Genomic DNA, 72,089 nt, shown 5'->3' on the forward strand with positions numbered 1-72,089 from the left:
CAGATTTTTAATCCAATAGAGCATGAATTAAGTAAAGACTTAATTGGCAAGACCAATCATTTATTTATAATTTATTTCAAGGATTAAAAAAAAAAAATCTGATGAAGTACTTACTTCAGTTAAGGTGCTAATTGGATGATTGATAAATTAGTTAGAACAATAACCAGAAGGCCAGATCTCCAGAAACAGAGCTGGACACCCCTGCCTTCAAAGTAATACTATAGCATACCACAGCGTCACCTTTTTAGTGCCTTTCTTCTTCATGAATATGAACTCTATTATACATGTTTTTTCAATAAAATGTCACTGATACCTTTGTACCTACACATAAGAGATTCTCCAAGGCAAAGCAAGAATTGTTCTACCAAAATAACCAGATAGTTTCAATGGACTGGATGACCACATTTAGGGCCTGATTTTCCAAAGCTGAGAAATGATTTACTAATAATACACTTAAGTAGTTCATCCGTGCATCTTAATTCAAAAAAGTACAACATTTAATAAAATTGATTAAAACTGCTGGACCAACCAAGGGGACACAAAATCTTTATATAAAAGGAATTGTTTTTTAGTTTTATAGGTTTGCAACTGCCTGAACTTGCCCTTTCTGCTCTGAGCTAATACTCTCAGTTATTGTCACCAACTGTGCCATCTCAAATCCCACATTTCAAACCCGCTCATTTCCCCTGACAGGTTTCAGGAATCCAAAGACACCATACTTGGACAGGAAGTTTGTAAAATATATTTATTGGAGGTGTTCTTGTTTTCAGATAACTGTTACACATTCTATAATGCACTAAACCAAAGTGTGGTTGTACACAGTTACACAGAATCGTAATTAGGGTAATTTTCTAAAGGAACAGGTAAATTTAAAGAAAACATACAATCACATTTTAAGTAATTGTTCAATACTAAATTAAAAACTACTATAAGAAGTCCCATTTCAAAAGACCCTAACTTAAAGGGCAAAAGATACAAAAAACAGGGATCAACATTCCTCTTTGCAGCTGGCAGATAGAATCACTTGCATTGGCCCCAAAAGCACCGTTAAAGAGAGGCAAGGAGATTAAAGAATATAAAAATAAAATCTCCCATTGTTAGGAAATAAATCTTTATGCTTTACAGTATAGTCTCATATGTAAGCAGGGGAATATTAAAGTCTGGCTGCACTTCAGATGAAAAATTACCAAGTCAGTATTAGAGCACAGCAGCACAGAGACCAGTTTCTCTCAGTCAAGGACACATTTTGCCAGTTCAGCCTGGCTTTAATCTGCACTGTGTGGCCATTAATACAAAGGCTCTGCTCTCTGTGGGAGAGCTATGTTTTAAAAGAGGCAAATGGGAGGAAGGAGGAAAGGTTAAGGTGGACAAGGATGGAACGGACTCCCTCACACACAGGCTACTACAAGTGTTCAGTATACAATTCAATATGCACTAAAGAAAACAAAACTACTAATTAAAAACTCATTTATAACTGCACGGCTTGTATCAAAAGCCTGCTCCAACATTCCCTAAAGATACATTTAAGATTGCACTTACAGACTGTTCTAATTATCACTGCATACAGTTACATGACCAATTACATTAGTAATCAACATACTGAATATATACATTTAAATGGCATATGAAACTGAATATTGCAGGCCTGAATATTGAGGGTGGGGAATTCCTCACATTCAGAATACTAAAGTAACTGAGCTATGTAAAACTGCATTCAAAATAAGAGGCCATGGGACTTAAATTGATGGGGGTAGATTCAAAGAGCACAGTCCTGTTCAAAAGAAACTTCAGTTTCGTGAAGGTTTTGTAAAGAATTGGAAATTACACAGCAGCTCAATGTAGGAGAAGTGTACTGCATGGAGAGAAAGAAATAAACTGGTGTGCAAAGCATCATACTGACTTAAGACCCACACACTCAAAACATGCTAGAAGAACAGCAGATAAAAGTTACAAGTGCAATTAAAACCCATTATACATACTTCATTGTGGAGGGGATGTTGGCACCAGTCTAATGTCAGATGGGTTACAGACCTTTAAATAACACTATATACACATCAGTAGTTACAGTTCTTGCTATAAAACTGAAGGGATGTAGGACGTGTATAATCATGTATTCAAAATGTCAATCACTGTAACAATCAAGTTAAGCAAGTCAAGGAAATTCTCCAATACAGTGTTACTGGAAAAAATCTGCAAAACCAAACCAATAAAATAAGGGAACACACACACGCAAGCTTAAGTGCAATGCAGAGGTTTAATGACACAATAACACTGTGCAGCACATGATTTCATGTCAACATTGCAAGGTTTAAAATTTCTGCACTATAATAAAAATCCATGAACAAGACACAGAACTCTGGTCAGTCTGACAACCGACAGGCTCATTGTTCTTTACCTTGCTCTCCAAAACATGGAGCTGCATTTCCACTGCCCAACAGAAGGAGCGCACTGCCTGACAACCGGAAAGAAACCATTGAGGCCCAGGAACCAGAGGAAAAAAATAAAATGTATACATGTAGGCCAAGCCTCCAGATTAAATGGTTTCCTTGCTAAAAATGGTTCCTCAAGTCAGCAATAAAAGTAATGCTCAGGGAGAACTGGGTAATGCAAGAAATGACCAGACATACCCCAATGAGGTGGAGCAGTGAAACGCAGCTCTGGCAGCAAGGTGGTCTCTGCTGCTTTCAAAGTTTAAATCCTAATGCAAAAACAGGTGTCCATTTATTTTATTATAATGTGCTTTGTGTACATTTTAGGTTTCGTGAGAAGTGCTTTATAAGTATGCAGTGCCGAAAAAGGTTTCAGTATCTTGTGCCTCTTCTCTTGTTGGACCCTGTATTTGAGGGAGAAAGACAATAAGTGATGGAGAAAGTAAACGGTGCAGAGTTATTTCCTATTTATACACAATGGGGAAAAAGCTCATGTCATGATTGGTTTTTCCATTACTTTACACAGATTTCCACAACTAGAACATTACAATGAAAGGACTCATTTTAGAGCAGCTTACCTCTGCCCCTTTGGACTCTGGGAAGCTCTCCATCATCATGATCATCCTCATCATTTCGTCTAGGCTTTGGATACACAACGGTCTTGTAGGAAGCCCTTTTGCGTGATGGTCTCTCTTTGGGAGAAGAGTGCAGAGAAAATGAGAATAGCAATACTTCAGTGGAGCTCATTGCAAAGCAAATGCAATATTCACAGCTTTTACCTTGATCTCTGCCTCGTGATGGAGGATATGGTTTCCATGGCTTAGATCTCGGTTTGGCACCATAACTCTCCCAACTCTCCTGATCAGAGGTCACTGTGCCTTCTCTCCATTGCTTATCTGGAGAAATGACAGCCATGAACACTTAGCAATATGTCCTACCTCACAAGGCATCCCCCTCCAAATAATGAGGGACTTTGCAAGATTTAGTTTTACTTCCGCCTCCTCCTCTCCCAGCCATCCCCCCCAAGCACTTACAGTAGAACTTACCAGTCTGACGTTTAACTTGAACATTCCTGGTTTCTTGACCTTTATGCTTTTCCACTTTAGACATGGACTTGTGCTCCTCACAGAATTCATTCCCCTCAGGATAACACGGCTCTTGTTCCACCTGACAAGCAGAGCCTTCAGCCTCTTCACAACAGCCTCTCTTGGATTTTGGTTTCGTGCACATTCTAGTAGCACAGGGCTGCAGGACCCTCTTTGGATGAGGTGGCTTTTTCACATTTGTAGCTTTCTTTTGCTCACGACTTCTCTTGGGGATGTCAGTCTCATCTTCTATGGCCTCTTCATACACTTCCAAGTTCCCAGCCACTGAGGCTTTGCTTTTCTTATGCTCTTTAGATAACTTTGAGCCACAGGTTGCACAAGTTTTCTTTTTTGGACAAACTTGGCACAGTTCTTCATGTAGGGAACCATTTTGGATCTCCCCCTCATCAACAGGTTCCTGTACCTCATTTGTTGTATGATCAAGCTTCCCCCCGGTGTACACATGGCTAGGCATCAATTCCAGATCTTCCAAGTCGGTCGAGAACATTTCATCCCTGGAGGAGAGCTCATCCAAAGAGGGACTAAGAACACTCTGCCTCTCCTGGGAAGTCTGTGGGTAGTAGCTATAATAATATGCATTGCCAAATGTAGGCAGATAGCTCGCAGGGGGAATAAGAGAAGATAGAGAATCCAAGTACCACTGAGGATTCATTTTGTGCAGCTCTTCAGTTGCTGCAAGTCTGTCAAAGGGCAATTTTAGGATTTTGTACTGCAAGTCCACACAATCAAGCACTTGCTTTTCCAGAACTTCATTTTCTTCTTCACATTTTTCAGGTGGGGAGGGCATTTTTGATACCACTTCATCACCTTGTTCAGCTCCTTCCTGAACAAGCCAGTTGGACGTAGTAAGGCATGAGGACAATGGCTCCATTGATGGCCAAACAGGGGCACTGCCTTGTTTTGAAGCAACTTCACAGCCCTGCGTTTGCTGGTGACCATGCCCAGTCACTTTTTCAGGTTTGCCATTGCCCCCATGGGCAATTTGGTTTTCCTTGTTCACACCAGAGCTGTCCGTCTGCACACTTACAAGGCAGTGTTTCACTGGGAAGGCTGCCACACTCTGTTCATAACTTGAGCATCTTTTTACCACATGATCTTCATGAACAGACGAGCTGTCAAGAGGTAGCACCCCATCGCAGGAACTAACAGACCAGCCTTCTTGCTGAACCATATCTTCCAGCCTACTTTGGTTCGAGTCGACATCATAAACAGCAGCAGATTCAGTAAACCGCTTCATAGGTGAAGACACATGTTGCTCTCCAGATGTTGCGTTTGTAGGAGTACACCTCTGTGGCAGTGGTTCCGTTTCATCACGTGTACTAGTGTGTACTGGTTTCTGCTCATCTACAGGTAAAAAGGCTGCAGAGGTTTGGGAAGCTACTCCAGAATCCAACTCCTTCTCACACATCGAGGAATCGGAAGGCCCCATTTTGCCCAGACTTTCAATAAGTTTGTTCACAGCTTCACTAGGATCAGTCTGAACCTCCGAACTAGCAGTTTCTCTTCTTGTACGGGTTTGGTGATGGCGAAATCTTACATCATAAGCCCCAGCAGAAGGAAAGTGAGGGTTATACATCCTTCTGTAGTCCATTGGCTGCATTGGTGCATGTGGGACCACATAACCTGGGTATTGCATGTATGGATAAGGAGGCATATACGAGCGCCCAAATGGGAAACCTGTGGATCAGAGAAATAAACAGCTTTAAGAATTAACAAAAAAAAAAAAAAAGGTATAAATGAATATATAAAAATATACATAGCTATATACAGCTCCCTACCTGATCCATGAAAGCCATATTGACCATAAGGGTTGTTCATGTGCCACTGGTATAAGAAATAAGGTTGAGAAGGTGGTTGTACATAGAAAAATGGTCTTGTGTGATTAACTGGATATTGGTGTGGTTGCCCACTTCCCATGGAATGTGGAGGATTATTCATTTCTGCAGAGAGAAAAAGGGTTACATACTAGCCTTGGTATAATGGGGATTTGTGGAGAGGGAACAAAACGAATACATACCTTCCATTTTACTTGTGTGCCCAAGGCAGATCGTTATCAGCACAGGATACAATACACCGCAATATACTGTGTGTGTGTGTGGGGGGGGGGGGGGGGGGGAAAGAGAGAAACATTAGGTTACCGTCAAATAGCAGTGTGGAAAAAAACACATCACAGTAGTGAGGCGGACTTGTAGTTTAATACTGGAACTGTAGCAAGGGTGCGCACTTTTTTTGGTTCATTGCGGCTGCGCAGAAACTTACGAGTCCTCCATACAAGTTTCAACACAAAAATAAAGTCAAGCTTGTACTTCATGAAACGGGAACCTGAAACAGCGACCCTTTCAGATACAACAGCCGACTGTCCCCACAACTATACCAGTCGCAAAACTAAACCTTTCAACCATGACGAGTCACATTCCCAATTTAACGTTAAGAAAGGTTATTTAAGATATTCGGAAAGTAATTAAAATTTGTGAACAAAACGGTGTAACCATTACAAAGGGTTGCTCACGAACGTAAATTTAAATATTACGAACTTTGAACAAATATCGAGCACAGGGAAACGAAAACACAACATATACTCACAAACCTCAAACGTGAGGGTGATAATTAACTTCAGTGTAAACCGCAGAACAGTGCACCTCAACCTGGAGAGTACTAAAATGCCTCTATCTCAGCCACTCCATGGGCCGGCTTTATAGGCAGCACCTGCCAGCCAATTAATAGGCAATTAAGCCTTCAGGCAGGTGCTGGCTGCCTGCTTCCGCGTTTAAACAGATACACAATTGCTTATAATTCGTCACAAAACAACAAAATATGTAAACTGATTATTTAACCAGTTTTCTGATGAATTCGTAATTGCATACCTTAATATTGATCAATTTTGCATAACTGGTATTACATAATACAATATTTTACTATGTATGTATGTATGCATGTAGGCAGGCTGTATGTGTGTGTGTGTGTGTGTGTGTGTGTGTGTGTGTGTGTGTGTGTGTGTGTGTGCATGCATTGCTTTTATATCCACAATTACCAAAGTAATGTACTACATAAACCAAAATACAGCTGTCCACAATATGTTTATTGTAAGGAATCTTTCTCTTAATCCCATCCTGATTCTTAATCCCAGGTAATCCCGGAGGTGTTCTACATGATTGAGTGCAAGACTGAAATCAGATGGCATTGTTGGTTTTCAACTCTATTCTCTGTGAACTTGTATGTTGCCGTCCGAGCTTTGTTTCATGGTATATGAATGTGTTGCAATATGCATGAATGATCCGTGCATCGTTTTTCTCTGCTTTTGTTTTAGTTTTAGTACTGTACTGGACAGTATGTTATTCATTGTATGTATGTACAATTCTTGGTTGCATGAAGTAGTGATACATATACAAACTGTTCTCTGTTTTTCTCCTTGAAACTTTCCCTGTTCACAATGATATTTGTGGTTTCTTAGAATAATTATACAATTCTATTTTTCATATGCAGAATATCATGTTTTTACAAACAGTAGTCTTTGCTCTGTCTACTGCTTCCCTTCCAGTCCTGCAACAGAGGGGAAACATGTTGCAATTTGGAGCTTGAATGCACAACCTATTCCTAGTGTGTCTGTATGCATCTTTATTTGTAGAGGAGAAAGCAAAAACATGCATTTGTTTTTGTTTTTTTAATCAGAGAAGAAATAGACTCTCTTGAATTGGACAGACTGAACGATCCTCAACACCATCTTTCGCCAGCAGAGGTCAAGCGTTCCCTCTGAAACACACAGAAAAGGAGCCATGCAGGCCGATGGGCGCATGCGTGGTATCCTCATTTGGCCTTTGTGTTGTGCTGCAGCGCGCCTGCGCCGTGTGCAGAGGCTCCGTGCTGTTTGCCTGTGTTTGTGTCAATCGCGCTTCCGGAGCCTCGCACAGAAACTAACGGCCCAGGAAGCGCGACGCTGCGCCGAAGCACCAGACACCGAGCGGCCCAAAGCGCCGGCTTTCCTCCCACCGGAGACAAAGAGCCCGAAGCGCCAAGTCGCCCTGCCGCGCCGTGCGGGAGAGCGGGGGGTTAGGTGGACTTTAGCTCGGGTCTCCAGATGCCGAGGTGAATTCAAACGGAGAGCGGTACATGAGTAGCCAGCTGGCCCGGATATCTGTGCGTGTAAATCCTGTGCGCGTCCCGGCGGCGGGGACCCGGAAGGGAAGAGGCGCAGCTGCCGCCTGGGCTGATCGATGATCCGTGATTGCTATCGACGCAGAGCCGCGCACACACGGCTTCACTGAGACCCCCTTCACCGGCGACAGCAGAAGCAAGGTAGGCAGCCCGCCGGGAGGCCCGAGCCGCAGACCTCTGTTTTTGGTGGGAAGCGCTTTCAGAGGCGGGGTGGAGGGGCGCCGCTCGGGTCCTGTGAGGGGGCGTTGAGCGCCCAGGCTGGTGGCGGTGTGTCCAGCGCTGTTTGCGGGCGGAAAGTGCAGACTTCTTACGCTGTGGCCTAGCAGTGAGGATGCGGGGGATGCGACGCGCTGGGCGGCGTGTGTTCACAGGGACACCGCTGTTGACTCGCAACAGCGTTTGATTTCTGTAACGGGGCAGGCCGGCGTGGGGGGTTTGATGGCTGATGGGTTGAGGGGAACCTGTTTTCTACTGCCCCGCAGAGCATGGGAGGGGAGGGGAGGGGAGATTTGACTGGGGGAAACTTACACAATTTTGTATTGATGTCGCGTTTGCCGGTTACACATGAGCTGAAGTCGAGCAACTCGTCCAGCGGGGCGTTGGGGTTGTGTATCCTGCGCTGTTGTCTCGCATGTGATTTCCTGATGTCGATGCACATGCATCACGATTGTCGTTTTCTAGGGACAGCTCGCCTTCTAATGCCCACCAACGATGCCAGATCTGTTACTTTATTATTTCCCATACATAGGCAACATTGTGTATCCCATTTGTTATTTATGCTCGTTAGTATCTAGTGAAATAGGGTTTTGATTGATGTTTGGTCTCTTGTTTTACCAGAAACAACTCGCACGTACCTGAGAAATGAATGCAAGCAAATAAAGGCGTAGATCCACACACAGCACATTGCGCAGGTCTCCGGTCCGGTTTAGATGTAACATAATTGTGCAGAATAATGATGCTAATGTTTCGCGCCGAGGTCAAGCCCGCAGACGCATGGCAGCAGGCCAGTCAATGCATGGGTTAGTCGCTACTATAGCACATGCAACGTACATGCAGGTGAGGAATACGCACATTTACTGGTCCATGCAGACTACGTTTGTTTTCACCAATCAATCAACCATTCGTTTATTCATTCACTCAGTCAATCAGTGAGCCAGGAAGCCCTGATCTAGAAGCTAGAGATGCCTGAAATAATAGCGTGTATCATCCCAGATTGCTTGCTTCCTTATTCGTGCCTTGTTGTAAAACAAATAGCTACTGAAAATTATTCAAATTAAATAACACAACAAATTCAGAAATCTGATAACACTGTACTTTTTCAGGATTGAATAGGAGTATGTATTAGTAGACACTTTTATCCTAGAAGACCTACAAGGTTTACAGGAGTCCAACATCATTGATATAAAAAAGAATAATTGAGCAGAATGACAGCATTGTCCGAAAGCAAGAGTTTTCAGCATCTGTGCAGAGCATATAAGAGGGAGTGCGTATATGGGCAGTCAGACTGGCAGGGGCTACAAGTGCAGGTTGAACAGATGTGTTTTGAGAGCGAGCCAGGAGGTGATGAGAGGTGTGGCCCCCCTGATGTTCCCAGACAGCTGCTTCCACCGCTGGGTATCGGGGGGATAGTGCCAATGTCAGATCTGGGTTTTAAATTGGGTTGTATTGCAACATTTAGACTCTTGCTTTTTACCCATCTAGACAGCAAATACATACATTAATGAGTCACTTTTATTTGTAACTCTTGCTCTTCATTGAAGGTTGTGATTGATCTGATGGGAGCAATCAATTTCATGGCGGGTGGGAATTAAGCATAGGCCTATAAATATCTATACCCTTAAGTGAATTGATCTGTTACATGAGTTGGCAAATTCATTCCCGGTAGGTGCTTGCGTCTATGGGTTTTAAAGTCACATACAATTTGTTTCTTAAATGGACAGAATAAACAACTTTTTAGGGTGCTGTTGATTTGAAGAAAGCTGCTGGATTGACAGTCTCAAGGACTCGAGTTCTAATTGTCTCTCTTCCTTCAGAGGCTCTTTGTAGATTGTTTTTAAAGTGGTGTGGTGACATTGTTTTAATTTTGAGATCAGATATTCACAGCTGGATATTAAACTGTCAAAATGGAGTGCGTTTCCCCTCTGTTATTTAATACTTATTAAAGTCAGTGTGATAGATAGCTCATGGCTGATTTTTATATTGCAAGAGGGTTCCACCCTACAGCTTTACACCAGGGGTACACTGTAAACATGCTGATTTGTCCTGAAACATTTGTGTTAATCGTGAACTATATTGCAGTGATTCCCAGGCAGGTTAAGCCCCCTTACAGACAGCTAGGGTTTATTCAATTATTTGAAACTAATTTCCAAAGTAAATTAAGTACAGTGCTGGGAAAAATATCAATTTGTTTTTATTATTTTAGCAAGTATTAATTTCACTGTTTGCCAGTGACCTAATATAACACTAATTTTATAAGCTCTTGATGGGAGATTTTCAAGGTCATCCCCACATAGTCTTCTCACCTCAGAGAAATGAAGTGTGCACAACTGACACGGCCTGCACAGGAGCACTAAAACACGACATACTGCACTGTCTGTGCTTTAGTGGTTACAGAATTGAAGCATCTGAAGGTGGTTGATTTCTTCTGTGTAAGTGTGTGATAAGTACAGGCGGACATATAGCAAAGGCTGCTCTTGGCAGCCAGTTTTCTACTGTCTGCGCAGTGGCCTCCCTCCCCATCCTCTGCACGTGAAGCTGTCTGGCTGTCTCTTCAGTCTCCTTGTGCAAGTGGCGGCGGGAGTGGAGCTGGTGGAGTCTGCTGAAGAGACCAGATTGTTGACAGCGTTGTTTCTCATGTGGAAGGGATCTCATCTGTATGGTGATTCGACACCCCTAATGTCTCTTATTACATCTTTATTCCAACTGAATGTGGAGTGTCTGTGTCATAATCATATATCAGGGAGCTGTAGTGTGATCAAAATCTGTTGTCTGCATTGTTTTAGTGGTTTTATGCTGAACAACTTGTATATTCTCCGATTAATGGTTGCACTCATAAGTGTACTAGACCCATACATTGTTTATCTGCAGATTGATTCGTTTGAGTTAATTTCGTGGGTATATTTTAGCCTGTGTCTGTGCAAATTTGTAGCTAAAATGGCAGCGTAAAAACATGGGTTAGGTACTCCTTTTCATTACTGTGCTGCTGGTGTCTGGGTTTAGCTAGCCTGCACCTTGCAGAATGAGCATTTATAGATCCACTTTAGAGGCCATAGCAAAAATTGGAGGTGGTCAGTTCAGATGTGCAATTGCGCATAAAATACGTGGAATTGTGTGAATTGAAATTGACGGTGTTGTTAAAGGCTGTTCCCTGTTTTAATTGGCATTGTTTTCTCTTGTAGGCACTGGAGCTGGCTAGCACTGATGTAGCCGTGTCACTGAGGACCTGGCCACCTGACTACCTCAAGTCCCCAGTAATGTGCTGCATCATTCCCAGACTCCACACCGAGTCTCTGCAGACTCCCTTCCAAAGTCTCCGGAGGAAAGACTTAAGATGCCCGATCAACATGGAATGACCTAGGAACTGGCTCTAAATCTGAAACGAGTTTGCTGAATCAGCAGACCGCCAGTGTGTCGTCGCTGAACAGGCCTCCAGCTTCGCAAACGTGGGAAGGGAGAGGAAAAATCAGAAAAGCAACGTGTTTGTTGGCATTTCTTGCACACATCAATCACCCACACCCAGAGACTTTATTTCTTTTTCTGCAAGGTTTCTGAGCTCCTACTTTCTCTCTCCGGGGTTTTTGTCCCTTCCCCTCCCAAACCCCACCCCCTCTCCCTGCGTGACTCGCACCAGGCGAGATTCATGGGATGCAATCATGTCGGATCCCACTGAGCGCAGGCCAGTCAATACAGACTATGCTGTCTCCCTGCTGGAGCAGCTGAAATTCTTCTACGAACAGAAATTACTGACTGATATAGTGCTAATTGTGGAGGACACTGAATTTCCTTGTCATAAGATGGTACTGGCAACATGTAGCTCCTATTTCAGGTAAGCAATGGAACTTGCATGTAACTATGTTCAGAGTATGTGTGTCTGTGTCTAACTGAAGCGCAATCAAGTATAAGAGATGGGTAGGATGACTTGGGTGTTTTTTCAGATCACTTTTCATGCTGCTGAAAAATCTCCATCTATGCATGTTCTTGTACATTGTGAGTGCATATAAAAAGGGGAAATGTTACGGTTTCAACGTGATTGAATACTTATTGCATTCTTTGGGTTACTGCAAAATGTTCATTGATCACAACAGGCATGCCAGCAAAACGCTGCAGAGGTTTCATTAGAAGAAAGGGCTTGGTAGTTGTAATTGTGTATCCTGTGACAGAAGCTTCCTTAATAAAAACAACAAGCAACACTAATGACAGCCTAGTTCCTCTTAAGTAGCCTGAGAGACCCTCCTTCCGTTCGGCTCCCCTCCCCCCCTCTCCATAAGAGTTTCAGTCGAGTAATTATGGGTAAGGAGATCCTTTTCATAAAATACAAGACAGGAAATATTGCATTACAATGAACCGGCTAATGCAAGGCATGGCGCAACGGCACAAAACTGCTGCTGTTTGTTCACAGACCATAGAAACCTGTTTACTCTGAGGAAGTGTGCAATGTGAGAAAATTGTGAATGAAAATGGGTGTGTGCCAGCAATAGAAATACTTGGGTGACAGCAACCATTTGAGAAGAGATTAGTTAATATCGCTAGCATGGTTTTGTAGCTACGCAAACCGGAGGGACTTGAAGGCAAGTCTGTAGTAGATAACTGCAGATACACAGCATAATAGAGTGCTTCCCCAAAACTGACTCTAGAAGCAGTTTAGAGACCATTCGTATGCATCCAATTGTGAAGTAGGCCTATGCAAGTTGTGAGTTGACGCTTAATAGGTTTTATATAAGTAGCTGTTTTCCATTCTCCAATAAACGTCTGTTTTCCTGACAGATAGATACTGAGAAAATTAAAAGTCTGACTGTCTGGTTTTAAAACAAAAATGTTTAGATATTTAGGTCACATTTTGAAAGTCTAGCACTACAGGATACATTTTTCCACCCAGTCGTCATAATGTGTAATCTTTTCTGTCAGTTTTTAGTCTACTTTGTTCTCTACATGTATTGAGTTTGTCTGGCAGACATAAACATGTTAAGGGGATAGAGCTTTCTGGAAATGCTTGGCTTTCAAATGATTATGAAGAATTATCTCCTGTAACAGATGAAAAGATGTTCATTTTATATAGCCTATATAATGACTATATATTTTGTTTGATGTTAAATGGACCTCTATAGATCCTTTTCTCTTCATAATCCCTTTTTATCCCTTCAAATTCATTTGAACATTATGATGACTGGTTCCTCACGGCAGAAATTCACATCGTATTCAGAATGGCGTGTCATGTTTTGTGAATATATGTGCCTTTGCTGCAGTCTGACGTTAACCATCCCGGGCTTTTCTTTCCACAGGGCGATGTTCATGAGTGGACTCAGTGAGAGTAAACAGTCGCATATTCACCTGCAGAATGTGGACCCTGCCACCCTTCAGATAATCATTACCTATGCATACACGGGTAACCTGGCAATAAACGACAGCACTGTTGAGCCCCTGTACGAGACGGCCTGCTTCCTACAGGTGAGTGTGAGCGAGCTGAGGGGGAAAGAGCAATCTGTCCAACCTGGAGCAAATGATTTCACTGCCAGCAAGATTGTGTTCTTGTTTTGTAAGCTTGGTAATTGCATGAAGTGGTAATTATTGCTGTGTTCAGTCATTGCATTCACAGAAAGCACTACAATAGTCTGCTCTTTTCGAAAACAAGATTTTGTAATGTCTGTTCGTGTAATATAGGTTTTCTTTAGATCAGAATGATGTTCCTCTTTTAACGTGCTGTCAGCTTTTATCTACAACTGCATTATTCTAATGGCATTTGAAAGTTTTAGAAATACTTTTGCATGCAGTCATTATAATACATCTATACAATGTTGCAATAAAACAAGGGATGTACAGTACGAAGAATGAATACACACTAGGGTGCTTTGTAGCCAGGCAACATTCGAGGAAAGTGCTGCTTCCTGTGTAGCTGGAGAACAGTGGCTAATTGGAGTCCAGTGTACTGAATCAATGAAACATGTAACTGACAAAAATGAAACCTGTGGCTCTCAATAATTGGTGTTTGGTATATCTTCTTTCAACGTTAAGCTGAATCCAACTGAAAGAGCATTGAAAGGGTGAAAGTCATTGTTATATTTAATGTGAACATTTCTTTGATTTGCAAGTCTTTGCAAATCACAGCAAGCCTTTCTGAGAAATTATTTTGTATCTAACGGAGTGGTAAAAAGTCACATTGTCTTAATTTAAACTCTCTGCTTGGTCACAATATCTTGTATTATAGTAACGTAAGTATCAATTGTGCTGAACTCTCCTAATTATTTTAGCTTGGTTCATAAATTAAAATGTACTGGGAAGGTTGGTGTAGTAGATGCACTGCAGTTGGCTTTGGTGTCCAAACACCTTCTGCTTTCTGCTCACAATGCAATTAATATATACAAATAAATGAAATAAAAACTTGGTCAGTTCTTTCAAAATCTTTTTCACCTTTCGCTCCCCAGGTGGAAGACGTATTACTGCGATGCCGGGAGTATCTGGTGAAGAAAATCAACGCAGAGAACTGTGTGCGCATGCTGAGCATCGGAGACCTGTTCAGCTGTAATGAGCTCAAGCAGAGTGCCAAGCGCATGGTGGAGCACAAGTTCGCCGTGGTGTACCGGCAGGAGGCCTTCCTGCAGCTGTCCCACGAGCTGCTCATCGATGTGCTGAGCAGCGACAACCTGAACGTGGAGAAGGAGGAGACGGTGCGGGAGGCGGCCATGCTGTGGCTGGAGTACAACATGGAGGCGCGCTCGCAGTATCTGTCCTCGCTGCTCAGCCAGATCCGTATCGACGCCCTCTCGGAGGTCGCCCAGCGGGCTTGGTTCCAAGGCCTGCCGCCCAACGACCAATCTGTGGTCGTCCAGGGCCTCTACAAGTCCATGCCCAAGTTTTTCAAGCCCCGTCTCGGCATGACGAAGGAGGAGATGCTGATCTTCGTGGAGGCAGCAGCGGAGTCCCCCAGTGACAACCCTGGCGTGGGCCCTTCGCACGCAGCGGTCTGCTACAGCCCCCAGGCGGAGAAAGTGTACAAGCTGTGCAACCCACCTGGTGACCTCCAGAAAGTGGGTACCCTCGTGACCCCAGACAATGACCTCTTCATCGCCGGGGGGCAGATCCCCCTGAAGAACTCCATCGCCAACCACAGCAAGACCACCAAACTGCAAGCGGTCTTCCGGTCAGTGGACAGCTTTTTCTGGTTCGACGCTCAGCAGAACACCTGGGTCCCCAAGACACCCATGCTCTGCGCCCGCATCAAACCCTCGGTGGTCTACTGCGAGGGCTACATCTATGCAATTGGCGGCGACAGCGTGGGCGGGGAGCTGAATAAGCGGACGGTGGAGCGCTACGACTGCGAGAAGGACGAGTGGACCATGGTGAGCCCCCTGCCCTTCGCCTGGAACTGGAGCACCTCGGTGGTCGCCCGCAACTGCATCTACGTCATGACCCACGACCTGATGTACTGCTACTTCCCCCGGGCTGACACCTGGGTGGAGATGGCCCTGCGCAAGACCAGCCGCTGCTTCGCCTCAGCCGCTGCCTTCGGGAACCTCATCTTCTACATCGGCGGCCTGCATGTGGTCAGCAACTCGGGCATCCGGCTGCCCACCAGCACCATAGACGGCTCCTCGGTCACGGTGGAGATCTACGACATCAACAAGAACGAGTGGCGCACGGCCGCCAACATCCCTGCCAAGCGCTACTCCGACCCCTGCGTGAGAGCCGTGGTCACCCTGAACTCCCTGTGCATCTTCATGCGGGAGACGCACATGAACGAGAGGGCCAAGTACGCCATCTACCAGTACGACCTGGAGCTGGACCGCTGGTATCTGCGGCAGCCCATTTCGGAGCGCGTGCTCTGGGACCTGGGGAAGGACTTCCGCTGCGCCGTCGGCAAACTCTACCCCTCCTGCCTGGAGGAGTCCCCCTGGAAACCCCCCACGTACCTGTTCTCACCAGATGGAGCAGAAGACTTTGAGATGGACGGGGAAATGGTGTCCCTCCCCCATGTATAGCTTTTAGCCTACGTATGCACCTCAAAACTGCTATATTAGGGAGGAAGGGAGGGTGGGGGTCTGAACCAGGGTGTTCAATTGAAATCGATGTTCCACAGTATCTGAAAAGTCCATGCACAGGCAATGTCCCTTCCCTCTGCTTCCACCCACACGGACACGCTAACGTCATACCATCTCATGCCTCTCCCCTTTGCATACAGTACCAAATTGCCTCAGATATAAAAATATAGTTCCCTTTATATGTATATGTGTATATATATGTCTATGTATACATATATATGTATATATGTATATATCATGCTACTTCTGAGTATTAATACAGGTCTGTTATAGTTTTTCTGCAATGTGATCTAATTAACTGATTCTGATGCACTTATGGAGAACTCCTTCGACGATGATGGCAACCGTACCAAAACCTCTCTCTTGTCCCACCACTGATAAAGGGCAGATCTATTTCTCACGGCAACAGGATATAGGATTGGGGGGCCTGTGGCGCTGCTGGCTCAGTCTGAAGCAGGCCCCCCTCGGCTTTAAGATGCACGTCACCCCGAGTACACTAACCTTCTCGCCTGTCGATCTGGACATAGGTCTTCCATGCAGCCGGTAGTTTACAAAGTTCCGACTCAGAAATGTTGCTGGATTTGCAATAGGATTTGCCGGCCTCTGTTTATTTTTTATTTTGGTGGGGGTCTTTTTCATTACATGCCTCCATTCTCTATATATTACAATAATTTGGGCTCATGCGTATTATTTTCCTGCTGCTGAAGTGGGTGTATGTATGTATACGTCTATACATATATACACGCGCGCGCGCACACACACACACACACACACACACACACACACACACACACACACGTATATTTGTTCAAACAGTTTTAGTGTGGAAATAACCAGGTTTATTTTGTATTAGTTTTTTTCTTTAATTTAATATCAGACATTACTGTTGTGTGACTGTGTATAGATATCCTTATCAGGTTTTTTTTTTTTTTTTTTTTTTATAATTACTGCATTTGTTTTGTTTTTTTTCTTGTGAGTGAACTGTTGAGGAATCGTGCTGCTGTCAGAGAGGAGAGGAGCAGCTCCCCGGTGTTGCTCTGGAATTTGTCCCAGGAACCACTAGCAGTAGTGGAGGGGGAAAAGGGGGCTCCCTCCAACCTTACCATGAGCACAGGTGCTTCATGACAAACCTTACTAGCATGTTCGGCTGCATCATGTTCCTTTGGCACTGTATTTTGAATGACATTAATTTATTAAAAAACAAACAAAACAAAAAAAACTTTACATAAACCCCTAGTGTGCGAGTCCCTTATTTGCGTGGTTGTGTGTGAGTGCTTAAAGGCTGTGCATGATTTGTAAAATAAATAAATACAAATGATCAGCTCTTCATTCATCCACAAGAGTGAGTTCAAGGATGGTAGAATTAGAACAACTCTTGCCCTGATTTCACTGCTGTCTTTTTTTTTCCTCAAACAAACTCATTTAAGGTGGTTTTGTTTCAACTGCCCTGCTTCTAGAAAGGAACTGAATGGAAAATAGTCTGCTTATAACTGCAAGAGTAAGAAATATGAAAAATCAGTGGGTGCAAAAAATGATGTGGTATTCTTAAATACATGCTAGTATGTATATAAGATGCACTTAACATATTTCAAACATTTTAAGAGAAAGCATTTCCATTTCAGATATACATATAAAATAATGTATAATCCACAAACAGGACCATGTTGAGTGCCAGTTGCTCCAGTTTCTCTAATTAAAGCCTAGCTAAAATGTGTGATGGGTATGTGCTATTTTTATGTTGTACTCTTGGTAGATTGCATGAACTTGTTCAAACTGCTTTTAGAAGTTACAATTTCACCAGAGCAAAAAAGCTTTAGAAATACTGATTTAATAGTGCCATAAATGGTTACCACACTGGAGCTGAACTTTTAAACTGTTGTACCTGATTGAATGCAGTCGTGTAATGCATATATCATATATTTGCTGATTTATAATTAATTAAAAATCAGAATGGCATCAATTGGTTTTGGATCATGCACTAACATCACCCAGCAAGCAAGGATTCTAGCATTTTAAATCAAATTTACCAGCATGAAACATTTAAAGATCACATTTAATATCAATAGATTAAGGCTTTTAGAAAAGAAAACACTTCAGTCTCCTGGTTATCTTTCTGTTGCTGATAGTGGTTTATCTTGTAAGGTTTTTCTAGTGGGTAAAGTTCAGTTCTAGATTATGTGTTTGAATTAATATAAACGACTCAAATGAGCTCCTTTATCTTGAGATGTGCAGTCTTTCATGTTGTGTATTATAACTAAATCAAAGCTGTTGAATTTAAGGAGAACATTTTACATTGAAAGCAGTAGCACAATGCATACAATGTTTAAATCTGACTTAATGCATATTACCTTTATAACATATTTAGTACAGATATATACATTCTGACAATTCAAGTACATCACGAGCAGTTGACCTTCTGAACCATATCACTGCATGACACATCACTTAGTTTGATTGGTAAGCAATGGATGGAGGCAGAAAGAGTCTTATAAATGTATATTGGCAGTTGGTAATGGGAACTGGATCTTCCAATATATAATAACTAAGACATTCAGTCCAGACTATGCATTAAATAATATATGCCTTGATTTAAAACAATGTTTTATGTTAACATTTAAGTCATATTGTTTTTTACGGTCCTGTCAGAATGTTTGGACACTCTTCCGTTAAGACCTTCAATCTTTTTTGTTATCGTTGCTGTTTATTTGAGCGATTCTCCATCCCATTGGTCACTACACTGTTGGGGGTTTTTGTTCCCAGTGCACTTTCTGTTCAACTTATTTTTCAGTTCTTAAACATCTGTAGCTGTAGAACTTAAAATGTCTAATTTTATCAAATTGGAAGAAAGTTAAAAAGATTTAATTAATGGAATAAATAAGTCATCAAGAGCTCAGACTAAACAATATGCAGAAGAGAATATGTACTGTGGACAGGGTTTTACAATGTGGTCTATGCCAAAGTATTTTAGAACCTAAGTATTCCAATACTAATTAATATCTGTATTATTATTATTATTATTATTATGATAATACTTCAAACTTGTTTTAAAAACTCAAGGAAGATGTAGTCACATACAGAAAATGAAGTGTAATAAATTGTAGATTTTAAACTGAATTTACTCATGCCATTTATATTTACAGGGCATTCCTGACATCAGCTTATTTCGAGTGTCTGCTTACAGTGTTGTTCCTCTTCAGGATGATGGGCATTGATTGTCCCTAATGGGCTACGGGCAAACAGCCGCTCTGACTCGCTGTGCCACGAAATAATAAGGGGAAGAAATACTCATTTAAATGTCATTAATGGTCACTGGTTTTCTTTTCTTTCTTTACTGTATTTTTGAAGTGCAAATTAACCATTTTTTATGTTTCTTTGACGTGCTCATTGTTGCGTGATTGCTCTGCAACGTGGTTGTGTGTGTCCGGCTGCTCTTCAGTCCAGCGGTGTTGCATTTTGCTCAACTCTGGCTTTTGTTCAGTGAGAACAGTGGCCACACAATCCAGCTGTTGAATTCAGGATGCTGTAAATTGTGTGTGTGTGTGTGTAAAAGAGAAATGCAGTGCACTCAATCCCTGCTTCTTTTTCCCCCCTGTTGCAATACTGTACATTTTTCCGTCTCCAGAAAACACAAACTCACTTGAACAGATATAGTAGATCTCTTTTAATATAATGTGCAGTGCAACATAGCATTTCTATTTTCTTAAAGACTAAAAGGAACGGTCAGGAAGTACAGTTTTTTGTGTGAACTCAAGACATTTCATCTTAAAATACATTCATAGGTTAAAATACCAGAATACAGGATTGGACCATAACATTGTTTTTGTTTTTAAAGAAAAAGTATAAATTCTGATATTTCAAACAACAACAGCAATAAAGAAAATAAACGGAAAAAAGGAAACTGACATTCTGATCACAAGAGAAACAAAACAATGAATTATATAGATGTAAAAAATGATATTAATTCTCTTAAACATATTGACAGGTACAGGATCTGAGGGCCCCACACATTTGACATTTAGGATTTATATAGAAATAAAGGTAATCGTTTCATTTTTACAGTTACATACTAAAGCTGACATCAAACAGCATGCCAATTTTGTTAGAAGTGTCCGAATGTTAGGTTTAAATAAGTCAATATCAAATATAAACTATAAGTGATAGAGGAGAAGGCTTTAAAATACGTGTATACAGATCAAATATACAGAAGAAAATCTATTCTCTATGTGCAGACATATATTTCAGCTGATATTTCATTAAACTTTGTTCTATAGTGTTGTCAGAAAAATTACAGTGATTCTGTACAAGTTGAGATGACCCCCCCAAAAGAACAATAATACATAAATAAATGATTACAGTATTCCACACTACCCTTCGGGATGTATTTTTGATTTCGTATTTTTTGCGTAAAATGCTATGCCTTCACGGCTGACTGAAATTTTAGTACTGATACAGAACATGCCTCGAGAAGAAAGGATTACATTTGAACCAACAGTAAAAACATGGAAAATAAAGCCCAAATGCTCTCTTTTGTCACCTATATTGAACACTTCAGGAACTATACAGCTTTTAATTCAAGTCTCTCCTATCTCATTCAGTTTTTGATATATACACTATTTGAACAACCTTAGCTTCAACAATTTAACGTCTTTAGTGGTCTTTTAAACTGGACTGCTGAGAAAGACTGTATTGTTCAGATTCTGAATTGACGCGGTCAGTAGTATTTTACCTGTGAGTTATAGGTGCAGCAAGTGTGGTTCAGCTGAGCTTACGTATCTGTATTATTTGTATTACAGTTTCTATTACATTGTCACCTACAGTCCACAATTTAGAAGTCAATACCCCTCCTGTTACTGTACTGTCAATTTGTCCTGGGGTAAGGGAAGTAATATTATTTATTTATTAGCCTGTACAGTTTCTTCCTAGATCACAGTCTGAGGCAAATTTGCAATTTTCTCACAAAGAAACGTGACAGAAATGGATGACTTACAATGCCATTTGTGTGAGAGCCACCACCATTGCATGTTGTATCTATAGGAGCGGGTGAGTTGGGAGTGAGATTGGTGGTTGAGTAGCACAGCAAAATCCCTCGTTATATGGGATAGAACCTGTTTTCTCTATAAACCTCCTGATAGCCCTCTAAATTGATATCAAAGCCAGATATGTAATAAGAGAGCATTATAATACCTGCGACATGTAAGATTCCAGCTCTTTACATGCATACATACTTCTTTGTTAGGGGTTTTACACTTGATAATAATTAAACCACAAGATGTGAAAATTATTTCTACACAGCTGCTTCAGGTATATACCACATTAAATAGTGAATCTCCAGTCATATTCTGGTCTGGAGTTTCTTTTAAATTTCATTTTCGAGCTGAATCAGATGTTTGGTTCCCTGAAACAACACACCATTATCATTCCTTTGTCTTTGCTTGGTTCAGCAAAGTCAGGATGAATGAAAATCAAAAGGTGAAGCGTAGGATATTGAAATACTGAAACAAGCCACCTCATCATCACAGTACTGCATCAAAATTCTCAGCGATTCCAACACTTATAAAAATAAAACATTAAAACTGATACAGGCCAGGCTCTCCAGTGCAGTGTTTGGAGTACATTTAAAAAAATAATATTACAATAAATTGAAAAAGACAATTTCATCATTCCAGCACTGCAGTTGCAAATATGGCCCAACGCACTCTGAGAAACTAAAATCTCTGTAAATGTGCTGTTCTTTCCAAAATGCGTTAAAATTCTTAATTTCATACTTTACATTTACATCAACAGAGTAAACGATGCACACGTGCAAAAGATGCTTCTGTTCTTTAAAGATTATACAGCATGTACATTTACAGCATCTTCTTGTACTCAAGTCATTTACATGTTACACGATTCAGAATCAGTGCTTTTTCAAACATATATTTAATGGTTTCTTTATTTATATGTCTTGTCCATTGATTTAAAAAGCAGCCATCTACAAGTTACCACTTAATGCACCACACAAACCACGATGCTTGTGGATTTCCTAATGTTATCTGTTTCATATACTAAGCGTGCACTGAATTAAAACAAATAGTAAACACATTTCAAGCTACATTTACTGTTGTAAATGCAGAATTTGTGTGTGTGTGTGTGTGTGTGTGTGTACGTGTGAGAGAGATTCTCCTGAAGAATACAAAAAGGTGCATTTTCAGAGTGACAGAAGTCTGGAAATTCTTATGAATAGGACAGCAGCACACAGACAGGATTCTGTCACACAAGTCAGATCTGTAGCTTAGCCTTAAGCGTACATTACGGTTTCCCCTTCTTGCTCTGTCAATCAAATCAGCAGTAATTTGAGAAATGGCAAAGGGATGCCTCGTGGAGTGTTTAAATCCTGTATGTAATCCCTCATGATTTTGGTCCTGCCACTGGGAGTACAACTGACCTGGAATGTACGTTGGAAAGACGGGCAGGCCTGTTATTTCGGATCAGGGTTGTTTCTAGAGTAGAGTCACTGTTTACCAGCCTGCTGTTCGGGGAAACCCGGGGTTGCCACTGCAGCAGGTTGAGCGAAGGTGGAAAACCAGGACGACATGGCCGACTTTGCGCTGGTTAGGGCTCCTCCAACTGACTGGCCTGCAACAGTGGAACAGAGTGGATTAGGAATGGTTATATTCATCATATAAGCCATGTTTAGACCATCTTGTTCATTTCATTATCTGTGGCGGAGTTATCCGAGTATATCATCACGACTCTCCTTGAATGCTCCCTGCAACTAAACACCCATTATTATTGTTATGACTTGGTGATTTAAAGCCACTGTAATATGGTAGATATTACATTTTTCATTACCATTTTCCTGGGAGGTTTTAGTGGCATATGCGATTGTAAGTGTCTAAAGTGATCATCTGTGAGTGTTTTGCATTTTATTTCAGTTTTGCGACAACGTTCTCCTCCAGTAAAGCTTATTGCAATGGAAGGAGATTTAAGTCATGCAAACCTGAAAAAAAAGATTTGGATGGAAGTGAAGTGAAGTGAAGATCAGAGTATATTACATCATATAAAACTGGATCCACCAGAATACAGTAAATGGGAAGTGCTGATATACACACACCTAACACCTTGGAATCAAACATTATGTTTAGGAGTTTCCTTACCTACTGCCTTCCCGGTCTGTACTACACTGCGGCTGGTGGTCATCACAGCATTGCCAATCTTCTTTCCACGCTCACTATTCTGGACAGAGCTGAAAGACAAGCAAGCACAGGAATAATCTCACAACTGCCTCTGTTTAAGAGTTAACTGTATTCTCTTTTTATTTTATTATGCTTTTCTTCATTTTGTTTTATTTTAAACTATCTGTTACCAAATTAGAAGGCAATTAGACAAAACATAGCTTCTTTCCAAATCTACCTGGATTACAGTGTGGTGTTCACCATTGTGCAACACCTTATTTCTCAATTTTGCCCTTGAGGAAGCCTGAGTTGTAAATTTAGTAAAAGAAATATTTGCTAGAAGGAAAAACTAACTTGGCAGGATAAACAGCAGAGAATTACTAAGAACTTACTCAACAGGGAGTGAACTAAGTGAGAAAATAGATTAGAGGGAAAACAACATAAAAAGTAAAAAAAAAAAAAAGTTTTTTCATAAATACATTATTTTAATTCCACATGAAATCCAAAACTAAGCTCTCCGTTCAAAAGTAAATGTAAAGATAATAATATATTTGTCCATTAGTAAATGCCTTAAAAAGTAATTGATAAAAATATCAGTTTCACATAACAGTTATAGGTAAGTGATTAATAAAAAGGAGACATTAAAGCTTGTACAGGTCACAGTAGGCTGAGGTTTGAAATTTAAAAAAGTCTGACCCATGCTGGGAAGAGTTAAAGTGCTGATGTAAGACATTCCAGTCACAGAGAAATGTCACACATTTCTTCAAGCACAACATAGCAAAGTGAAGTCTGAACAACTCCTCTCTTTTGTTCTTTGTCAGTCTGAAGTATCAGATAAAATGGAGGACAACAACAATACTTTAGACAGGTTTAAGTATTCTTTTTTAGTGTCAATATTCTTTGATATAATCAAAAAATCTGAAAATTATACACAACTAAATACTACTAATAAAACTATAGTAGTAATCATAACAATAATATCACCATTTTTGCTTGATTGTATTTGACCAATTACAAAAAAACATCCTCCCATTATGGTATTGTTCTTCTTACAAAAACAATAGAAATTACCAATATAACCGTGTAACAAAAGGTATTTTTCCAGCACCAGCATCTAAAATGGAATAGTAAAACAGTTAAAGATCTCCATCCTAATTCTTCTTTTTCATCCCTAAAGCTGACTTTTTGTCCTGCTGTGTCAATGTGCCCAGATGATTTTTAAGAGGAAATGCATGTGAAATACAGCCTGGAAACAGGGAACAGTTACCAAGGTAACCGCTACTGAGACACTGAAGAAAGTTCTAGCCGTCGAAGGCGAGTAAAAACAATCAACGCAACGGACAGCCTTCCAAGATTTTCCCTTTACTAATTAGCTGCAGAAGAAATCGCCTACTGATCCTAAGATGTCTTTCAAGTACGAAATGTCAGTGCATTAACCTTAACCAAAACAAAAGATTTGGCACACACAACCCTAACCGTAGCAAACTTTGGCTTAATTTCGGTTGTGTGTCATAGGGACATTTAAAAACACAGACAATAAATTCTTCTAAAAATTATTTGCAAATATTGAATATTGATTCCTGATATGCCCAAATATGAATGATAAAATCTCTATAGAAAATACCAAAATGTGTGCTCACTGAAATGAATTCCTTTAAGCAAGACATGTTTTAGTTCAAAGAGAAGGTTAGTAAATGCATATCATACATCAGTCTTTCTTTAAAAATCGATTTTTTTATCAATTATGATTTTATAGAGATTAAGAAAGAAGTGATACCAAAAATGATCATTCAAATAATATAGAAGCCAGGGTACATAATAAATAAATAAATAAATACATACAGAAATAAATAAATCTGTACATAGCATTTTTATCACACCTGATTTGAATTGAATTTAACGTGGATTTTGGCAGTTTAATTACAACTTTACAGAACTAAACATGATTTCACAAACTTCACCACATGATTGGTCTCACGGGTTTGAAAATCACTCGAACATGACTATGGCTATAGGAACTTTACAGAGAGAACTGTGCATTGGGTTTACAATACAATTACTCTGCATGACCTGTAAGACCCAAATACACAGCATTCATATTTCAATTCAATCTGCACTTCATTTGAGTTAACTGCAGGTCCAGATACAGAAGGTTGTGAATGTGTGATACTTAATATTGTAAATGTACTTCACTGGGTGACAGAAAATCTGGCATTTTACCCCTTCAGCAACAGAAACATTAGTAAGGGGTAACTTCACAAATAGGTCAAGCTTGTAGTAGTAAATGCTAGCGATCTTGGTGGGGGTTGAATTAAATCCCATATTCGCATCTTGAAATGGTAGAAAAACACACTGGAAGAGTGGGTAAACAAGTGTAACAGTGGCGGCATTGAAAGCGTCTGCTGTAAACTTAATTGAAGTAGATCCCACGGTCCTTCAACAGATTCTTAAGCCTTCTTTTCCGTTTTTATTTAAAATGCGAGTGCAGCACCAAAGTGTTTCAGTCTGGCATTGCCAGCAAATACTCTCAGCATGACCCAAATAAACATTTCAGCTGCTCAGTGTAAAAACAGATAAACCCTCGGGTGAAATCGACACTTTAGAGATGTCAATTATGTGTTTTTGCTTTGTTTTATCCCATCTAGGATTGGTCTGCATTTAAAAACAATTGGTATGAAAGCACACACAAAGTGAAGTGTTTTATAAAATTAATGCCAAATTCCTGTTAATAAGGCTGAACATGATTAAAAAAAAAAAAAAAAAGAGTAGAAAACTGGATTGATCGATCAAGGTGTGTCCACTAACAGCCAGAACAGAAAGTAAAAACAAAACTAAACGGAAAAACATTAAACTACAAGTGTCTTTTACGTTTCATGAAGGGGCATCATGAGTCATGACTGAGGTCCTAAGATGTGGGGAAATCCAAACAGAGTAGTTATATTCCTCCTTCCAGGAGATGAGCAGATTATGTTACAGTATAGGGTGTCTTATGGTGATCAAAACTCTGACTTTAAAAAGTCCTACAACACACGGTGACAATGTCAGGGAGTTCTACAATGCTCGAGTCTGTGGTCCACACAGGACAACTGCTGCTCAGGATAATTTGAGCACAAGTGCAACACTGTGTTTTTATGTGTACCAAGAAGGTTCCAGAAAACCTCAGTGACACCTTTATGATTTAATTAGTGGCTTTTATTGGGTTTCCTTCTGGTAATCTTTATTTTTCATTATTTTTTTGTCATTAATTAAAAAAAACGTATTTTGTATCCCTATAATACACATTTGTTGAAATATTACTTATTTTTATTTAGTTAGTTACTGATTATTCTATTTAACAGTTAACTATGAATGCCTGTGGACATGCAATAACCAGTTCTGAATGACTGTGAAAAGTAAATATGTGTCTTTATTATATAAATAAATACATTTACATATATGTTATGGGAAGAGGTATGTGCTTGTCTTTTTACCATAAACCTTTCAACAGTTAAGCACAGATCACAACGCATAGGCCAGAAAGTATGTAGCGTGTAACTGTAGAAGACACATTTGTGAACCAGCAATTTAACACGGGCCATATTGCATTTCCTACAGCCCTCATAGAACAAACGCCTGTCTTTGCAGATCAGTTCTTTACAGACAATTGAAACCCTACTGTAATTAAGGTTGGAGAAAAACAAAGTAAGAATGCTGTTGTTTTAGCTACAGGCTTTTCTAATTGTAGGAGTGTAAGAACTCTTTAGATGTCAGGGAGGTAATGCTGGAGGGCAGGAAACTCCTTGGTCCTGTGGCATGCTGTGTTAATGGGAAATCTTCAGCATACTGATGAAGACTGATGGGCGGGAACATGGTTCCACAGTAGTAAGAAATTAATTGATTCAGGTAATAAACTATCAATTTTTTTTTAAAGCAGATTATTAAATGTATTGCCTCTGCTGAGTGCAGACTTTTTTAACTTCAAACATATTAGTAATATTAGAAATATCTTTGGGAGACTTTCAAAAAGCAGTGAATCGACAACTTTTTCATTGTCTTATTTTGTTCTGGATAATGTACTTTTTTACTGCCTGTATCCCCTCTATTTTGCAGCATGACATTGTACTTTGTCATACGGCTGTATTTTATATAATGCTTCACATGCATCAATGTAAATAATTGGCAGTGAATGGACTACAGCTATAGAACATCTATGTCATATGTAATACTCCTCCTCTGACAGTCATCACAGTTCAGACACATACCTTGTTTATATGCATTCTGAAAAATGTGTTCACATGAAAGTGGAATATAATATCACCAGATAATTCACAGTTTTCATGTAACCCACAACACTGCCCATGAATGTAACATAGAAAATAAGTACAAGTACAGGAAATGGCATGATTACGATTTGTGGTTCAAATTAAATAATGTTATGCATACACTGTTTGAAGTGGAGTAAAAAATGCTGACTAATAATAATAATAATATATATCCAAGGTGGGACATGGTAGCACCATCATAATACAGAGGAAGTCTTAAGCATTTCCACAAAATTGTTGTATTCAACTCTTAATTTAATTGAATTGAAGGTAATGAGGACACAGGTCAAGAAAATACAATACAAACTAAAAATATGTAACAATTATAATCAGCACTCAGTAAGGGGGGCTCCTGTGCTTTGTAAAAAACAATACTATTATCCTTACATGTAACACAAGCTGTAAAACAATCAAAAAATAAGATGGACTAATTTTTTAACAAGAAACTTACAAAGCACTGATGCAAGAGATGAAATATGTGCAAGAATGAGTTCCAACTGTAACCACACGATGTCAGTAGCTGTGTGGAATATATTTGGGCAGCTGCCATTCCTGGTTAAGTGCTGCTTAAACCACACATGCAACTGAAACTATCTGGGAGATTAGTGGAGCACTTCAGAACGTCAGTAATGTTTCCTTTGCTTGCCGTTCTCAAGTAAGGACATAATGTGTCTCAAAGCCAATTTCTAGACAAAATGCATGTCTTTTAACTATAGAAGTAGGCCTGAGGTCTTGGTAGGTCATGGTAATTGGACAAATTGTGATTTTTTGTATTGATTTTTTCCTATTCTTACACTGAAAATTACTTAATTTGTAAAATGTACATGCTGTTAGAGATATTTAACCCTTTAAGTGTATAAATTCTGTCTGCATTTAGATCAGACCCATATCTTTCAGCACCTACATCTGGACAGCCATTTGATTTATCCACCCAGAGAGACGACTGCACGGACGTCAAAGACTCGACTCCTTACCAAGCCGACTGGCAGTTCTCAGAATTGTTCACGGTGTCAGACATTTCAATGAACCTATGAACAGATCTACACGGCTTTCTGCTCTTGGGTAGAAACCTTAATTTAACCCAAATGCCGTTAAATTAGTATAGCAAGGAAAACTTAATCTTAATCCCACCAAACACAAAAACAAAATACACATACACAGACCCACTGTATTAGTTTTGATCCATATTTCATTGATACATACGTTAAATTAATATATTACAGAACCAGTCATATAAACAAACAAATATACTTACTGTGAGAATCTTAGTTTTACATCTGCTACACTGTACTGTCCTTGGAATGGGTGGCTACAATAGAGCACAGACATGGAATGCAATTACTACATTAGACAAAAAAGTAACTAAAAACAATAACCATAATATTTAATCACATGCCACAAATGTTTAGCAATTTAGGATTAAATTACATTCTACATACTCTCCATCTGTTTAAGATTCAAATCTGGAAACTTGTAAGATCATTCAAACAAAACTAATTCTTAATGCTCTAAAGGGTCCACATAAGGGACAGAACCCCCTTCTAGAAGTACTACATTATTACTGGTTAGGCTTCATCCTTCCAGCAGCCACGCAATGAAACATACCCAGGCGTGATCTCAGACAGAGCCGGGTGTTTGTTGCTGTGCCACACTCTGTAATTGTGAGAGATCTTCCAGGCGGAAACAAACGGAGTGCCATAGTCTGCAAGCATCTTCTCGTTATCTGCGCAAACAACAAAAACAGACGGATTTCTGAACCATCTCTTTGCGAGTCAGTTTGATGGGACACTTAATAACACCAGACGCATGGTTTGTTCTGAATTTCTGGCCACACTGCTTGTTCAGGATGGGGAACGCGTAATGGTGCCCAATCATCAGGACTTACCTTGCTGTAAGGTGGTGGACAGAAGTGAATGGATGTAGAGCCCAAACTGAGCCCTGATCCACTCGTCGCCCCCCTCCCAGCCCGTGCCGTCCAGAAATACATCCTCCCGATTCTCAGTGACATGTTTGACAAGATAGTCCGCGAAGCGCAGGTCTGCTGTGGTCAAGCTCAGGAGCTTCCTCAGTTCAGGGTCCTGTACGTGGATACGGCCCTCCTCCACCTGAAAAACAAGGCATACGGCTCACCACTAAGGGGAAAGAAAAGCGTAACGGTGCCGGTGAAAAGCAGGCCAGCCTGCCGTGGTTGCAATGGCTTGTGTGTAAGAGTCTGGGCTCTTCTTTTTTTTTATATTGCATTCAACCCTTCAACAGGGATAAAACGCCCTGCTCACACTGCTATCAATCAACTCAATCAAACTCATCTTCAAAATTGGAAAAGATCACAAACATCATTTGCACAGTGGAGTCAGACTCACATCAACAATGGCATCACTCAGGTGCCTTTGTTGGCGGAACAGGATGTTTGTCGCTCCTGCCACGAAGCCCCGCACAGTGACGTCAGACAGCAAGTGGTGCTGCTGCAGGGCCATGTAGGGCAGGCAAAGATAGCCCTGGCAACAAATGGAAGAGAGGCATCCTTACTCCCAAATGAAAGGCTGCAGAGTAACTTACAGGTATTCATTTTTAAAGTCATTCGGCAGTATGTGGTCTGCTACTAAACTGCAGTCTCTGTGCTGATACTAAGTTAGGTAAAGAAGGGAGAATGTCATTTCTAAAATGGGTGAATAGTTCACAGTACAAATAGTGTCTTATAAATACATTTATGCCACACTTATGGCACTTCATAATTCTATAGCCAGGCCTATTGTATTTAATTGTGTTACTACATTATCTGTGAATAAATTAAGCAGATAATGTTTGTTTATTTATATATATATTTGTGATATTAGTAATTAGTTACATATCTAGAATAAGTTAAAACAAATCAGTTTTAACATGCCTGTGCCAATAATGCACCAGCAGCTACTGGCAATTATAACAGCTTGGGCTTAGATATTTCATAATGCCTGCAAGTTTTAGTACTGCCTCCAGGAAAAGCAAACAACAATTATACAGACACTTGGTTCATTTTAATATTTCCTCTGACTTAAGAATTCCTTATGTACTTATTACTATTTACTTTTAAGTACATCCTTGTTATGTATTAGAGGGAAATTTCTAAAGGAAAGTATTTTTATTAGACTACATCAAAAACTTGGACCTTGGCGTAAGTCTCATGTTTCAGGATTGTAAAACAATGATGAAGATCAGTTAGGAGAGCTTTGAAATTTGTAGGAATGCGAGACATCTGAAAAAAAAACAGCCAAGGCTATTAATATTGCATATTCTGATTCCTTTTCTTATGACCTTCAACATCTGCTTTCTTTACAAGAAACTGATCTGATTTACAAAAGTGATTTGGGTAAAATTTGTGCAAGAGCTTGTGACATTAGTTTTTATAATAAAATACATCACAATTCAAGGCATGAGAGGCACCAAAATTAAAAATCTAAATCAAAAGGTCTCTAAAAGTGTTGTGTCTGGTAATGTGCATTGTACAAATAGTACCTTAGTGAAAATGGCCAAAGGCAATCCAAACTGGTCTTCTTCCAGCCCCGAGACCAGCCCTGGGGTGAGGACTGTCTGCCCGGTGTTGGGCTGTGGCTGGACAGTGATGGGGAGGCCTGGGTCAGTGTCGAAGGTTTCAGGGAGCTCCACAGTGTCTTTCAGTTCCTCGTCTTTGGGCACACCTTCCTCCAGGACGCTAGGGTCCAGAGTTTCCCAGTCACTCTCAGAGGAGTCTGGAGACGTGCGCGACGGGGGCTTCAAGTGATGGTTGTCTTCGCTCTGTGACAATTCCTCCTTCTTGGAAAAATGCAGACTGGCCTGTTGTGGCTTGCTGCTGTTGCTCAGGCCCTCCCCAGGGGCCTCCTTAGGTTCTCCTTCACATTCGTGGCTGGAGTTGGAAATGTCCGAAACGGAGACGGAAACATATTCGTCCGAGCCGGCAACGCCTTCCACGAGACTGACTTCTTCAGATGTACTTCTCTTTGGTCTGTAGTGTGAAGAGTCTGCCAGCCCATGCTCAATCATTCCTACGAAACAAAAGACATGACTGACACTTGCACTTCTGCAGCTAACCTCTACTAACCATGGAAGTGATAGTCTGAGGGTAATATTAATATTATTAATATTATTATTAATAATAATAATAATAATAATAATAATAGGCATTCTGGTCATTTTCATTGTTCAGATAGTTTCTTGATGCTTATTAAATATTTTTTCAGCTTACCAGGAAAAAGTGATAAAACAGTCATCAGGGCTCCAACCAGTCTGTTGACTGGTGACACATAAAACAGAACCTAAATGCAATCAACAGCAGAGTCAGCCATGGATTGGTCTGCATGGGTCAATTAATATGAATATTGTCAAATGTGAACTAGTTCGCCATTGGATTCATATTCAAATTCTTATTACGAATTGTATCTTACCTTTTTCTCTAGCAGAATTAGTTTAAACAGAATAAGGACCTGTAGGCAGAAATATGAAAGTTTTATTTCAAGGAACATTCATAACATAATATGAACAGTCACAAGAAGATAATTAATAATAATAATAATAATAATAATAATAATAATAATAATAGTAGATCATTTATTCCATAATTAAAGGTTTTCGAGGGTTGTTTTCATCCTCCTTTGTTTATGTTTTTAAACTTCCTTTTACGTGTCCAGGAACAACTTAAATATTTATAGCATCTTTATTTTCAAGTAACTAAATACATTTACTAAAGTGAGAATAAGAACCATCCTGGACATATAACCCAAACACACAGGAAAGTCCTCACATTACCATGCACCTGAAGACTAGGGGATACTTTTAAAAACCAGTAAAGTACAATTTGGAAAATATTTTCAATATTGGTTTCAATCCAAAGTAAAGAGAGGACTCACAATCCACTGTAACTCAGGCTATGATATAAATAAAAAACAGGGGTTTATTCCAATATGAAAAAAATGAAAACATTAAAAAATATGAAATTGAAACTCACCAAGGTATTATTACACTGTATAACAGCCTACATATACAGTATATTAGTATAATACTAATTATGAAAGGGTATTTTACCTTGTGTCGAAACTGAAGTATCAGGTCTCTAGGAGACAAACCTAAATAATAATAAAATAAAAAACATGTAAAATGTGAACAACATGCAATAATATAGATTAATAACCATTTGGCAAACAATGTTAATAGATTTTTCTTTTCTGGGTGGTATTAAAACTATAATTATCTTTTCCTCATAAACAGAGTGTGAGTAGTCTGTTCAATACATATTTTACCTCTTCATGAATTCACAAAAGTGTGGATAATACAAGTGAATCCATAGAGGACTTATAAGAGTCAAATCAATTTGGGAAATGCTTGACATCGCCCAGTGCATTTCTTTTGGCTTCTTATTCTCTATTCAATGTAGACCACATCAATTATGCAGGTCTGAGATGCTGAAGGGCAACAGGCCTGAGAACTGCAAGCAGCACAATTAGGGAACACCTGACACTGCCGGACACAAGACAATGCAACAGCGTTCATTCCAACAAGGAGACAGATGAATTACTGATGTTCAACTAAAAACACTGTAGGAATCCTCCCTGGTGGTGAAAGTCTACATCGGTAATACAAGTGTAACTCTGTATAGCTTGCTTGCTTGCTTGCTTATGTATGTATGTATGTATTTATTTATTTATTAATTATTTTGTTTGTAATCAACATTCCATGGGTACCCACAGCTGCACCTTAAAACATGTAAAGCATAAATGGTAGATTTTTAGTAACAAACTAGTTTAACAACTTCCTGCTTTAATATTAAGGCTATTAATGCTACTTTGAAGAGGTGACAAAAGTAGGCAGTGATTTTATCGATTTCACTGCCCCAGCAAGCAACGAAATAGCTGTTGAAAGGTACAAAAAGGTGAAAGTAATTGTGGATATCGACCGTATTTTGTCCTGTAAGTTCCAAAGGGAACCATGTTAGTGTCAAATACATTCAACTTACCAAGATACACCTGGGATCCCTCCAAAGCTGATCCTCCCAGAGAACCATTCATGTGTTCATAAAGTTCCTGCCATGAAACAAGACAGTTTACAATTTAAAAAAATAACAATGCAGATGTGACAGGGATGCACAAGAGTTCCCTCTCTGAGCGTAAGGATACAGCAGTAAGAATTCTGATTTACAGTGATGTCATTATGCACACAACAAATAAAAACAGGTTGCTTTAATACGTGATACACCAAGACATTTCTAAATTCTCTTCTGATCCTTCGTGCTAAACCAGCCAATCAGGTTGGTACAGTGGTACAGCATCCTTTAATCATTAATGCTATTTATATTTCAGTCATTACACAGAGATTTAAGAGAACATCATTTATAATAAAAACAAGGATGGGGTCAATGGGAGTGCAATCGTACTTAATGGATGAAAGTCTCAGAGGCAATTAATCAGTTGTTAATAAGTTAAACCTAGTTCTCCACAGAATGTGATCTTATTTAATTTTGTAGTGAATTGCATTGATAAATTACCGCTTATCTATGATTTACTAATGTAAACAGATGGTATCCAACTACTTTTAAAAGTACGACTATCTCGAGGCTCAGCATGATTGAAGATACACTACAGAGAACTACTGCAAGTAACATTTGAGATACACAAAAACAAAAATACATTAAAAAAAGGTTAAAAACTTCAAGACCTCAGTGTTAAAATCAAATAATAAACTCGCTTTAAGTTTATCAAAATCATTTTTTACACAGTAATCTGTCATTAAAATGTTTGATTAGCGTCGTAAAATGTTTGATCCCTGACATGACTGCAAAAACCAAACCAACGAAAATGACCATGATGGCACTAACCTTCAGAATAGATATCTGTGAAAAATCCTTTTCTTCAAAGTAGGCATGGGTGATGAGTTGCAGCTTTGCTTGCAGCAGTCCATATAATGGCTAGAGAAAAGAGAAGGCAAATGAATGTGTGCCTGCATGGTGTTACAATGTCTAAAATACATCCATGTTCTGGGATTTTATTTTTCAGGAACTATATTGATATGTAACTTCTTTGCCAATTAATTCAAAATATTCTGCCAATGGTAGGTATAAAGTGCTCATTACTAAATATTTACACTTTGAATGTCATGGATGCTGTGGAATGCTCATACCCTTAAATGTGCCTTTTTAACTTTCCTTTGTTTTTGAAAAAGTGTAATTTAAAGACAATCACCTTTGAACAGTCTCTTGAAAGGCTACTGTACATGTGACCATTTTGTATAATTTACCTTGCAAAATAGATATTTAAATAGAAAAAACAAGGGAGAAACAATTATAGTAGAAATCTCTCAGAGGTAGGCCTCATTCTTCACTCCAGGCCTTGACTAATAGAAAAGCCTTACACAATTATATTTTGTAAGTTGGCCTGGATAAGGGCGTCTGCAAATAAATAAATAATATTACTATTATTATTATTATTATTATTAATAATACAATTGATCGCTTTTTATTTCCTTATGCTGGGACATCAATGTACCTGCCATTGCAATACACTGGTAAGCATTTTTCTAATTTACCTACTTTTGTAAAGCTACTTCAGCCTGGGAGGATGACAGTTAATATTGCCTGAATATCCATTTCACCCAGTGATTCTCTTCAGAAACAAACCAAACCAACAATAACACAATGCGTAACTTTTTTGGCTTACCACTCTGCTAAGAACACACACGCTCTTTTGAACCGTTTCTCTGGTGACATCTGCCTGTCGGACTTTCAGTGCCTATACAATTGGAAATAAACTCTTTAAAAACATATTGGAAGTGACTGAAAAGCACTTAAGTAGACTGTAATAGTTAATTATACATTGACATGTTGTTTTATTGATCATATATTAAAATATAATAAATTGTTTTGCTTAAGAAGACCAGCATGTCTGTGCAACCCAAACAATCATTATTGATTAATAAGGTTATAGGTAAATAGGTTAATAATATATTTTTTATAAAAAGGTACACAGTACTGAAAAAATACAACTTGGAGAAGGAATGTACCTTAGCTTCTATCTGTCGATAGCAGGACACCCCGTACACACATTTCCCATCACCATTCCGAGGGGGTAAGTGAAAGTAAACTGTGTCTGAAATAAAATTAAAATACATTCAGTTTGAATCAAGCTGGCAGTTTATCTTTGACATTTTCAGACTTAATTAATTCCGCCTTTTTGAAATACTGCTCTCAACTAAGTTTGGTTTTCTGAAGGAAATAGTGGTCAAGTTATCAAGATGTGTGGCTTATGTACATGAACTGCATTAGGCCTATATTACATCTTCAAAAGAATGATAACCTTTTACATTTCACTAATGACAAATCAGCTGAAAGGTTTTAATACTTTCTATACCAAACTTGGATCTAAGAGTTGTGTAAAGCACAAATGTATTGTCAAGATCTCAGTACAGTTTTAGGAAGTTAATATAGTTAATTTTGGCCAAGTGATATATTTAGTGAGGTAAAGCTTGTGGTATGATAAACTGGGGTATAGATGTGGATGTGAAAAAAAAAACATTAAAATATTGAAAAAGGGATTCTAAATATTGCAGGGATTCTCAATTCTCTCTTATTCTGAAATTAGGTCTACATTAATTCAGTGTTTCAGGAAACTAAAACAGAATAAAGAGGTGATCAGAATATGATAATATATGGAACTCAGAGTAAAGTGAATGAATAAAGTCAGTCTATGATCAAACTGTCAAATTTCAGACCTTGAAGTAAGCCAGACTTCTGAAGTCTTTTCTTACCAAATCCTGTCTAAGATATTTCTTTAAATAGCAGAATTCATTAAAACTGGTGATTAGTGCTTACATCTATAATGACCAACCCTAAAGTATAATGAATACAGTCAAACATTTATAACAAGTAATTGCATCTTGAAGTGCTCTTAGGTGTTTAATGCTTCTTAGTTAGCAAAAAACATATGCTGTGATAACCACTGACAGTTCACAAACACTAATAAATGCAAGAAGACCTGGAAGGATTTCCATGCACAAACAACATAAAGAAGCCTTAGGGCTCAGTGTGGCCAAGGGGCTTCTAAACATTCATACCTGCATTTTGGACATGAGAGACCCCATAAGGGCCTTATTCTATTTTTATTCTACATTTTGAGATACAGAGGTTAAAATAATTTAAAAAGAATAGATATGTTTGTTAATTAGATACATTTGTATCCTAACAAATGCAGCATAATAAACTCACTGAACTATAGCAATTGCAAAACTCTCAACAAGTTTAGCAACTAAATGTTTTTACAAAGCTTTGTGAGTCAGTGGTAATGCATACTAATGTATTAAGTCTATTCGTTGATTGGAGGAATGGAAATTCTTAAACTAATCCCACTTCTTGAGTGTAAAACAGGAAGATTAAACTGTGCTACACGATGTAGGGTGGTCAGTGTACGTAGAATGGGTTTGCTTGTAACTTCCGTGTTACTGGACAAACATCATTCTTCACACATTGAATAGTACAGGGCATTAACTCAGATAGGGGGAAAATAACTACTTTTTTTCTGGTGTTTAAAAACTCAACAAGGGGAGACTCCAGACCAGACTTCTAAACAAGTTAGAATAAATTAATCAGACAATTATTATGGAATTATTTTACCATGAACTGCATAGCTATTTGTCTTCATTTGGATGGCAGAATTCAGTTCAGAACTCAATGCATCATAATTGCTGTGTATAAAATACATACAATGACACATAGCCTAATGAACCTCTACAGCAATGTTATTAATAATTCACTAATAATTCATTCAATTCAAAAGTTCTGTCACAAGAGACGTCACACTCAGGTTTAAAAACAGCACAATCTTAATAAAGATTAATGGTATTAAAACAGCAGAGTCCTTAACTATCTGTGCTACAAATCCATACCTTCTTGGTAATTGTGGGCGCCATCAGGCAAAGCTAAGAAGGGCAGATACTTCCACTCGTCTGGTAAACTGTTGCTATCATGACCTTCCTCTGGGATCAGCGGCGGATAGGAGAACTCAACCTGTGGAACCAAGACATTCATATTTTAAATAGTTAAAGGTATGCAGCTCTTATGTTTTTGATACATGTTTGTTTCTTTAACAAAAAAAGAAATAGTTCATAAAACATGTTCCATGGTTAGTTACAATTTACAAGCTGTAATTACTAAAACAATTGTCAGTGTTTCCTACTCCATTATTCTGGAGCAGTGGTACACCACTGCTGAATCTACACCGCCACTGCAAAACAATTTTAGATTTTGGCTGAGTAGCAAGTGTGCAGTCTGAGTTTAACTCAGTGTTATCGTCGGCATTTCCTTTACAAACATGTGGGCTTGCTAGGCAATCCAGGTTCGATGTGCAGTGCTCACAACCCTGCTAACACACAGAGTTGTAGCAACGTAAATTAGCAATGTTGTGGCAACATTGTGTGTTAGTAGGGAAGCCGCCCCAACCTCCTACTACTAGGCGTGAGCTACTACTATGGACAAACAAGAGTGACTTGTGCCACTTTACTCTGTGGTATATCAGTCGTTACCAGATAGCAAGCTGAGGCGAAAAGTAAAAGAACAAGGTAGCTATCCACCTACTGTAGGATTTATCTTGAAAACCCTTTCTATACTGTATATTATGAATGAGACATTGATTCATCCATTGTTTTCCTTGTTGCAAAGCTAATGAACGGCACAAGTAAGCTTGACAAAATGATTCAGTTGTTCAAGCGAAAGCATCACTCAATCTTATAGCTACCGGTATCTAACGTTACGCAATTTTACAGATGAGTTTGCTATGGATAGTTACTTTGGATTAGGGATGTGCATGACAAATATTTTCGCTATCAATAATTCCACAGCTGTTCTCCTCAACTATTCGAATAGTTGCCCGCCACCCATTCAAAATGAGTCATACATTAAATGTGAAATAATGCAATTTGACAATTTTTGCAATTGCAAAAAGTTGTGAACTTTATTTTTAAATACTTACCTAACACAACAAATGTGTTAAATAAACATCAGGCTATGTAAAAAATACCTTCCTATTAGAAGACATACGGAAATTGCATAATATAATAACAGCAGCATAAGCACCTGCCAACTCTCACGCATCTCATGTCAGACTCTTGTATTACTGTTTCCTGATATTGTCACAACTTTTATACCACAATTTCAAATTAACTATAAAGGTTGTGACTATTTGTCTGTAACCGACCCACCAAAATGTTTTTCTTTTTACATTTGTATTAATTACATTTTCATTCAATAATAATAGTTTAGCAATGTGAGCTGCAACGAAAATGTGTCACATGTCAATGTTTTCTGGTCATAACAGCAAAATACAAAATGTATTAGACCATCTATCTAATTTATACAATCTAATTAACTAAACAATTTACTTTACCACGTTTCCAAACCACACTCAACATATAGACTCAGACTGCCTGTCTATGTTCAGAAACTTCTCTGTGCAGTCGCATTCCAACGAATAAAAAATAAATGGGTCTGTAGGATCAGGGGTCACTGCCATGGTAATGCACAGAGGCCGCACAGGTTGCTTGATTGCCCGCGCCATATATTGTGAAAGTAGATATACGGCCTCACTCCTAGATGCACTAGTAGAGTAGCCGGCCTTGCTATTGTAAGCGGAGGGCGTAAGAGTTAACCTCTGGAGCCCCACTTTGTATATGCTGATTACAGCTCCTGGTAGAGCGTGACTGCGGTTCTCGCTGCTGGACAGCCCAGATTGGCCCCAAGGGGCCTCTGTGGCTCCTGTCTGAAGTTGTGTTGCCGAGGCCCCTAGCAGTACACCTCGGGGCAGGCTCCCTTATCAGCTCGCTCCCTCCTCCCTTGCAACAGTTTTGTTATACAGTAACCCCTCCCTTTTATCAACATTTACAAGTGGATAAGCTAGAATACAAATTCATCATTGCACACAAACTAAACATTCTACTCTTGATTTGTCACACTAAAGAAAAAATAAAGCTAAACTGACTTCCCTATATGTCAAAAAGTCACCAGAGGTGACCTTCTGACAGCTGTTCTACATGCATGCCCCCAAACCCCCCTAGAACAATCGGTTCCCCCACTACAAACACACAATCCTGTAGGAAACACTGAATTGTTACAACAATGTTTACACAAATAATTATAACTACCATTTATTATGAAAGCAAAACATCTTTTTGTACTTCAAGAACAGATGGCCAAATACATTTTTAATAGGCCTAGGTAATGCGGTATTTGAAGTTTGCTCAGCATCTGTTTCTTATATGTTCCAAATAAAATGTTTAACTGTCCTCTTTTGCTTGTCTGCATGAGCAGTTTGTACTGCAAACTGACAAACATTGATTTGTATTAGATCATAGTATACTAATGATGCAGACAGAAAACTGTCTTACTTTCAATCCCATTTGCACCTAATGAATCCTTGACAGACTCTTGTCACAATATGGGCGTCCCAAACAACATTCAGAACTGTTTAACATCACTGTTTAACATCACAACTCAATACTATAATGTATTATTCCAATGGATGGTAGCATATGTTTAGTATTTCAATGTGTCAGTGTCTTTTAGATGTTTGCTCACTTCAAAATATCTCTAAAACAGAGATTGTATGGTACTATCCTTTCTGGAGTCTAAGGGCAGGTGTAAAACCAGAGATATGCATCATACACAGTGATTTCTCAATTTCTATTGAATCATATGCAATTTAAGGCACTGAAGTGAAGAAATCTTAGCCAATGCCTGCCTTTTCCCACCCCCTTGCACACAGCACAACAAAATTAAAGACTGTCATAATACTTCTCATACATACTGGAACCAGGATGTTTTCCAATCCCTTATCCCTACACCCCATGTTGAGTACTCTCAATAGATATCCATATGAAACAAGAGCTGTACTTAATTTGTAAAGCCACTGCCTTTCTGAGTTCAGACACCTGCTGCTTAGGTGAAGGACTGATCCACTCCACTTTTGAAATGAAGCACCGCAGCCCACAATGAAACCTACCTCCAAGCTGCCCGCCATATGACTCCAGCTAATTTCTTCATTTTAACTGCACACACTTAATGGCTGGCTGCCTTTGAAGTTGGCAGATGGAGGGCAGGTAAGAAACACACTGGAGAATAAACTTCTCTTCTAATATGCAGGAAGAGGTCACGGGCCCCCTATCAGATAACTGGAAATACCTTTTCTTAGATGAACACAATTACAGCCCCTGTAAACAAAGAAGTCTCTTTCTAAAGCTACTTACTAAATTTGAAGCATCCAATTTTAAATTCTAAAGCAACACTCAATTCCTTCTCTTTTTAATAAGAGAAAATGTATGTCCATGGAGTGGCAGACCCACGTTTTCACAACTCAATTACACTTAACTCTTCGTCTTCTAACATCTTCACAGTTTAGTCTCTAGGTGAATCTGTATTAAAAACACTAAAAATACTGGTAAATGATGATAGTTTAACAATAGAATTGCACTAAATGGATCACTGAAGAACACTATAGAGTTATACAAACTATAGAGTTACTAGGTTTTAGCAGATCATCATTATTAGAGTAGTGTTTGTTGGATTGAATAATTAGTACTCTGGTCCTGTTCTGGTAATAAAGGTAAACATTTAAATAAAAGCTATGCCATAAATTCATAATTCATATAAATAATTAGGAGCTCAATACATAGTAAGGCTACAGAGAATAAATCACACATGTTTCCTGTCTGTAAACATTTGTAACTTTACAGGACTGTAAACAACAAGATAATGCCAAGCAACTCACACTGAATAAAACGATATGCATTTCCTGTTCTCTGGGACATCTGCACCAGCCATGTTCCACTGCTTTTAATTCACATATTAGTAATTCAGCAACAAAGCCTTGAAGGAAAAAGAGTGTTGTTTGTGATCTCTGTACTAAAGGAGCTGAGACTGCAATTTGTAAACTCTGCATACTAATGTAATTCAACACAGTTGTAGCCAGGGGCACTTCTGTCAAACAACATGCCTATGTTAGGGGGAACTACATTCCTACATTCCAATTTTAGTCATTTTATTCCAAAAGGAATACCCATGTTTATTACCTACTATGTATTATGTGAACTGCAGAATGACTCAGCCAATCAGAAATAAAAGCAGAAAGGATCAGAATTCACTTTGTGCACATCTCTTTACCTCACTCTCACAATCTCACAATTAGAGTTCCAACAATCACAGCTATATTGTCCTGTTGTCCACATTCAAAAGCACAACCAATCAGAGCAGCCCATCAGCTTGTATCCAGTCACAGCAGTCCCTCAGAAGAACCCTGCTCACTTCTTCGGCTTCATTAGGCTGTGGATGCATCACTGTTTTCCTGAAGTCAATCCTTGAAGAATTAAAGGGGCACTGCTGATATCGATCCCCTCAATGTCTGTAAGGAGTCTGTGAAATATGTGACGATCACTAGATAGCGTGGGAGAACAGGTTCTGGTGACTGAGGCAAGGCTGTTCCCAGACAAAGTTGAAGCTGAATGAAGACACCCGAGATGTCACATGTGGCTACAGTTGTTGGCGTCAGGGTCTTACTTGAGGTTCTGTCTCAAGGGCTGCATGTGGTTTAGGCCTGCATGGTTAAGAAGACTGGGTGTGCAAATGTGAAAGGCCGTGTTAATAAAGGCTGCATTTTCATGTGAGCTTCTAAATGGGCAAAATGTTGTGCTTTAAGTGAAAAATGTAAATGGGTCAAGCAGAAATACAACCACTGTGTTACAAGTATTTGCCATTTCTGGATTCTGTAGTTCAAGATTTGAGCTGTACATGTTTCTGAGTTATTTGCCACATTTATTTCAATTCGCAATATCACACACAAAGATGGTTATCTATAATGCTGGAAGGAAATACTGTGCAGTCTAACACTCCCACGATTTCAGAGGATGGATCCTTAACATTTGTATAATATTCTTGTATAAACATTTTGGTGTATCTGTGAAACAGCAAGATAAATAACTCAGTGTTATGAAGCCTTTGACTACATTCACAATAGACAGGTGTCTGCAGCTTCAAAAATGCTAAAAGCATGAGTGGCATTAAAAAACAGAAGCTAAACCATGCGAGATTGCTTCTTGTGTACAAAGAGCCTGCAGTTTCATTTACAGATAGTGTATTCAGAAAGACAACTCTCATGCAAAGCATTGTCTTCCTTTTCTAATTGGAGTATACAAAGCCTGCTTTCAACACTATCATGTTTTCAAAGACTGAAAGCTCTACCCTTTGCAAATGTTTTGCTAACCAGTTATAGATTAGTAATCTTTAATCTAAAACTTTGGTTAAGCATAGTATAGACTAATTTTTGAAGCTGTATCATAACATAGGCCTACATGAGGTATGAAATATATTCCTAAGAAGCATTACCCCACCAAAAATAAATGTGCTGTACAAAGGGGATATATTATTAATAATAAAAGAGACACAAGTCTCACTGCTCTTGTACATCAACATTACAAAAGTCAAAGCTGAATATGATTATCTTGTTAACATGCACCTTCAGTATGGATCTGGCCTTGCACATTATAGAGGAAAAACTTCAACATGCTTTATTTTCCTGTTGCACTTCAGTAATAACTGGTAGCATGTTCTACTTTTCCCACACTGGATCAGAAAAAAACTAAAATCTTTGGTGACATATTCACCGTCCAGGAAATGAAGGACAATAAGGAGTGAATTTAATAAACAGCTGCTGACTTTGCCCAAAATGCAATCTAAAGTGATTTACAGAATATAGGAAACTGAAAATCAACAACACTTAGGATAAAACAATACCTTTACATCTCACTGTAAGAATGGAGGACAAAGAAGTGCCTTGCACAGCTGAACACACACTTGCACAGGCTTGAACCACCAATGTTGCACGGCAGACACAAAACAAGATTATGATGTTTTGATTGTCATTGATATAATCTCTCTATCAAAGATGACCTACAGCAGTGCCAGTGTTGCCAGTGTCCTTTTGCTCATGAATTAATTCCCTTTATCTGATTAATGTACAGAACATGAATAAGTCATAAGACATACATACAAGTCTAAAGGCTTCCTATTCCCTGAGTAACATACAACGTATCGCCATGACAGACATTTACAAATATGAATTGTTAAACACAACATATTGTGGTGTTTTCATTAGCCTGCCATAAAACTTGCATAACAAGACACGCTGTACACCCAGTCCCTGCAGGCACAATGTACAAATGTGCTGTCACTGGGTCGCTTATTATGAATGCCCGTCTCTTTTGTATTTTCTGTGCAGCTACAGTCACCCTAAGGCGGAATGGTTGTGTACAGCCCAGCAGCGTCCCACACCCCCTTTGCAAACACTGTGATGATGCATCTCTGTCCGCTGACACTGACTCAAGTCCTCGCAAATTGTCATCTCCATACTGCAGCAAAAACAAGCAAAGCAAAGCAAAGCAAATCTCCCGGTTGTCTCTGGCGATCAGCAGGTGTGACCACATCGCTTCGTGCGGGCGGCGCGTCCTGCGGCCGGTGTGAAGCTCTGGCCGCGCTAAACAGGTGACAGCGGAGCAACGCTTATTTATTTACAGTCGCCTTGGGTCTTACCTGACAGCCTTTCTTGTGATGAAACCCGACGACCACGATGTGCAGCACAGGTCCTCTGAGTTCCTCTTTCCCATGAGACTCCATGGAGCCTGCTATGCGAGCGGTTTTGGTTTGCCGTTATGAGAATGAATGTACTCCCTGTCGCTGGGGGCCCGCACTGATGGCCGCCTCTCGGTCACACAGCGCAGCCTCGCTTCCGCTTCGCCTCTCCGGTGACGTCAGCAGACGCGTCATGACCGGAGCGGCCACCTTTGGCTTCACCCTGTACTGTAGTAAAATAAATGACAATTGATATAAACACATGATGATGATGATGATGATGATGATGATGACTTTTTACGCCGGTTGTTATTTCGAAATGTTATGTTTACTAACAAGATTAAGAGTTTACTTTACATTCAATTTAAGGGGAAAGTAACACGATATACCTTTTTAATATGACGGATAGTATATACAGAATAGATATGCAGATGTATTCCTTCACCAAAAGCTTTTTACAGCCATGTGCACCGCATGTGAACCTTCACTGATATGTGCGATTCATCGACGATGCTGTGATGACTAGTACGGTCTGATGAGCACCGCGTTTCAAATCTCCTCGATTGATTAGCCTGGCCTGATCTCTTTCCAACATGGCGGCGACTCCGGCTACAAACCCCTCACAACTGCTCCCGCTCGGTACGTACAATATAACAGGAAATAAATAACTGGGGGATGACTTATGTATCGAGGAAGAATGAGTAGTAGTGTCAGTCAGTTTAGATATAGAAATATATCCGTAAATGAAGCAGAAATGATTGATTCTTACTAAGTCAAATATGCCCCACTACGTGTTTTATTGGTGTTCAATGTATGTTCTCAGTATCCATGTGTGTATCATGTGCTGGCTTAGTCTGTAGTTTTGCTTTATGGATGACTGTAAGAAGTTTTACATAGCAGGGTGTTTCACAAAATGGACATGCTAGAAACCTCTTGTCCCATCTGGGCTGTGATTTCCAGATGCTCCTGCTAGTTGGGTGTGTTTGTCTCTGTAACTCGTTTCTCCTCCTGCAGAGCTGGTGGACAAGTGCATCGGCTCCCGGATCCACATCGTCATGAAGAACGACAAGGAGATTGTGGGGACCCTGCTGGGATTTGACGACTTTGTCAGTATCCTTTCTGTGCCGGTCACTGATCCCGCACCTCCTGTCCCTCAAGTGTCCCTACGTTGAGCATGGGTGGTGGACAGTAGTGCAAAAGAGAAAAGTGAATGCAAAAACTTAAAAGCCGACTTGGGATTGTTTAAGATCTTGATATTTGAATCCAGTGTCAGGTTTGGGATAGTTTGAGGTTGGCAGGTGTTTTTTTCCAAGAGTAGCAATTTTGTCAGCCTCACAATTTAGTGGACTGAGGAGATTGATGCATTACTTACTTCCACCAACTGATTTGTTTTCTGTCTCTAAATACAAACTGCTATAGCTGTGGGTGAGAAATGTACGGAATTTAAAAAAGATGAATGCTTTTCTTGTAACCTTTTGTTTTTATTTGATCTTTTAATGTTAACTATACAGTGGTTTCACTGTGAACAGAACACTATTATGGGTCCTCAGATTAGATTTGTTTGAATGACTGGTGACCAGTGTGTTTTTAACTTGTGATCTATTATCCTACTGCAAGTGTTTCCTTCACATTTGATCTCAGACATGGTGCTAGAAGATGTCACAGAATTGTAAGTACATTTGATTCACATCTAAACTGAAATGCCTGGTTAAGCTACTTGTTTGTTTTTATTGTCTTCAGCATGGAGCTAATTTTGTCATATCTTACTGAATGTAGCACATGCATTTATCATTTTACAGATATATATATATATATATTCCCTTTCTTTCCCTTCCTTTTGCAAACCCATGCTCATGCGTGTTTGAGATTGAGTTATTGATAATGGATATTTACATTACATTTGTCTTTCAGTGAGATCACACCTGAGGGAAGGAGGATAACCAAACTAGATCAAATCTTACTGAATGGAAACAACATTACAATGGTAGGTGTCCCAGTGTGTATCTTGTATGGAGGTGAATGTGTAAAGTGTACTGGACCTGGATATATTAGGATTTGTTGTTATTTAATTGTTTTTCTTTAGAAGCGGAGTACACTAAGGCCAGCAAACCTTTGACATTTTTTCTGAGAATGATCTGGTCAGTTACTCATCAAAAATAAAAAATAAACAATCAAAAGCATTTTGTAGGTTGTCACATGAATTGCCACATAACTGCCACACAACACATTATTTAATTCAAGCTTTAACACAGAGAACCTTTGCACAACGAAACAATATGATTATCAGACACAAGTAACTGAAAAGACCCATGAGAAAAATTAAATAATGAATATATAAGAACAAGCTCCATATTTAAATTAAATAAGTTAAACTACTGTGTGCATAAAGACATGCAAAGGTTAGTCACTGCAATACATTTTCTTTTAATGTTTATGATGGGGTAGGGGTGGTTTATTATTATTAGATATTAGCCACTTGAAAAGCTGTGAAACGCTGATTGTTCTAAGATGTTTAATAATGTAATAATCCTGCTGCTAACATTTCAGAAGCTGTCTGGTTGCCCCCCCAAAAAAGTGATCATGATAGTCTTGAGTACCTTTAGATCATTTGAGCTCCAACATGTAGATGTTTAATTAGAAACAAAGAGAATTCATAAACTTCCTCAGGACCACTGAGAAGGAACATATACATTCAGAATATGATTGATGTAATTAGTCCCTTTCACTTTCTTTCATCAAGTTATCAATTAGTGTGTGTGTGTATACAGTTATAGTTGAAAGTATTCATATCCTTCTTTTAGGGTGTGCAGATGTAACTGGTGATATATGCCAAATATCATCAGTTACAATAGTCAAATTTGATGTGTTGTCTTTGGCTGCTGTGGCTTTCAGACAGTTTACAAACGATGGTACATTGCTCAGTATCTGTTGTTCTGCACCGGAAAACAAATAATGTTGAATATACAGAAAAATACTATAAATGGCGATGTGTACAGTGGCAATGTTTAATTTTGAGAGCTCCTTCTGCAGTTTGAATGGGTTAGATCATGAAACTTGAACTGAGCATGGGGGAGAAATAAAACCTATTTTTATTGACTGGAAATGGTGCGTAACAAATACCTCTGATATTGGTATCGTGCTTAAAAAATAAGTAAATACCGGTACAACTATACAGGTATACCACCCAGCCCTGCCTTCTTTTGAAACTGTTATTATCAGAAATGTTCACTCACCCAGGTTTAACTTACTTCACTTCACTAACTCTAAAAATATGTAGTTGATACATTTGTAAAGTTAAATTAACAATACTTATTACACTAAGTTAATATTTATTTTAATTGAACCTGGGGATTTTTTCAACTAGAACTGTATACACACACTGTACCTTTAACTTTGTGTCCTGTTCTTACAGCTCATCCCTGGAGGTGAAGGACCTGAAGTATGAGAAGACGGCGAAGGCAAACATCATTTCTGTTTTTAAGTTGTCCTTAACTCCAGTTTTGCTTTTGGATTGTGATCATTTTTGTTTTATATGATATTTTTTGTAAAAAGAAAAAAATGTTTTCTAACGGCAGCCATTTAATTTTGTGTCTGTTCAAAATGCGTAGTTCGACACTAGTTGTAATTAGTGTATCATGGCTGAAGCCTATTTTTGGTTTGTTATAATAAAACAAGAAACAAAACAAGAAAAGTGATGTTGTTATTCTTAGTTTTTATACTGATTGTGAGTTCTCAAAAAGAGTCACATTTGATATTACCTGGGTCTGTTTTTTTTACTTCTTGAAATATAATTTTAAACCATAGAAAATAACTATGCAGTTTTATGAATACATATCTCAAAAGTATTTTGAAGACAATAATTAAATCGACTGTCTCGTAGGAAAGCTTTTGCAAGAATAATAACACATTGAGAAGGAAGTACTGAGGCAGCAAATACTCTCCAGAAGTAAACTGAATAGAAAATCACTTTCTCACTGTGTTCCTCTGATTATAACTGCATCCTTTTGGGTCTCGATACAAAGTGCTTAAACAAATATATGCCTCATTAAATAATAAGCCAAATTAAACTATTAACTATTGTATGTGTACAAGGTTTTGCACCATGTAGCCTTCAGTTTAAACCTAAAGTATAATGGATTGTAATAAACAAACAAACTGATCATCCTAAAAAGCTGTGTGTTTTGCTTTAATATAGCATAAAACCATACAGTGGAAACAGGTACAGCTTTTTCAATTAATTACTTTACAAGCAGATTTCATAAATTGCAGTCATTTAGTTCAGAAATCCCACAAAACACCTCTAGATTTGATTGTGTGATTTTTTTTTGCAGAGAAAAATAGCAGCACTGTGGCCAGTGCAGATGTTATAAAGATGTGCATTTCACAATAACTTTATTCAATCTATGTGTGGGTCACTGTTTTATTATTTTCAGTTATGAATATCTGTCATTGTCTATAGACCTGCAGAAAGGAAATGTATTATTTACAGTATTTAATGTATGTATTGAGTTATTAATGTGTCTCATAACTGATTTTAATTTTTAATTCTCATGAAATTATGTAAAATGTATATTTTCTTCCCTTAACACTTGAACAGTTGTCTTTATAGATATAATACTGATGTCTTATTGATTTAAATAATTAAAACAACCACTAGATGGCAGAAGTTAAACAGAAAACCAATATCAGCATTCATAAGCCTCCGTACTGATTGAAGATGAGTTATATATTCAACACATTAACCATCAGTGTTTCTCAATTGAACATGGATGCCTTCAGATTTTTTGTTAAAGCAATTCAATTAGGATTATTGTAAAGGCATATTCTATTAAAATAGAAAAAGACTAACACCAATCCGAAAGCAGAGAAATCCAATTATATTTTTATGTTGGTAAGATAGCATTAAGAAAAATATAATGCTGTTATAGTACTTTACTTCAGTCAAATTTACTTTTTCAAGCAATTTGTACTCCACTCAGTGCAACTTTCAGTAACTCAGTAAAGTCCTTTAATGGTGAAATCCACATTTATTTACTTTCAATGATGAGCAATTTTCCTGTGCTGCTTCCTCTGGATGTTTTTCAGGAGGCGCTAAGGGATTCAAAAAGCAACCAGAGTATTCTTGTTGATCTATCTGTGTATACGTCATGGCACATTTTGATGTGTGATCATTTGTAAACACAGATTCTGGAATGACTCACAAAGGTGGCACATGTTTTACACTTTCTTTTTGTAATGACCCATCCGCCAACCACCACCAAATCCCCTCATTAAAACCTGTCACACAGCATCCAATACGGCTACTGAATATCCCTGGCTGAACAAATAACCAATCAAAACAAACAAACAAAATCAGCAAAGCTCTTTGTGAAACTAGGAAGGATGCAAGTTTAATTAGGACATCTATTAACTCAAAGGAACTGTTTAATTGTAAGAGGATGTAACAGATGAAAGATGCTTTGACAAAACAGAGGACTTCCAACATTCTCTTTTCCCCTGAATGTCACCTCAGAATGTATTTACACTACAGATATGTCCTCAAAACATTTCAATAACGGGCAACCCTCAGCAACATCTGTTTCTCAGACAAAGCCTTTGAGGAATATGTAATCCACAGGGATATAAAAACGGCACAAATAAATACCTGAAGGAGGTTTCATTACCATGACACAACAGTTCAGTTTGTGATATCCGTGTCATTAAATAACATGTTGCCTTTGGCTACTCAAATCTGCCAACATCAAAGATGAGTGCTGGTGAATAAAAGGATAATGATAGAATTAGTCTTCACAGGCAGCACTGACTATTAGATTAGACACATCCTCCTGTTGTGTCTGGACTGTTACGAATGTACAGAAGCCAGCTAGGTACAATCATGTTCCTTCTTCATGACTTGATATTGTGAGTATTGTAAAGCATTACAAAACATACAACAAAGTATTATTTTTGGCAGAATTTCCCAAATATGGACACATTTCACATTATGTAGATTGCAATATCTACTTATATGAGGACTATACACAGATCATATGAATTGTGAGATACCATGCAACTCCCAGACTTTATAAATACATAATTTGATTCCAGTGAATACAGATTCATATTCGCATTTACCCTTTTTGCACAACGCAGAACACCAGTGATTGGACGTAAGCCCAACAGATGTGCTGCCTGAGGGCATGTTGTGTGTGTGGAAAATTCTGTAAAACTTTTTCTTTTATATTTTTATATTGCTTCAGATATGATTCTCATTTACAATAATCAATTTTGGTAAGTGCAGATTACACACAAATGCCTCATATTTCATATTTCCATCTGTTTGATATTCAATCATTTCTTCCCAAGAAACCCTTTGGTTTCCCAAAACACATTTTATTTTGATGCAACTAAAAACAAAACAAAACAAAACAAAAATCACAGACATTAGCATGTTTATGCATTGTCTTCCTTATGATTGCCTTTTTATAACATGGCCTTATTTCAAAACTCATAGGAGGTACAATAATTAAAAGAAAAAAATAAATGCAAGATATGGACAGCTAATCATGTGAGGAAGCAGTCCTTCTGTGTGTAACCTCTATGTGTGTAGAAATGCTTTGCTGAACTGACCTCTCAAATGTCAAGCCTTGGAAATGCCTGCTGTTCCCTCTACACCCCATAGGACAATATGTAAGAAAATCATTGTAGCATATTTGTTGTACACTAACAGTTATTTATAATAAAAAAGGGAAAAGAAAGCAGATTCAAATCTATCTTCAGGTTCCTTTAGCATTGTTGCAGATACAGTATATTTGATGAAATGTATTTCCTTGAGCACTAATAGATTGAATCATTGCATTCTGGATGTTTTTATAATTTTTAATGTTTTCTTAAATTAGGTTGTTATTAAACTTTCTTACATCTTCAGTAATATGTTTCCTTATGGTTTTGAACAGATCAATGTAATTAACATTTGATTTGGGGTCTTGACTGTATTTTATGTATCTTCTATTTATGACAACTGCTTCATTTTTTTTATCAGTGTTAACAGACTTCCAGTTTTGACCTGGTATTAGCCAGGTATTTAATTATCAGTGTTGTGGTAAGACTAACCATGACACTACAACATCCTTCCACTCCAATTAACTGAGAGATACCTGTTGTGTCAGAGGGAAACATTAGGCATTTTTAATTTTACAGGTATAAAAACAAACTCAAACTAGTCAGGGTAAACAACCCATCAGCTGTCTCAAGGGGAAGAGTCTCCAGCCTCTAGCTGCTGTGTCTCCAGCTCGGCACGTTGTTTCCGTTCTCTTCTGGGTCTACCATGAAAGATGGCACTACAGGCTGTTGTCAAGGAGCGCTTCGGCTAAATATAATCTCAATAATTGGTCTGATCCAGCACTGGGGATCTCCTATAAAAAGGCCTTCACTATGGCAATGAACCCATGTGATTACAGTAAGGGTAGTTGTTAACTAGTCTACTGATTTTTTTTTTATGGGAAATTATTCTGGATACACGCAATGGCTTTTCATGACCTGACCTGAAGAATTCCACTGTATGAATACGTATGGATTGCTGGTTAGGAATACAATATTTAAAATGGAAAAAAAAAACATGTTTTTAGTTATTTTATTTAAATTAATCTGTGCTTCTAAGGTCTCAACACCATATTTTTATTAAGTAATTAAGTACCACTTAATCCAAATGGCAGTAATCATGGGCTACAAGCTCCACTAATAATACTACATTTTGTATATATAATCTCTTTCATAAGAATTTCAAAAATCCAGAACATGGTTTACAAACAGAGAAGGACTCTGAATGTCTGATAGTCTTGGAGAGGGTATATGATAGTCTTGCCGCCTTGCAGCAACATGTTCTGTCCAATGTTCATCCATCGTAAACTGTGTTGTCTTGGGAACAAAACCCTGCAATTATACAAAAATGTTGGATTACATAAAGTGTTTCACATAATCCATCAATTAGGCATGTGACAAGTGTCTCTAGAATTCACTGGGTTTCCAAAATCTTTTCAGAAGCTATTAGCGAGGTACAGTTGACTCGGTTTATTTTTTTGTACATCCATTTTCAAAGAGCTGCTGGTCTGATACATTGACACACTGATGTGAAACAGATAACTAAGCAAAATTACATGGTAATCAATACATATTTGAAGGGAAAATATGTAAGTGAAAGATTTGTTTTGCTACATGATAATGACACTAACCACACAGCTTTGACTCAATAAGAAACATTTATAATCAGAAAGCACAACAGATTAATTTTAATTTTTACTCTAGCCTCTACTAATAGGTCTTTTTTTCACTATTTATTATTATAAAACACATTTTAAAAATATGTTGTATATAATAAGTGCTTTCCCCTCTTATGCACCCGAGTCCTTACAAGATCAACAAAAAATGAAACAAAAACAAGACAACTCCCCCCCAAACAAAAACCATATAATGAAATTTTACCGTGCATTTTGAAAAACGTGCCTCTTTTAAAAGGGTTTGTCTCGGATATACTGTATACGTATTGTTGAAGGGTTTATAAGAGTGGCTCTCAGGCTTATGAATGAATCACAGTGCCTCTTTAAACACCCCCTACTAACTGTTCATGTTGTTCTGGGTAAGCCTAGGACAACCATTTATGATAATTTGCTGTAGCACACAAAAGCATATTTGCTGGAATGCATTTTGCATTTTATGTTGAGCCTAGTAAGATCCACTTGAATACATACTTTGTTATTGTACTCTTGTTTATTCAGCTGCTGAGATCTGGGGAATTTGGAGGCCAAGTCAACACCTTGAACTCGTGATTCATCAGACCAGGCCACCTTCTTCCATTGGTCCGTGGTCCAGTTCTGATGCTCACGTGCCAATTGTAGGCACTTTCGGCAGTGGATAGGGGTCAGCATGGGCACCCTGACTGGTCTGCGGCTACGAAGCCCCATACGCAACAAACTGTGATTCACTGCATGTTCTGACACCTTTCTATCAGAACCAGCATTCACTTTTTCAGCAATTTGAGCTACAGTAGCTCGTCTGTTGGATCGGACCACACGGGCCAGCCTTCGCTCCCCACGTGCATCAATGAGCCTTGGCCGCCCATGACCCTGTCGCCGGTTCACCGCTTTTCCTTCCTTGGACCACTTTTGATAGGTACTGACCACTGCAGACCGGGAACACCCCACAAGAGCTGCAGTGGTCATAATCTTATTGCTGATCAGTGTATATATGTATGTATGTATGTATGTATGTATGTATGTATGCAGATGCAGCTCAATTAAAGTTGCCTTCCCTTTTATAGCGATGGATATTAGTCTGTTAAAAATAATGAGTCATACACACACAACAATGAAGGTTAATACAAAATTAAAATTAAATAAATGTTTCTACATTACAGTTATCAAGTCAAATTGCACAATTAGGAGTAATTTACTTGTATTTGTATGAGTGGGATGTGAACTCAGTATTCACAGAAATAAATTATACATACAACTCAATAATAGCCTTATTCCAAATGCTCCCACCCACTTTCACCTGAAGAGATTATAGACTGCAAAGAGTTGACAGAAGCACTGCACATCACATGCAACAAAACAAACCTCATATCATGACCCTATTATTTCCAGCTCTAAAGTAATTATTAATCATATGTGTTTACATTAATAACAGTTTTGCTTTTTCTGTGATGACTATTATACAGTGATTATAGAAAATCTACCTACCTTTCAAGCATTATTGTTCCTTTTGTTGCCTTGTAGCCTAGAATTAAAATGCATTAAAATTGTTTTTTTTTTTCATGAATCTACACATCCTACCCCAAAACTTCCAAAATATTCTAGAAAATGAATTACTGAATTAAAAACTGAAATAGCTTGGTTGGATAAGTATCCACCCCCTTCTTGTATTTGCAATCCTAAATTTGCTCAGGTGTAAGCAATCTATTTCATAATCCCACACCAAGTTAAGTGGCCTCCACCTGTGTTAAATTCTAAGGATTCACATGATTTCATGATAAATTCAGCAGTTCCTGTAGGTTCCCTCTACTGGGTGGTGCATTTCAAAGCAAAGACTCAGCCATGAGCACCAAGGAGCATTTAATAGAACTCTAGGACTAAGTTGTTAAACGGCACAGATCAGGGAATGGGTATAAAACAATATCAAAAGCCCAGTCAAGATGATAATTAAGAAGTGGAAGGTATGGAACCACCAAGACCCTGCCTAAATCAGGCAATTCCTCCAAACTGGATGATTAAGCAAAAAGGAGACTGATCAGAGAGGCTACCAAGAGGCCAATGGCAACTAGAACTACAGGCTTTCATGGCCAAGACTGGTTAAAGTGTGCATATGACAACAAGGTGGTCTGACGAAATTTAAATGGAACATTTTGACCTAAATGCAAAGCGTTACGTTTGGTGCAAACCCAACACAGCAAATCTCCCAGAACACTATCCCTACTGTGATGGTGGTGGCAGCATCATTTTATGGGAATGTTTCTCATCAGCAGGGACTGTGGCAGTCGTTAGGATAGAAAAGAAAATGAATGCAGTAAAGTATAGAAATGTCCTAAAGGAAAACCTGCTGCCCTTTGCAAGAAACCTGAAACTGGGATGAAAGTTCACCTTTCTGCATGACAATGGCCTGCAGCACACAGCCACAACTACAGTACACTGGAGTGGCTAAGAAAAAAAAGTATATGTCCTTGAGTGGAGACTTAACCAATCATTATATTTCAGTTTTGCATTTTAATACATACTTTTTTCACAATAAAAAATCTTCCCCTTAACAGTGTTGAGTATGGTGTGTAGATAAGTGGATAAAATCCTGATTTAAATGCAAGAAACGCTGCAGCACTGACACTACACAATGTGAAAAGTTCAAGGGGATGTAGACTTTGAACAGGCACTGTATATTTGATTGTTTTCAGGCTACTAACCCCAGAAGGACAGTGCTTTACACAATGGGACTAGGGGACTTTGCATTAGGAGACTGTGTGGTCCGGTAAGGCACAGCAAATTCCTATTCCCAGTGTTCAGAAGTCACTGTGGAGCTGTAGTGCATCTCAGCAGGGACACAAGCAGGCACCTTCCATCAGATGACAACACTCAGTGTGCTGTCTGACCTCAGCCATTCAGGACTGCTGCCTGGGGTCCATTATCAATTAGTTAGAAAATATACTTGAAGGGCAAGGTTCTGCCTTTGTATTGTTTTTTTTTCATAACTTCAGTAAACTTAATTAGACTGAGGTTATGGTCACTGTGTATTCAAATACCAACTGGTAGAAGTTTAATTCACTTAGTATGAAACATTCTGGTTGTTCTTTCAGTAAAAATAAATTCGTACTATCTGCAACATAGTTCAAGAATGTCCCTTTAAGGTCTAAATAACTTTCTTAACTCTACAAAGGTATAAGTAGATCAAAATATACTTATATATCTCAACAGATATATTCCAGAGCCTGGTCCTTTTCCACTCACACTACTAAATTGTGGAACAACCTTCCTACTGAGGTCAGGACTGCAGAAATCCCTGACCACCTTCCGGCGATTACTCAGGACACATCTGTTCAGACTGTACCTGTAATACAGCAGCCTGATCTCCTGGGCTGCTTAGCACTCTTGCTATTATGCACATTATTAAACTATGCTTCCTTATGCTCCTCCTTACTTATACATTGATAGGATGTCTATTGTTTACTGCAACCCCTCCTATGTCTACCCCTCCCTTTAGTACACATAGCCATCAGAGGATGCTACAATAGTATGTTTTTTTTATCCCATCTTATTTAATCATTGCATTGTTCTATCACACATTTTCCCTTTTCACATTTCAAGTTTCTCTAAAAAACTTTTCTGTCACTTCCAGTGGTTGGTTTCAGTGACCACTAGGACATATAAAAGGGGACCCTGTTTTATTAAAATAAATTAAAAGATAAATGCAAAATTGAAGCTCAGTTCTGCTATATTTTCATACCTTATTGAAATGTGTGCAGAACATAAGAATATAAATTATTCTAAATTCAGCAACTCAAATCTCAGATCAACATTAGCTTAAACTAGATAAACGTAAAGGAGACTATAGTAACTGCACTAAGTAAAGGGTTGACTATATTAATTGTAAATGACAGACTATTTATTAACCAATATGAGGTGCTACAGGCACAGACAGACTAGCCTAATGCAACACACTCATTGACAAGCAAATACACACACACTCAACGTTTCTTGTATCTCTGTATCTCGGTGATCTTTACAAGGAAACCTAGCCAGACTAATTACAACCATCTGTTTACGTCAGTCGCTTTGCCTGGGGGAGTTGGTGTTAGTCAAGTGGAAAACTAAACCAGAACTTATTCCATGTAACAACATCCACGGTCGGCAGAGCTACCATCGTCCTGTTGTCACTCAGCGTGGAAACTAAGGCAAAGGAAACGCACATACTTTTTTCCTAACTATGTTAGTCGAAAATGACACGTCTTGAAAGCTGCAAGAGACAGCATCACAGCTTTGCGTTGACCTTAGGGCATAACGTTAGCAGCCAGAGAAGACAAAACGAAAACAGTGTGAAGGGAAGCCCACTTCCTACGCAGGGAAGACACTGCACACAAACACTTCCTATTTAAATCTTGGCACTGTTTGTGTTCAGTTTTGTGAATGAATAGAAAACCACAACTGCTCGGATGTGCAGCGCGGATTAAGTTGCAATTACTGTGAACTTTACGCACAAACATACTCGCTGACACATTGCTGTAAGTCTAGCTATCACAGCGATGGGTTCAGTTACATCTGCTCTGACCAGATCGAAGAACGCGGTGGTGAAGGTGGGCTCGGACCCGGAGCCCGAGGAGAGGAGCCAGTCCGCGCCGGAGTCGCTCCGCGGCAAGAAGCGCAGCATCATCCGCACCAACGCACTGTCGGCCCCGCGGAGCAGGCAGGGCGCCCGGCAGTCGCTGTCCGAGGTGCTGAAGCTGCAGGAGCGCGGCGGCTCCGCTCAGGGGCTGAAGTCAGTGGCGGACCCGCAGGGCAGCTTCGGCTCCGGTAAGTCGGTCACCGCAGTTTATTGATTGAAGTATGTATTCACGTCTTTATTTAAGCATTGCATTTTAAATCGAGTGATACATGCAATGTCAACTACATTCCACTAATATGATCCAAAACAGTTAAGTAGAACATGCGCTTGAGACTTGGAGGGAAACTTTGGGGACTCTCGCAGTCTGATTTCCATTCAGCTTGAAATTGGTGATGCAAGACATGTGTGCGACACCGTGTAATCGATGCACGCTAATAATATCATAAATGGATACATACTACACTACACAGAAGATTGTATGTAAGTATGTATGTATGTGTGTATGTATAGCTGTATTTATATCCTTTATTTGCAACAATGTTCTTTAGTGATTAGTACATATTGCTTATTAAAAATTATTATTGGTTAATTGTTATTAATGATCAATAATATATTTGCAGTTTGTTGAACACAAATTCAGCCTAGAGAAAACAGTAAAGACTCCAGCTGATTGAACTCAGAACATGTTTCACCACACAGACCTTCCAAGGTCCTGAACCTACATCCTCAAAGCGCTTTTGGTACACCGGTGTCATGCATTCATAACGTAAATGGCATTATTGGCATTAGGGCTGTTTGGTGTATCCGTACAACATATCGTTTCCATATTCATATTTGTCATTTGTGTTTAATTAGCATAATTTGTATTTAATATAAATCACTTGCATAAATGAATCATTCTTATTTTGCCATCATTCATATTTAGGTTAATATGTTTTAAATATATTATATATTGTAGAGTTTCATCATTTCACATAAAACAAGAAATAATCAGAGAATAGCCACAGTTTTATGAGCAACAGCACAAAACTGTCTCTCACTACACTCCCTATTTACCCCCGGGCCCCCATGATCCCCTCTCCACAATCATTGCTTTAAATCAGATCCCCATATAATCTGCACTGACCCTCTTGACAAAGACCTAATTAATACATTATTTATTTTCTGTAAATCCTTATGGTTTTTCTGCTCATAAATACAATCATACATGTCGTATATTAAGATGTACCTCTTGGTATGTTCTTTATGTAACTAGAAATAATAATTTTAAAAAACTGGCCATGAACACCACACTCACAAGACTACAAGGCAATTAGGATTAGCTGATCACACACACAGACACACACACATAAACACACACACACACACACACACACACACACACATATCTATCTATCTATAAATATGATTATAAATTTGTCTATCTGACCCTGATCTTATTATGCTACATTATAATAATACGGCAGAGTATATCCTCCCCAAGTAAATAGTGTTTCCCGAAAAGCGCAGGAGATGGCAGCAGTAGGGTTTCGTAGTTTGTGCTAGAACACAACAAATAAAAGAATTTGTGCACACATACACATACACATATATATGAGAGAGAGAGAGAGAGAGAGAGAGAGAGAGAGAGAGAACTTAGGTAACAGTGATGTATAAACACATAGTCCACTATTCTGAGTGGCTCTTTGATTATATTTTATTAGAAGAATCTATAACTTTTTTTAAAACAATTGAAGGACATCAAATATTTGTTTTTCTCTATGCAATGTACACATCTTCTGTCATGGGTTACTTATGTGTTCAATGTAGTTGTGTCTTGGATTATCTTGTTTTGAGCAATGACTGACTTTCAAATGACAAGTATATCTTTATCAAAGGCAATTTATTTGACCTGCTGTCAAAATATATCTGTTTTTATATTTCACACAGCAACTGAAGGCATGAATCCTAACAAAAAGGTTGCCCTCTAAGCACTAAGGCTAGGCCAAGGGGCAGGACAGGCTTAGAACATATTCTGAAATGTAAAATACATTAGACAATAGTCAGCTGACAGAGTGATTCATCTTGTGGCATGATCAAAGGTCCAGCTGGTCCAAACCAATATTACTGATCTTTAGTACTGAAGAGGCTGTGAATGTGCAGGATAGGAAATAGCACTTCAGGTGAGCTCAAACCCCAGAACACATATTTTATCACTAGAAATAATTGTATCAATACAAAAATCTAGAGATTCCCCACTCACTGTCTCCAGGATAAAGTCGTAAGGCATGCTATTTTTATACTTTTTTCTGTTTCTATGTAAGTTTTCTGATAATGACCAATTACTTCAAAATTAGTCCTAGATGGTCGTGTGGCCTATTTAGAAACATCTATTACAATATTTTAGAAATGGTTACGTATATATATATATACACCGATCAGCCATAACATTATGACCACTGACAGGTGAAGTGAATAACACTGATAATCTCATTATCATGGCACCTGTCAGTGGGTGGGATATATTAGGGAGCAAGTGAACATTTTGTCCTCAAAGTTGATGTGTTAGAAGCGGGAAAAATGGGCAGCGTAAGGATCAGAGCGACTTTGACAAGGGCCAGATTGTGATGGCTAGACAACTGGGTCAGAGCATCTCCAAAACTGCAGCTCTTGTGGGGTGTTCCCGGTCTGCAGTGGTCAGTACCTATCAAAAGTGGTCCAAGGAAGGAAAAGCGGTGAACCGGCGACAGGGTCATGGGCGGCCAAGGCTCACTGATGCACGTGGGGAGCGAAGGCTGGCCTGTGTGGTCCGATCCAACAGACGAGCTACTGTAGCTCAAATTGCTGGAATAGTTTTGAATTGGACAGATATTGTAAAATTAATTCATGAATTGATTCATGCTCTGCAATACATTCCACACTTAATTTTAGAATATAAACTAAAATCCCAGTTATTAAATATAATAAAATGTGTCTAGTACAACAGTGATTCTATGGGTAATTATTAAGTAAAGAAAAATAAAATAATAATAATATTAATTTTGTTTCCTTTATACTACTCATAAAAGGCAGCCTCATGCATTGCCATCTATGTAATGACATTGCACCAGTTGACAATGCAAAACAAAATGAAAGTTTTTAAAGCCTTAATTGGACTAAAATAACAAATCTATTCCAAATAATATACAGTGTAATATATGACACGTGTTTAATAGTACAATTTGAAACACTATGTTATCTTGTACATGCATTAAGGTGAATTAATAAAAAGAAAATATGAAAATGTTTTTGAATACATTTTCTGCCCATTTTGAAATAGTTACACATATTGGGGTCATGTAAAGGTATTTTGAATAGATCTGTTCAGTGAAGGACAGGGCTATTATTCTTGGGTACGTGCCATGATTAAAAAGAAAGTAGATTTGCTAAATTAAGCTGAAATAAAAGATGCAAGTAATTTTACTGGTTCTGCAGTTCATTAAATTACATAGTTTTTTTGAGTGAAGCTATCATCAATGGTGGGGCACTAATAATATCCTAGGGGATCTGAAATTTGATTACAGATTACACCTTCCACAGACTGCACATTTATAATTGCTTTCTGTTTTTACCTGAATAATTTCTGTCACATGGTCCAGAATGGCATAGACGTCAATTTTCTTAAATTTTTGAAGTATGTTTTTGCTTAAAAATGTAAAATAGCAAACTTATTATTAATTATGTACTATGAATTGCATTGGAAAGTAATAAAAGCTAACACATTGATGTTAATTTATTTATAATCACCATCAGCCTATATCGATCCACTGCTGCATGAAGGCCTCCCTAAGATGTTTCCACTTGCTTCGATCTATAGCTTCTCTATTCCTTCTATGTCACACCTGCACATTTTATTATTTCAACTTCCCATCTTTTATGTCATCTTCCTCTAGGTCTTTTTCATCCGTTAGTATCCATTCAATAACTTCCTTTGTCAATCTTTGGTCTGTTCTTCTTGCAATGTGTCCGTTCCTTTGCCATTTTAACTTTTTCACTTTTTTGTTTGTTCTCTGACCCATTCATTTATTTTTCTATATCTTCTTGTTATTCCAAGCATACATCTTTCCATGCTTCTTTGTGTTGTCTGCAGTATCTGTAAAATTTTTGCATTTAGTGACCCGGGGCCGGATTAAATCTAAACTTTGACACCCGCTAATAGCAAACTACAAACCCGTACATCATAGCGGTTACATTTATGATTAGAAGAAAGTGCCATCATACTGAAAATGAAGCCACAAGTGACTACAGTTCTGTATTTTTCTATTAGTAGGTGGGTCAAAGTTTTGATTTAATCCGGCCCCAGGTTTCACAACCATAATTGAGTTTAGGGTTATGCATTGACCAAATTCTTTTCCCTTCAGGCAAAGGAGTAGAGTTTTTTCCAAATATATTATTATTATTATTATTATTATTATTATTATTATTATTATTATTATTATTATTGTTATTATTATTATTACTTGATTTCTTAGCAGACACCCTTATCCAGGGTGACTTACAATTGTTATATCACATTATATATATACATTACATCCATACTCCACAATATCTCTCCACTGATTTGTTGTCCAAGATACTCATACTCATAGTTTGAATGTCTTCAGTATCTGTAGATCTACTGCAATGTTATTAGATTTAACAAAGCTGTTGAACATTAATTTTGTTTTACTCATATACAGTTAGGTCCATAAATATTTGGACAGTGACACAGTTGTCACCATTTTGGCTCTGTACGCCACCACAATGGATTTGAAAGGAACAATAAAGATGTTCTTTAAGTGTAGACTTTCATCTTTAATTTGAGGGTAGTTACATCAAAATTGGGTGAACAGTGTAGGAATTACACCCATTTTTATATGTGGTCCCCCCAATTTTAGGGGCCCAAAAGTGTTTGGACAAACTAACATAATCATGAATTAAATTGTGAGTTTCAGTACTTGGTTGCAAATCCTTTGCAGTCAATGACTGCCTGAAGTCTGGAACCCATAGACATCACCAGATGCTGGGTTTCTTCCCTGGTGATGCTCTGCCAGCCCTGCACTGCAGCTGTCTTTGGTTCCTGCTTGTTCTTGTGGCGTTTTTGTTTTGATCGCTGTGATGCAGGAGAAACGAGCGATATGACTAGTGGCCGACGAAGACTCTCTAGCAGGCTTCTACTCTGGGTACATCCTGGTGCCAAAGAGGGACGGAGGCTTCAGGCCCACTCTCGATCTGAGGGGCCTCAACATGTTTCTGAAGAAAAGACCCTTCCGCATGTTGACTGTGCAGTGTATCCTCCAGTCTGTCCGGCCGGGCTACTGGTTCATGTCGATAGACCTCAGGGATGCCTACTTTCATGTCCCCATCCTCCCAGCGCTCTGGAAATATCTGCACTTTGCCTTCCATGACCAGGCGTACGAGTTCAATGTCCTGCCGTTCGGTCTCTCACTGGCTCCCTGCACAGTCTTCTCGAAGTGCATGGACGCAGCCTTGGCCCCCCTCAGGACAGAGGCGATAAGGATCCTGAAGTACCTGGACTCCAGGCTTCAGGCGGAGTAACATACAGCAGAGGTTATACGTCATGCGACTGCACTGGGTCTTGCAGTTCACATAGAGAAAAGCTCCCTCGAACCTGCACAGATGGTGGGCTTCTTGGGAATGAAGCTGGACTCTCAAAAAATGCTTGCCTACCTGTCCCGAGACAGAATCAAGTCATTGGAGAAATGCCTCCAGAACAGGCTGAGGCGCTGTCTGGAATGGGATGGGAGTCCAAGGAGTGTGGAGCCTCCTCTGGTCAGCTGCACACATCAACGTACAAGAATTGCAAGCAGTGCGGCTGGCGCTGCACCACTCTTGGCATGGTCTGGCAGACAGACATGTACGTCCTGGTTTGGATGGACAACACATCGGTGGTGGCCTACATCAACCACCAGGGAGACCTACACTCCTCCAGACTACATTGTGTGGCGTGCAGACTTCTCCTGTGGGCTGAAGACAATCTCCACTCCATACGGGCAATACACCGGCCGGGCGTGTCTAATACAGCGGCGTACATTCTCTCCAGGGGTGGTCCGGAAAGCTCAGAGTGGAGACTGAATCTTCAGTTGGTAGAACATATCTGGGAGAGGCTGGGACGAGCTTGGTCGACCTCTTTGCTACACAGGCAACGACCCACTGTTCTCTGTGGTTCTCCCTGGAGACAGGAGGAGCCCCCTGGGCGTGGACGCCTTTGCTCACCCATGGCCGCAGGAACTGCTGTATGCCTTCCCCCCACTGCCACTTCCACTGACACTGGAGAGGATTTGCCTGATCGCCCCCCGGTGGCCAAGACAATTGTAGTTCGTGACATTGGCACAGACAATCAGCCATGATCCATGGCAGATTCGGCTTTGATGGGAGATGCTGAGCCACGCAGAGGGACTGTTGTGGCACACCAACCCAGCACAGCTGCAGTTGTGGGTTTGGCCCCTGAAAGGCACTGACTGATGTCTCTGGGGCTGCCTGTTAATGTTGTGGAAACGCTACATTTGGCCAGGGCCCCCTCCATCAGGGCCCAATGTACTTACAAGTGGTCAGCTTTCCAGAACTGGTGTCTAGAGAGACGTATGGATCCTGTGTCGTGTCCCATAATGACAATTCTGTGCTTCCTGCAACAGCTGCTTGAACATGGGAAATCTGCATCCACACTGAAAGTGTATCTGGCTGCCATCTCCGCATGCCATGTTAAAATTGACAATGTCTCACCAGGAGCCCATTTCCTGGCGATCCAGTTTCTGAAGGGTGCGAGATGGTTGAGACCACCAATAAGGGACACAATTCCAGCCTGGGACTTGGAATTAGTGCTGCAAGGACTGAGCGGTGCTCCCTTTGAGCCCATCTCCACAACGGAGCTACGCTTCCTCTCGCTCAAGGTAGCCTTCCTTGTAGCTATAACGTCGGCAAGGAGAATTAGTGAAATTCACGCCTTGTCTGTGGATAAGGCCTGTCTAATTTTCTCGGGTAGCAACGACAGAGTGACTCTCAGGACGAACCCGGCCTTCCTGCCCAAGGTCGTGTTGACGTTCCATACAAACCAACCTATTGTCCTGGAGTCTTTCCATCCCCCTCCACATGCATCGGATGAGGATCGCAGACTACACACACTTTGCCCTGTCTGGGCTTTAAGGTGCTATATGCAGAGGACTGCGCAGAGCCACAAATCCAACCAGCTGTTTGTCTGCTACGGTTCCACCACCAGAGGGAGGGTGGTTTTGAAACAGCGACTGGTGCACTGGGTGACAGACGCGATCTGGCTCATCTATGAGACTGCTAACGTTCCCATGTCTGAACACATCTCAGCACACTCAACGAGGGGACAAGCCACGTTGTGGACTCTTTTTCACGGTGCCACACTTGAAGATCTGTGCAATGCTGGGACCTGTCCAGACCTGCACAAGATTCTAAGACCGGCTGCACCCAAGCTTGGGCTCCCAGGTACTTCAAACTGCTAGTCCTCAGGCACCGTGAGGCTCTGCTATCCTTGTCATTGTGGGTTTAGGCTTAGTCAGGTGTCAGGACTAGCGACAGCTCTGGTATAGTCTTCCCATTAGGTAATGGCTGTCTTTCGATTTGAAAGGAAACGATAGGTTATTATCATAACCCCGGTTCCCTGAAAAAGAAAGACAGCCCTTACTCTTCATGGGTCGCTCGACCTGATGAAGAAATGGCAGGCAGCTGCAGTCAGGAGGAGACTTTTCACACACACCCTGGGGACGGGTCTTCCTCCAGCCAGCAGGGCCCCTATTGGGCAGCTTTGGTACATGCTTTCAATGATTGGCAGGTCAGAAGGCTTTTCCCATTAGGTAATGGCTGTCTTTCTGTTTCAGGGAACCGGGGTTATGATAATAACCTATCGATTTCACACATTCGGATTTCATGAAATCCAACTAAATCAAATGCATTCGGATTGCATGCAATCCAATTTCATGGAAATTTCATAGTGTATCATGGCCTTTAGAAATGTTCAAGGATAATGTTATTTGGAGTGTCATTGGTGCATTCTCATATTGTCAAAATATTTTATTTTTGGAACATACTCTATATAGAAGGTGAGGCAGACATTTTAATACTTAACCCAGTCAGATAAATTTAAATATTCTGTGTCTAAATGACAGCAATATAGACTCACTAGGTCACTGTCTGTCAACAGAAGTCATGGGCCTTCCTGTCTTATTGTCCTCCCACTACAAAGGAAACTTCCAATCATTGCCTCAGAAACACTCCCTCAGGACTGTCACTTGGCATTCATTAACACAGTATTGTGCTATAGATATGTTCCCAGCACAATTGTTGTCATAGATGCACACATTAGAGTCTTAATGGAACCATCCGGGGAGTAGGTGGGTCCAGCACCGAGTTTCCTATGTAACCCCAGTGGAGGTTATCGCATGCTAAATTACCATAACATTTCCAGAATTAAATGCCCTACAGCAAAAGGCAGGAATGATTCAAGGAAATGGCAGGAAATAAAGGCATTGATCTGCTTCTCCTAGTTTTAAAGTCTTACTCTTCCAGTATCCTCCTATGTATGACTGGACCACCTCATGCACAGACTTGGGCTGCTGTTACAGTCAACCTTAATGGAAATTCTGCTATGCCACCTTAAAAACAAATAACAGTGTTTAAAGAGCAACTGATAATTGCAACCATGGGTTATTTAATGATGCAAAGTTACCCTTTGAATGCTCCCCCATAGGAATTCCTCCATTATGTTTTCTGCTGTTATTTACTGGGACATACTGTGCCATGTCTTACGTAGACTTTCCCTCAGCTGGCTGCATTTGTCAAGCACATCCTGTTTGAAATCTGTATAAGACTTCATTAATTGGGATCTCGGTGATATGAAATTATTTAGTCACATTAAATGGTGACAGTCTATTAGGCAATTAAACTGCCAAAGAGTTTAATTGCTAATGGCAGCCACTGTATAGAACTGAATGCTCAATTCCTTTCAAAGAGTTCCACCTCATATATAGCAAATATTATATAATTTCCATTAAATTGTTTTGACATTGCCAGTGGTGCTGGCAGAAGTGTTTCATTTCTGTTTCTGATTGAGTTAATTAATTATACATTCCCTGATGAAAAACTACAGGTTAAGGTGTTTCAGCATCTGAGAGAACGTGAGTATAAATAAATAAATCAATACATACATACATACATACATTGTAAAAAATATTTTCAAAGTTTAAAAAATAGTTATCTGTTGTTATATTCTTTGTTTATGAATGTATCCCATATAGCCTAAAATACTAAGTGCATTGTCACTAACCTCTTGCTGTTGGGCCTCATTAAACAGCTTGCACATACTCACCAACCTGTCTGGCCAGTATGGAGGCCCTCATACAGCAATGGGCCAACAATAGTCCAGGATGGATGGATATGACAAGTAGTCTGTCTCAGATAGAAGAGATGGTGCTTTCAGTCTAAAAGGCAGTGAACCTGAGAAAGTGATCCCTGTATAACTGTTAATTTTCAGCATGGTGTTTAAGGGTACAATTACAGGAGGATGGGGGGATAAATCATGCAGTTCTAACAAGTGTTACATGGCTGAGCTGTAATTACATGTGTGTTAATTTGCAGCTGGTTCAGAGATGGTGTCACTTCATTCTTTATCACAGCAGAGCGTGTATCAATAGGGAATGCTACAATCCTGGCCAATAAGCTCATGCAATACAAATCCAACTTTCTCTCTTTCTCTAGGAACAATATAGAATGAATTAGTCGTTACACGGCGTATGTACTTCAAGGATTTGAATTACTTGTAGGATTGACCTTACTTGTAGCTACATATCAGTAGACTTTCGAAAGCTGCTAAATTATCAATAATATTTACATAGATACAATGACGTTTTGTTATTCTATGTGGTTACATGTGTATCTGTCTTTAGGAGTTTTTTTTTTAAGGTCTACAAACTTGGTTACTATTGCTGATACACTTTCTTTTGTATGGATAAATCTACTGTGCTTAACTACATATTATTTAAATGATCATTTGCTCCTTAACCTTACAAGTGATTTGAGTGATCACAAATATTTTCATCTCTGCAGAAGCAATGAGTTGTACCACTCCCACTCAATTCAGTCTGTGTAATTTATGTTATTTATACTGCTTTGGGGTGTTCTTTCAGCTAACCATGAAAGCTGCACTGAATTGTAATTTCCCCAAACAGGAAATTGATTCACTGATTACATGCATTATTTTACAGGGTGTCTGAAGGTTATAAATTGATAATACATATTAATCTGTCTCAAAGTTTGCGGTTTAAATGCTAATTACAGACAAAACCATGGCTATTGAAGATGTCTTTTTTAACCAAATATAAATGACAGCTTACAAAAAAGGGGGGGAAGCATAATTACCAATGGGTCTTATTACAAGACTTGGTTCTTCATGTTTGTTTTTTTAAGGTATGTTTTATTGCATTCTGATAATACTCAGTTTTTAAGACCGTTATTTTAAACTTTTTGTTTTTTGAAATGAAAACATCTGTCATCTGTCACATCTCCTGAGATCAGACAAATAGATTGGAAACCTTTGAATTAAGTCTTGTGATGCCACTGCTGGTAACAGCCACTTCCTGTAGACTGTGTCTGTTTCTGACAGACTCAGTAGTGTCCTCCACCACCCCCTCAGAATAGCACCTGAGTCTGACCCTCACTTGTCTCTCATTGACACCAATACATATTGAGCAGCAGCAGTGGCAACAAAAGCTTGCTGATTTTCATCCCATCTGTGTTCCAAATTGCTTCCTGGAACAAATTAATTTGCTAATTCAACTGATTTAACACCTTCATTGGTCTTTAGCTGCTGAGGTTTTGATTTTTCCAATAAAACATGCTGTGCTTGTGCATTGATGTGAGTGAATATTTACTTTTAGTGGGATGAATAAATGTGCCTCTGGCCGGCATACAGTAGCTTTCAAAAAGCAGTTGTGCTACACCTTCAGCTACATTCAGATGTTTTAATTTGTGCTTTAATCTTACTTTCCTTAATTACATTGCCTTCCTCTATCTAACCTATCTAGCCTATCTAATTAATTCAAAGCCTAGTCCACTCATGATGTTTGAAATGGTGTACTTAACACGTCAAACAAGTTTAAGTAATGTACCAAATAGAGTAGTTTGTAGACCTCTCAATCTACAAAACAGAGATGTCAAAACTATTTTTCACATTTGCACTGAGAAAAGTACTAAATAATGAATCCATTCCATCCCGGCAACATTCCAATCTCAGTTTCAAGCTTCCACATACCTGTGTACATGCTGAAGGATTTTCATGTGGTCTTGTTACCTGTGATTGTTTTTGATATATTCACTGTAAAATGTGTTCAGATCTGGTAGTATAGTCCAGTCTATGATTCCCTAAAATTAATCAGTATTGATGGATGTGTTTGCAGTTAGCTGGCCAGTTTAGGCACCTGTTTTGAAAAACCTTAATATAATATTGTCCTCCTCAAGATTGAACAATTTGCCAAAGTCCATTTTCCACAGTGCACAGTTTTCATGATGCAGTTGCTTGAATCAGTCAAATAACTTTATAAGCACCCCAAAGCCTTTATGATACTATTCCTGTAGATTTCTATTTCTAATTGGGCCCTTCTTAATTATAATTACATTTGCACTTGCTGTTCTGAAGTTCATTATTAAGTGTGTTTATATTGTAAAATATGTGGTTCATTGAACTGGCAGGATGTCTAGCCCGGTTATTATGAAGTAGAAGCTCCATTACCTTCATAAATGTATATCTAATGAGTGCATACACACTTACATAGTGAATTTCTAGAATCCCTTGCTACATTACACTCCATAATTACACATCACTATCACCGTGGTTACAGCTAAAAGATGAGTGTTCATTCATTGGTGACTAAGCAATAACCTGACAAGTACTTTAATCGTTTTTTTTTCAGCATTATGCCATTGTTTACTGCACTTATTTCTTCAAAGATCACTTGAAGCAGTGAATTGTCTTTACAAACAGTTGCCTAATGATGGCTGCATGAAACTTGATGCTCTTACATTTCTGCCTGTTGATTTATATTAACTTTGCTTTTATTACAATTCAATTTGACGAAAAAAGGCAGTAGAATGTATCTAGCAATGTACATTAATATGGTTAAGGAATAAAATAATATACTATTAGTAATAGCAGTGCTGTAGGATTTGAATGGTCGGTGTGTCGGACTCGCCACCTGAGGATCGATGTGTCGAGTCAAATTAATTAATTAATTAATTAATTAATTTCATTTCCTGCACCTACCAGCAATACAAAGCCTCTGTATCTTCTATATTAAACACAGAATCTATAACTAATAGCAAAGCAGAGTATTACAAAATAAAACTACAGAGATAAAAATCACACAGGCGCCCGCCGGAAATACGCGCTTACGTCTTCAGAGTGTGCGCAAGCGGCCCGGAAACAGCTCTGACGTCACTCCACTGCCCGCACACATTCATTGAAAATACAATAGCGACTCATTAAAATGAGAAGAGGAAAGCTATACCGGCGTGTCTGCACACTTGAGTTACACTAACACACAGTTGTACAGTGTGGGTATTAAAAGGTTAGGTCGGATGTACGCACTGTTATCATACGTCATTGACTGTTATGATACGTCATTGCTTACTGTGTACGGCGCGAGGACTTCGGCTCTCTCCACAACATTTAACAGATTTAAACGCAACACATACAACTGCATAAGTTCACTGTATAGCCTTCCAAACAATATAAACTTTTTAAAGATGAGCAAAAACAGAAGTACAACATGCTGTCGCCGCCTGTGGGATCATCGGCCGTAATCGTCCATTTCCGGACAGGAGCCGAGCATTGCGCTGCGAGTAGATCACGTGATCACACAAGTTACAGAGCGAGTCGGTAAGTTACTTTTTTTTTTACATTGTTTCTTTGGTGATTTATTTTGTGTAAAACAAAACAACCAGCAAACAAACAACAGTAAACGCTGTCCCACCCTATATTCTGCTGCCCTGTCCTGAATGTCCCGTGTGCATTGGATGTTGACCTGCCGGCTGCAGCAGTGTTGTGTATTGAATAAGTACACTGCAATTCTTTTGCACCTTATTTCCTCATCAGATACATACGATAATTAATGTAAACATAGGTCAGTATTTCATTTCAACATTGGAGCAGTTTGACATCTCCTTGATTTTGCCATTTGTTTTTTCTTGAATAATTTCCAATCCTTGGTCCATATACAAAACACGTAATGTAGGTGCATACAACATAAAATGTTGCTTAAAATGCTGTCTTCTCACTATATGTATTCATTTTGGCAATGCTTTAACATCTGCCTTGCTTTTATAAGAGCTATACCATGACTAGTCATGGACCTGTTGTTTGGTACATATTTACTTTAAGGCAGAGGTTCCCAATGTCTGGTGATGGAGGGCCAATTTCCTGAGGTTGCATGGGATGGGGGGACCACAGTACAAAATTAACCACAGAATGTATTTCCTATACATTTCTGTTAGGGAACATTTATTAACTTTAATTGTTGTTTTATTATTTTCCCCCAAGTTACATGTGCAACAGAAAATGTTCATGAAGTGTAAAAATATAGTAAATCTTCAGAAAAGGGGTGGTTGAAGGTTGGCTTTGGGGGACTGCACCAAACATCCTCGAGGGCTGCATTTGTCTCCCGGGCCGCACTTTGGGAACCCCTGCTTTAAGGGCTAAATTTGAATTCCACAGAAAAATAATGCAGAGTATTTCCATATATATCTATTTGATCAAACAGAGAATAAAAATGTGGATATTTAATTTAGTATCATGTAGTGGTGGTGTTTCTTACTATTGAATTATTAGTTATTCTGAATTATACTATGCACATATCGGCTACTACATTTTTTTTGTTTGTCTTTTTACAATTAGTCTTAAACATTTTAAGACATGATTTTAAAATTGCCTTCAATTAAGCATTACACTTTTAAAATCTATGGAATTTATGCTTGATTACCTTGCACGGTCATAAAAGTAACAAATAAAAGCATATACCATATTTGTATTGTTTTTTCAATATTTATTTGTTGTTTGCAGTTAATACATTCATGTAATTGTTTCAGTACCATTCAACAGGTACTCACTGATGCGATCAGTCTCGGGAACCATGAACAGCTGATCAGTGTAAAATGTAATAAAGCTCCAGTATTCAACTCTGCATAGGTGTAATACTTCATTTACATTTAATTTCAGTTGAAAGGCAATTTTAAAATGTTGTCCTTTTTGAATTTCTCCTGGTTATGGCACCTGTCCTAATGCATATGCTCACATGTAAGTCAGTTTTGGGTCTTCTAATGTTATCTCATTTCCTCTTCAGGCACCTTCCCTTTATATGTGCGGAAAATATTAAATGACATGATCCTGTTTATTTCAAGTTTGCATTGGAAAACAAGAATATTGGTAATTGTGTGTAGCTGTAGATTATTCATAAGTGGAAAATGTATGTAAATTAACAAGATGTGGAACTTTCTTGACTTCTGTGAGCAGGTAGCCAAAGTAATAAGTTAAATAGCTTTGCTGAGTAATATAAGATTTTAAACACATTTGATTTTTAAGAGGAATTTCCAAAATATAAGGTATTTAGAATTAGTTAATCAATCATGTTAATAGGCACCTTCATAAATGGAGAAAAAAAAGTGAAATTAAACTTGAATATGAGCAGTGTAATGTGTAAATTAGATGAGGGTGAGAGAGAGATATATTTCTTCTTTGTTTCTGTTGTGTCTCCCTTGTATCCTTGTATTGAATTGCCCTTAATCTGAATTGTAGGTATGTGTTCTACTTGTTAAGTAGTTACAGGAAAATTACTACAATAGGTTTCTTTGAGAGGGAATAGATTTCCCTTAAAGTAACATAAACTGGCATGCAATGTGTCAGTATACCAAGGTATTACTGTATGAACTGTATGAAAAACTTTATGGTGAACCAATAATTCTCCTTAACAAGGCTGCCTAGTCTATCAACCTGGGAAGACATGATTCACAGAACAGGTGCATCACTTGCAATCTGGGCTTTTCTGGTTATCATTAAGCACTGGCTTTAGACATTTCATAATTTAATTCAAATGCTGTCACCAAATTAAAGAGTTGCCCATCTGATATAAACAGCTCAAAAAGGATAAGTGAATTATTAAACTGAAATCAGGCTGTACAATTTAGGCTAGACAGTTTATTTTA

At 38.9% G+C, this 72,089-nt stretch overlaps 4 protein-coding genes across 5 annotated transcripts; 2 read left to right on the forward strand and 2 right to left on the reverse strand.

Annotated features, from left to right (window-relative positions):
- Positions 1–2,235: 2,235 nt before the first annotated feature.
- Positions 2,236–6,230, reverse strand: buc (bucky ball). Of its 2 annotated transcripts, none has more exons than XM_066722371.1 (7): positions 6,123–6,230; positions 5,553–5,618; positions 5,314–5,475; positions 3,476–5,212; positions 3,209–3,325; positions 3,008–3,121; positions 2,236–2,833 (listed from the first exon to the last, which is right to left on the reverse strand). In XM_066722371.1, the coding sequence occupies exons 2-7, from the start codon at positions 5,557–5,559 to the stop codon at positions 2,802–2,804; spliced, it is 2,169 nt and encodes a 722-aa protein (XP_066578468.1). In that variant the 5' UTR covers positions 5,560–5,618; positions 6,123–6,230; the 3' UTR covers positions 2,236–2,801. The 2 variants fall into 2 exon arrangements, with proteins under 2 accessions (XP_066578468.1, XP_066578476.1); XM_066722379.1 differs by having other exon boundaries at positions 6,119–6,166.
- A 1,466-nt stretch (positions 6,231–7,696) lies between these two features.
- Positions 7,697–17,169, forward strand: kbtbd2 (kelch repeat and BTB (POZ) domain containing 2). The gene is made up of 4 exons (XM_066722393.1): positions 7,697–7,828; positions 11,086–11,732; positions 13,186–13,351; positions 14,326–17,169. Exons 2-4 carry the CDS (start codon positions 11,560–11,562, stop codon positions 15,877–15,879), a joined length of 1,893 nt encoding a protein of 630 aa, XP_066578490.1. The 5' UTR covers positions 7,697–7,828; positions 11,086–11,559; the 3' UTR covers positions 15,880–17,169.
- A 2,416-nt stretch (positions 17,170–19,585) lies between these two features.
- Positions 19,586–44,198, reverse strand: avl9 (AVL9 homolog (S. cerevisiase)). Its single transcript, XM_066722408.1, has 16 exons — positions 43,980–44,198; positions 37,295–37,415; positions 35,417–35,502; positions 35,074–35,145; positions 34,236–34,325; positions 33,378–33,444; positions 32,450–32,490; positions 31,813–31,851; positions 31,614–31,683; positions 30,887–31,413; positions 29,755–29,889; positions 29,280–29,499; positions 29,000–29,117; positions 28,650–28,703; positions 23,076–23,164; positions 19,586–22,554 (listed from the first exon to the last, which is right to left on the reverse strand). The coding sequence occupies exons 1-16, from the start codon at positions 44,061–44,063 to the stop codon at positions 22,430–22,432; spliced, it is 1,938 nt and encodes a 645-aa protein (XP_066578505.1). The 5' UTR covers positions 44,064–44,198; the 3' UTR covers positions 19,586–22,429.
- Positions 44,199–44,556: 358 nt separating this feature from the next.
- lsm5 (LSM5 homolog, U6 small nuclear RNA and mRNA degradation associated) lies at positions 44,557–47,709 on the forward strand. The gene is made up of 5 exons (XM_066722421.1): positions 44,557–44,657; positions 45,033–45,128; positions 45,660–45,687; positions 45,930–46,002; positions 47,431–47,709. Exons 1-5 carry the CDS (start codon positions 44,612–44,614, stop codon positions 47,461–47,463), a joined length of 276 nt encoding a protein of 91 aa, XP_066578518.1. The 5' UTR covers positions 44,557–44,611; the 3' UTR covers positions 47,464–47,709.
- Positions 47,710–72,089: the final 24,380 nt, after the last annotated feature.

The sequence above is a fragment of the Amia ocellicauda genome, chromosome 2, assembly GCF_036373705.1.
Source record: "Amia ocellicauda isolate fAmiCal2 chromosome 2, fAmiCal2.hap1, whole genome shotgun sequence".
Taxonomy (NCBI): Eukaryota; Metazoa; Chordata; class Actinopteri; order Amiiformes; family Amiidae; genus Amia; species Amia ocellicauda.

Bases quoted from the DNA above. Each gene is read 5' to 3' on its own strand.
- buc (XM_066722371.1), bottom strand. The intron at 5,213-5,313 runs GTAGGGAGCTGT...TCTGATCCACAG, and splicing joins ATATGGCTTTCATGGATCAG to GTTTCCCATTTGGGCGCTCG. The intron at 3,326-3,475 runs GTAAGTTCTACT...TCATTTCTCCAG, and splicing joins TCAAGTTAAACGTCAGACTG to ATAAGCAATGGAGAGAAGGC.
- kbtbd2 (XM_066722393.1), top strand. From the start codon at position 11,560: ATGTCGGATCCCACTGAGCGCAGGCCAGTCAATACAGACTATGCTGTC. The intron at 11,733-13,185 runs GTAAGCAATGGA...TTCTTTCCACAG, and splicing joins ACATGTAGCTCCTATTTCAG to GGCGATGTTCATGAGTGGAC. The intron at 13,352-14,325 runs GTGAGTGTGAGC...TTCGCTCCCCAG, and splicing joins AGACGGCCTGCTTCCTACAG to GTGGAAGACGTATTACTGCG.
- avl9 (XM_066722408.1), bottom strand. From the start codon at position 44,063: ATGGAGTCTCATGGGAAAGAGGAACTCAGAGGACCTGTGCTGCACATC. The intron at 34,326-35,073 runs GTAAGCCAAAAA...TCTTTTCTCTAG, and splicing joins TGTGTGTTCTTAGCAGAGTG to CCATTATATGGACTGCTGCA. The intron at 33,445-34,235 runs GTTAGTGCCATC...GTTTCATGGCAG, and splicing joins CACAGATATCTATTCTGAAG to GAACTTTATGAACACATGAA.
- lsm5 (XM_066722421.1), top strand. From the start codon at position 44,612: ATGGCGGCGACTCCGGCTACAAACCCCTCACAACTGCTCCCGCTCG. The intron at 45,688-45,929 runs GTAAGTACATTT...TTTGTCTTTCAG, and splicing joins CTAGAAGATGTCACAGAATT to TGAGATCACACCTGAGGGAA. The intron at 46,003-47,430 runs GTAGGTGTCCCA...CTGTTCTTACAG, and splicing joins ATGGAAACAACATTACAATG to CTCATCCCTGGAGGTGAAGG.